Source organism: Ambystoma mexicanum, chromosome 1q (assembly GCF_040938575.1).
Source record: "Ambystoma mexicanum isolate Mex_15411 chromosome 1q, UKY_AmexF1_1, whole genome shotgun sequence".
NCBI classification, from domain to species: Eukaryota; Metazoa; Chordata; class Amphibia; order Caudata; family Ambystomatidae; genus Ambystoma; species Ambystoma mexicanum.
Window position 1 is genome coordinate 713982813 of NC_090922.1, and position 71373 is coordinate 714054185.

The window sequence follows — 71373 nt, forward strand, 5'->3', positions numbered from 1 at the left end:
CACAGTCTCTTTCAACACAAATCCACAACCTCGACATCTGATTGGCTGATCCGTACAGTCTTCTTTCCATGTTGGATTTCCTGGAAAAACCCGGATGTAGCACGCCCTGTCCACGAACAGCCGCGGTGTCCGCGGACGGCGTCCACTTTACTCTCTGTGCCATTCCCTCATTGCATACAGCTAAGCAATCACACAATACGAATAACGTCCTCAGAACAACCCCATTTTGTGAATTTTCGAACATTTCAGGACAGTTATTATTTCATTATTCAACATATTAACATTACAAATATTATACTTTCATCTTGTACTCTGCACACAATGCTATGTTTCTCCATTAGTAGCTCAGTATACTAGATAGAATCCCATAATACAATGCTATTTATATCAATGCATCGTTCAAAGCACTAATAACGGTATGATATTTATTGCAATATCCTTGACACTTTTTTCGCAACATTATAATAAAAATCCCTAGTACACAAATTCCATGAAAAGTACATACACACGTGATGTCATCAGTGATTTCATCAATGACATTTGCAATGCCATCTTTGATGTCCTGGGTGTTAGTCTTAGCAGTGCACGGTGGTGGCGCCAGTTATTTTTCAAAGCTCACCATAACTTGCGATTTTCAGGGGTCTTTCGGCTGTACTTAGAACCATAACGTCCTTTAAACAAACTTTTTTTAATATCACGCAAACAATATACAAACATGGCGTGCAAAAACCAACTTCTACAGATGGTTTTACACAGAATGTTGCAAAGTAAGAATTTATGCTCGTTCACAGTGAAGGTCAGCTGCTTCCACAACTTCTATAGATGGCTTTACACAGAATGTTGCAAAGTAAGAATTTATGCTCGTTCAAAGTGAAGGTCAGCTGCTTCCATTTTTTTCTCAGGCCCCGGAGAGGCTCACGAAGCGGACTATAAGGTTGTATTGTGTTTTGACCTTGACAGACAGAGATTGTGATGAAAGACTTCTCTTGAAGGAGTGTTGCTAAAACGTAAGAGAAGATAAAGATGAAATTTCTGAAACGAAACTACTTTTATATATTATATTACTATGCGAAAGATCGTTGGCACACGCGGAGTCGTATTTTGGGACTGCACCACTCGTAGACAATGGAAATTGCAATTGTACTGTAAGTAACCCTTTAGATTTTTGTATACCAAATATAATTACAATAGCGTAGCATTAAAGACCGCTCAAGTTGAACTTGTTCGTTGAAAGTGGCATAATGTTTTCTACCGCGCACTATCACTGCCGAATTGATCCCCTGTCGTTTAGAGGGCTCTGAAAAAGGCAGACGACACAGGGTGGGTTAATAGAAATAATTTAACCAGTCTATAGGCGGTCAAGCGCTCTACTCGCTGTGCCACTTCACTGTAGCCTGTCAAGTGGCACAGCAAGTACAGCGCTCGCTTTGACATCCGTGCACAGCTTGCTAACGCAAGTTTGAATCCCGGCAAGGCCAAACTCAGCCTTTCATCATTCCGTGGTCGATAAATGAGCACCACACACCGTGGTTAATAATAAGCACCGCTTCGATACCTCACGGTTCTTAGCGCTATATGAATGGGAAAATATTATTATTTTATTATTAACATACTCTGTTGCACTATCTTCGATAGCAAATAGTTTCACGCCCTAATAAATAAAATGATGATTTTTAATGAAGATCGGCTGGTGAGACTAATTTATGTTTTTTAAAACAGGTATGTGGCTTCATTTTGCCTATGTCACGATTTACAGACTCCAGCGGATGGGGTCTTCAACTGCCAGGTGCAGGTCCAAATATGCAACTTCATGACCCTCACCATTTTATGGGACAATCGCCAAGGACCAATATGCCCTTACGCAGTACTAGCGGCTACAAACAACATACCAACCAATAGGGTGGTCTAATGGCTCGTTGTTGGAGCAACCTTCCGATTATCAGAGCGACCATTTACTGCTTTTATCATAAACCAACAGCCTATCTACCGCAAAGGAACAACGCGTGGCTCCAAATAAACTTTTGCTGATCGACAGCAGAGACAATAGCAAATCGCTGAATATTCACTAAACATTTCATGTGAAATAAATGTACTTTACCAAATGTACAATCCTGCTGTTTACTTTTAAACCACAGTTTCATATTCCGAATCGTGGCGCACTGAGTTTTAAGCTGATCTAACACCCTCTGTACCGCAAAGGAACATCGCGTGCCTCAATATGAACTTTTGCGGATCGACAACAAAGACAAATGCAAATTGGCTTAATATTCTCTAAACATTTGATGTCAAATAAATGTACTTTACAACATTTACAATCTTGCTTTTAAATCACTGTTTCATATTCCGAATTGTGGCGCGCTGTGTTGTGACATAATGGGCCTCATTCACAGAAGCCTTTTATAATGGCAATTCCCCATAGGAAAATGCTCTGTGAATAAGGGCCAATGTGTGTTGTCTTCCGGGTTCTGTGTAGAGTCGCGTAGGACTGGAGACGACTGGGCGCGTTTGATTACGCACCCTGTAACGTCACGGAGAGAGGCAGGGAATATGAATGCTTTGATAATATCAGGCTTAGGGGCGGGAGATATGATTTAGTGTCGCAAAAGCAAGTCAGCTAGGTCAATAGCGCCAGTCATAGGATTATCACATAATGTCGGCGCACACCAGCCGGATTTATCGTTTCTTTAGTGGACAAAAAGTCGGTTGACGCCCCTAGGAAATTGTACTATTAGCGTACAAAAGGAGTGGTCTTAAAACACTTTCACCCTGACAACGAACAATACAAACAACGTTCTCAGAACACCCCCATTTTGTGTAATTGCAACCATTTCGGGACACTGCGAGTGTTCTTAGAACACATCCAACTAGACAGATTACAATACGGACAGCGTCCTGAGGACACCCCCAGTTTGTGTATTTACGAACAATTAAGTACACCGCGAGTGTTCATAGCTCATTTTTACCTTCCTTGCGAACAAAAATGACACATACTCCGTCCTCTAAACACCCCACCATTTAGTTTATTTACAAAATGTCAGAACAGCCGTGTTCTCCGCGGACAAATCGAACGCAACAAAAACGTCTAGCACATAAAAAAACAAAACATTGAACCTATCTCATACTCCCCCACCCTCCCCAAACACTCTTACACACCAACACACGGCACTAAATACAATTTTTTATCCACGTTTCACTGCGCTATACGCGGTCGACTGCGAATACAAGATGGCGGGCGCCACAGAAAATCTGACGCGCTCCACGCCCCTCGCCGTCCAATCAGCGAACACGTCGCATGTCCGTGGACATGACGCAAGGCCATGGGCCAATCGGGGTGCTGTCCGCGGAGCGAACAGGGAAGTCCGTCCGCGAAGAGAACACAGATATCACTAATTTTTTTGCCTTACATTTTGGTCATTTTTTAAAAAACTACTGGACAGATTTACACCAAATTTACAAAAGCACGCTTTTGGGACCAGGCCGCCGCTCCTGCCGCAAATTTGGTGTAAATCCGTCCAGCGGTTCGGGCTGTATCCGTGCGCAAAGTTTTTTCCCATTCAGTCTATGGGAAAAAAAAAAGTTTTGGGACCCCCCCTATAACTTTTCCCCCCCTGGACGAATCCTCACCAAACTTTGCAAAAAAATTCAGAGTGACCCAACTACTTTTTTTTTGCAAAGTTTGGTGAGGATCCGTCCAGGGAGAGCGAAGTTATAAGCCGCCCAAAAAGTGCTCTTCTTATGGAAACAGCAACTTAACCATAACTACATGGCCACTACGGTGGCCATGTAATATATTTCATATTCAGTTCAAAAACTTTGTTAAAGGGACGTTATGGTTCCAAGTAAAACCGAAAAACCCTTGAAATTCGCCAGTTATGGTAAGCTAAGCAACCACCATGCACTGCTAAGCCTAACACCCAGGACATAAAGATGACATCACAAATGTCATTGATGACATCACTGATGACATCACATGTGCATTTACCTTTCATGAAAAGTCTGTACAAGGGATTCTTAGTGTAATGTTAATAAAAAATGTGTCAAAGATTACTGGAATAAATATCAAGTGCTAATCAGTGCATTAAGCTATGCATTGATATAAATAGCATTCTATTATTAACTTCAATCCAGTATACTAAGGTACTCATGTAGAAACATAGGCATTGTGTGCAGCATACATGATGGAGGTGTAATATTCATAGGCTTGCCATGTTGAATAGTGAAATGATAACTGTTTTCATATTAGAGTTTTGCATACAGTGTCTCTTTAGTGTCTCACTTACTACATAATTGCATTATTATAGACAAATCACAAAGAGACAACACCACATACAAATATGAATATATACAAGGGAATTGAAGTAAGAAAAAAAAACAGCAATAGTAGCAGAAAGTGTTCATAACCTAACTGATTACCTTTATGCAGAGAAATGATTGCTCTGTTTCAAAGCTGTTACTTACCCTACCTATATATATCACATGATGTGTCTGGACCCTAAGGAAAATAGGGTGAGTACAACGTATACAAATATGAGCATATACAGGGAAAGTACAGTAATAAAAAAACATCAAAAGTATCAGAAAGTGCTGATAAATCTACTGATGATTTTAATGCACAAAAAGGATTGCTGTCTTTCAAGGTTCAGTCTTCCCCTATGTATATGTTCCATATGATATGACTGGACCCTAAGGGAATTATTGTAAGAACATACTTGAAGGATAAGTCTACGAATATAGTACATTTAAAATTTTTAGTTGCTGACTGTTACTGAAGAAAATCATGTGGCCTAGATATGTCAGGAAAGGAAAAAAGGGGGAGTCAGACATGTGATGTCATCAGTGATGTCATCAATGACATTTGTGATGTCATCTTTGATGTCCTGGGTGTTAGGCTTAGCAGTGCACGGTGGTGGCACGAGTTATGGTTGCTTGCTTACCATAACTGGCGAATTTCAAGGGTTTTTCGGTTTTACTTTAACAACGTTTTTTCACTGAATTTCATTGGTTTTTAGTAGCGCAACTTAACCATAACGTCCCTTTACCAAAGATTTTTTACTGAATTTCATAGGTTTTTAGTAGCGCAACTTAACCATAACGTCCCTTTAACAACATTTTTTTACTGGATTTCATAGGTTTATATTAGCGCAACTTAACCATAACGTCCCTTTAACAAGGTTTTTTCACTGAATTTCATAGGTTGTTAGTAGCACAACTTAACTATAATGTCCCTTTAACAACATTTTTTCACTGAATTTCATAGGTTTTTAATAGCGCAACTTAACCATAATGTCCCTTTAACAGTTTTTTTTTACTGAATTTCATAGGTTTTTATTAGTGCAACGTAACCATAACATCCTTTTCAATGGAGGAAGACCACTAGCATCCTAGGTTCTCAAAGTGGGAACCCGGGGTGGTAAAAAAAAGATTTTTCTTCCCAAACCGGGACCCACAGGCAGGCGTCCCGGGGTAGAAAGGAAAATCTTTTACCAAGATGGACACCAGGGAAAGGGAAGGCGGGGTGTATAAAGAGAACACAACAGGGCATCAGCGGGGGGTCGGGAAGACCAGGAGAGAGACATGGGGCATGAGTGGGGGGTAACATGAGGGAGACACGGGACATGAACGGGGGTGGGGGGTAACACGAGGGAGACACGGGGCATGAGCGGGGGGTGGGGAGGAAGAAGGAAGACACGGAGCATGAGCAGGGGGCGGGGGGGAAGAAGGAAGACACGGGCATGAGCGGGGGGGAGAAGGGAGACACAGGGCATGAGCAGGGGGGAAGGGAGACACGGGGCTTGAGCAGGGGGTGGGGGGGAAGAAGGGAGACACGGGGCATGAGCGGGGGTGGGGGGTACAGGAGGGAGACACAGGTCATGAGCAGGGGCTGGGGGAACAAAGGAGACACGGGGCATGAGCGAGGGGTGGGGGAAAGAAGGGAGACACTGGGCATGAGCGGGAGTTGGGGAGGAAAGAAGGGAGACACGGGGCATGAGCGGGGGGTGGGGGGTACAGGAGGGAGACACGGGGCATGAGCGGGTGGTGGGGGGGAAGAAGGGAGACACGGGGCATGAGCGGGGGGTGGAGGGGAAAGAAGGGAGACACAGGGCATGAGCGGGGGGTGAGGGGAAGAAGGGAGAAACGGGGCATGAGCGGGTGGTGGGGGGAAGAAGGGAGACACGGGGCATGAGCGGGGGGTGGGGGGAAAGAAGGAAGACACGGGGCATGAGTGGGGGTGGGGAAAAGGAAGACATGGGGCATGAGCGGGGGTGGGGGGAAAGAAGGGAGACACGGGGCATGAGCGGGGGGTGGGTGGGAAAGAAGGGAGACACGGGGCATGAGCAGGGGGTGGAAAGAAGGGAGACACGGGGCATGAGCGGGGTCTGGGGGGGAAGAAGGGAGACACGGGGCATCAGCGGGGGTTGGGGGGAAGAAGGGAGACACGGGGCATGAGCGGGGGTGGAGGGGAATGAAGGGAGACACGGGCAATGAGCGGGGGGTGGAAAGAAGGGAGACACGGGGCATGAGCAGGGGGTGGGGGGGAAAGAAGGGAGACACGGGGCATGAGCGGGGGGGTGGAAAGAAGGGAGACACGGGGTATGAGCGGGAAAGAAGGGAGACACAGGGCATGAGCGGGGGGTGGGGGTAAGAAGGGAGACACAGGGCTCGAGCGGGGGTGTTGGTGAACAGGGGAGACACGGGCCATGAGCGGGGGAAAAGGAGGGAGACAGACAAGGAGCATGAGCGGGGGTGGGGGTGAACAGGAGAGACACGGGGCATGAGCGGGGGTAGGATGTTGCTGAATTTCCTAACCTAGTGAGTCCCCCAGCAGCTTTGCTGGATTTCTGGAGTTTGTTTTTTTCATCCTGCCAAGAGTGAGACTCTTTTCTCCCACTCTTGGACATGATTTGTGGTAGATTTCTTTGAATGTCAATGTGTTCGATGGGCTATGGGGTCTTTTACTCCATAGGGCCTCATGTGTTTTGCTATGTGTGTTACACAGCACCTTCCGTGCCGTAACACTGGGGTGTCCTAGGTGACCCCCACCATAGACTCCATACCCTGGGACTGACTACTGTCTCCCAGGGCATGTTAAGTCACCATTGGCTTTACTAGACCTACATTTACTAACAGAACCAGTACAAACCATCCTATTGTGGACGTACTGGTAGGCGTAATTCGATTACTCCTGGGTCTGTTGTTCGAGGGGGCACTGTCCCATCCCCCCTCGTCGAGTTTTGGCTGGTGGCAGTGGAAACTACTTTTTGTATTCAACCCCCAATATATTCCTATGTGATTCTTCCCATTGTTTTAGGCTAATACTTTTTCACATTAGTCTCTAACATACCGCCGGTTTATTTGTCTTAAATAAATCCACCGGTTGGTATTTTCTGCCAGAACTCGGTTTTTAAAATGGCGTGTGTGTTCGCCTCTGTAACTCCGAACCAAAGGTTGATCCCTTTGTTCCACTTTTGGCGGGCTTCTGCACAGAAGCCCTCCAAAGTGGTGCCATTCTGTCTGGGTACCACAGGGGGTGTGGGAGGGGGTTTAGGCACCCTGGACTGAGTTGCCTTGCCAACTCCAGTCGCACTCTGGTGTGATTGGCCCAAGTGGTGAGCCACCCCGCTCACCACTTAGCGTGTTTTGATTGACAGCTAGGCTGAATGAATGGGGGTTTTCTGCATAAAACCAGGGCTTTTGGGACTGGATCTTCAGAAGTCGCCACAGGACCTAAGAATCCGACGAGGGTAAAGCTGAGGCGACCTGCAACGACGACACCTCCGGTGAAGCCCTGCTGAACCGACTCATCACTTCCCAACGACAGAGGAGATCTCCCTGCTGGAGAGTCTTCTTCCCCTGACTGGTGGGAACAACCAGTCCCTTTGCTTTTTCTTCGCTTCCAGGGCGTAGTGGTCGAATTGCCAGTGCTGAGCACCCCGGCAACCGGATAGCCACTAGCCCGTACCGTGACCAAAAGGTGGTGCCTTGTGACGGAGCACTCCGCGGCTGGTCTCTTCCCTGGTGGTGCAACGATCTTCAACTTTCCTTCGACGACGAGACCATCTCATCTCTTAGCAAAGACCCGACTTGCATCCACCACCAGGAACAACTGCCCCCGCCGGAGCTGTCCCTTCACTTACAAGGTACTGTGTCCACCTGGCTTCCCTTGTGATGGTTAGCGTGAGGTGTCTTAAATCCTTACCTTTCCATAGGGTCGCCTCCAGACCATCTTAACTTTTTGTTCTAAACTGGTCCAACCTTTCTGTGACAATTTGCTACAGAGACTCGAAGTGCATTTCCACTGTGATACTTTTTGGGACATATCGCCTTGCCTCTCTCCGAGTGGGCCTGGCCTCTGAACTTTGTGATCTACAGTAGACGCTGCCTTACTTGTCTTGCATTTGCTTCGTAAAAGTGTTGGTGCCGAGTTGGTTTCATACCCTGCCTTTTCTCTCCCGCTCTAATGAATATTAGAGTGCCATCTAGGTAAAAGCATTCACCTCTGTCTGCAAATAAGTGGTGCCGTTGAACCTAGACTTGTCGAAATATTGTTAGGGGATTGATATACTTTTAGTAATTGTAATTGAAGTTGTTTGGCGTATATTAGTGCCAGTGTGTTTTCACTAGATGTGTTTTTAAAATAAATAATTATATATCTTTACACCCAAGCTCTGTTCTGTGTCTGCTTGTTCTACTGTGTAAATTGCCCTATCTTGTATACTCCACATACTGCCTAACTCTTCTTGAGGGAAGTCTGACTGCTCAGCCACAGCTACCAAGTGAATCTGTGTGGTACAGACTGCTACCAAGTGGGTTTACTGCCAAACACCTGTAGTCTTAAATCTTTTGCAGTGGTCCCAGAGGGAACTGCACAGGTTTCTGCCTAACACTAGTGGCAGCGGTGGGATTTGTATCGGGTATATAGTTTAGAGTGCTTTTCAACACTTTAGTATAACTAACCACAAAGCTTAGCACTAAAAAGCAACTTTCAAAAACATGTCTACTATGGAAGTTTACAGCCAAGAGTTCTTGTCAGGCGAAAATACGGAGAGTTTGAGAGCTCTCTGTAGACAAAAGAATCTTTCTATAAGAGCCACGAAAGTAGAACTGATAGCGAGATTGCTGGAAAACCAAAGTCTGGGTACTGGTTCAGAGGAATCAACTTCTCCAGCAAATGCAGAAAACAGTAATGGTGTTGATCTAAATCAAAGTTCTGATAATAGTGATGAAGAGGTTGAAGAGGAAGGAGAGGCTAATGAAACTGTCTCCCCTGCTCCCCTGTCTGCCTTACCAGCTGTACCTACTCAGCCTATAACAGGTCCCACACTAAGTCCTCAAGTCCTTGAACTAGAAAAAATGAAAATAGACTTGGAATTCAGAAGGATTACTGCTCAAACTGAACAGAAACACCAAGAAATGCAACACATTCTTAGGCTCAGAGAAATGGAGCTCAAGCATGAGTTAGATTCGAAGGAAATGGATTCCAGGAGGCTAGCTAAGGCTGCTGATTTGTGGGTTGCCAACAGGGCTACTCATAAGGATTCTGGGGCAACTCAGAAAAAGGATGAGGGAAAACAGCCTAAAAAAGACTCAAAAGAGAATTCTAATAACTCAAATTCCAAAGAGGGCCCCAAACAAAACCATAAGGGTAAGCCACAAGGAAAATCGCAGCAGAATAGTGTACCTTCTGGTGCCAAAACAGAGGGAGGCCAGAACAAGCCACCATTCCAGAAAGCATTCGGTAAATGCTTTGTTTGTGGCTCTACTGACCATGTGAAAGGAGATCCCAGAGCAAGGGTAAACCTTCAGGGGTCCAGCTTGTCTCCTTAGCCTTCGGTCCAGAGGAGGAAGTCCAAATGGCAAGTGGAAACTTTCTACTTCTGGCTGATGAACCCACTGGAGTCTCAGGCAGTGTTTCTTTAGTGTCTCTGGGTTTGTGGGAACAACAGAATTTAGATGTCTATAATTCTATCCCAGATAATACTAAAGAGTATTATAAGGACAGTGTCCAAGTGAATGGTCAGGAGACTCCTGCCATCAGGGACACTGGGGCCAGCATAACTGTGGTGGATAAATCTTTTTTTCAGGCTGAGGATGTTGCTAAGGCACCAAAACGCCTCACCAAGTTAGCTGGAGGGCCTGTGCAGATGCTTCCCCAATTACCAGTTCTCATCCAGTGTAACATGACTGTGAAGATACCTGTCAGCATACAGAGTGAGGTACCAGGACGAGTTCTGTTGGGTAACGATTTAAAAACTCTTGGAGTTGTGTCTCATACCCCCAGACCTCCTAGTAAACGGTTACAGTAGCTAACCAGACCTGCAAGGGAGAGAACCATGAGAGGTACTCCCCAGGAGATGATGAAGAAAGATATCACTCCTGCTCCACTGGAATTGTCAGCTGCTGTCTCAAAGAAATCAGAAGCGAAAGGGAAACCTAAAACTTCTATACCGAAACCAGCAGCCAGCATTTCAGTGCAGCCAACAAGGACTTCCACGCGGTTGTCCAAAGTTACACCCATAACTCCCCCTCCCGCTGAGGCTGAGAGGGTGGTATAACCCTGTGTGGTAGAATTAGACTCTGAGGAAGAGCTAATGGAAAGCCAGGAACTCATTGGAGATCTGGATCCTGTTGACCATCCTGAGCTGCAGTCATTACTGGCAGAAGGTGGACCCAACAGGGCAGACTTCAGTAAGGGACAGAGGGAATGTCCAACTCTGGAAGGTCTTCGCCACCAGGCAGAAGCTCAGGCTGAAGGGCAAGAGCCTGGGAAATACAGGTTGCACTGGGAAGATGGCCTCTTCAACAGTGAACTGACTGAGTCTGCACCTGGAGACTACAAACGACTTGTAGTACCCCAAGAGAACAGACAACAGTTCTTGCAGTTAGCCCACGAGATTCCTTTGGCTGGTCACTTGAGTTTCAAGAAGACTAAGGAAAGGCTCTCTCTCTACTTTTAATGGCCGAAGATGGGGGCCGAAGTAGAAAAACACTGCAGGAGCTGCCACACCTGCCAGACCTCTGGTAAGTTTGACTCTAAGAATGTGGCACCTTTAGTGCCTCTCCCCATTGTGGGAGTCCCATTTGTGAGAGTAGGGATTGACATTGTTGGTCCCCTTGATCCTCCAACCTCCTCAGGCAACAGGTTTATACTTGCTATAGTAGACCATGCTACTAGGTATCCTGAGGCAATTCCTATAAGGACTGTTACAGCTCCGGCTGTGGCTAAGGCCCTCCTTGGTATTTTTACCAGGGTTGGGTTTCCTAAGGGAGTAATCTCTGACAGGGGGTCAAACTTTATGTCCCACTACATGAAAGCCATGTGGAAAACCTGTGGAGTTACTTACAAGTTCTCAACAGCTTATCACCCACAAACCAATGGGTTGGTAGAAAGGTTCAACCGAACCCTGAAGAGCATGATAGGTGCTTTAGAGGAACCCCTTAAATGGAAGTGGGACCTTCTACTGCCATGCCTTCTCTTTGCTTATAGAGAAGTCCCTCAGGAGGGAGTAGGTTATTCTCCTTTTGAGCTCCTCTATGGTCATCCCGTCAGAGGTCCATTGGCCCTGATTAAGGAGGGGTTGGAGAGTGCTCCTTCCCCCAAGCCAGTCAGAGTGACTGACTACATGATAGGTCTCCGGAGGAGAATGTCGCACATGATGACGGAAGCAAGTGATAACTTGAAAGCTGGACAAGCATTGGTCAAGCACTGGCATGATGAAAAGGCTAACATGGTTGAGTTCACTCAAGACCAGCTAGTTCTCGTTATGATCCCAACAAGGCAGAGGGCCTTGCAAGACAAATGGATGGGACCCTTCAGAGTTGTGGGTAAACTCGGAGAGGTCAACTATCTGGTGGATTTGGGCAATCCCAAGGAGGCTCCGACAGTCTTCCACACCAACAGACTCAAAGCGTATGTCTCGAGACCTGATGTAGGAGCGTTGCTTCTAGCATCATCAGAGAAAGAAGAAGAGAGTGAAGCTCTTCCTGATCTCCTCAGAGGCTTACCTTTAGACGAAAAAATTGAAGGAGTAAATCTCTCTTCAAATCTGACACCTGAGCAACAAGAAGAGTGCAAATCTATGTTGAATCAGTTTGCCTCTCTGTTCTCACTTTCACCAGGCTTGACCCTTTGGGGCCAGCATGACATACTCACTGGTGACTGTCTGCCAGTCAAAAGCAGAGGATACAGAATGTCAGAAAATGTACAAATCCACATCAAAGGTGAGGTCAGCAAGATGCTTGATCTCGGGGTAATAGAGCCCTCTACTAGTCCATGGTCTAGCCAAGTTGTGTTAGTACCAAAGGCAGGATCTAAAGAACTTAGATTCTGCATGGAATATAGAGCTCTTAATGCAGTCACCAAGACTGATGCCCACCCTTTGCCAAGAACAGATGAGTTGGTGGATAGACTTGGTTCAGCCAAGTTCCTCAGCACATTTGACTTGACATCAGGCTATTGGCAAATAGCCCTGACAGACCATGCCAAGGAGAAAACTGCATTTTCTACCCCAGTTGGCTTATACCAGTTTAAGGTAATGCCTTTCGGATTGAAAAATGCACCTGCAACATTTCAATGGATGGTAAACCAGGTTCTTAATGGGATGGAGGACTTCTGCATGGCATACTTGGATGACATCGCAGTGTTCAGCAATTCCTGGGAAGAACATATAACCCACCTAAGAGATGTTTTGCAGGCTCTTGGATGAGCCAATCTGCCCATAAAGGCGAGTAAAGGCCAAATTGTACAGAGTAAGGTAGTCTATCTTGGACATGAGGTAGGAGGTGGAGAAATAAGGCCTTTGCTCAGTAAGATTGAAGCTGTGCAAAATTGGACAACACCTACTACTCAGACCTAGGTGAGAGCCTTCTTAGGTCTCACCGGGTATTATAGGAATTTCACTGAGAACTATGGGACTATAGCTTCTCCTCTGAATGTCATCTCCTCTCCAAAATTCCCTAAAAAGGTTAGATGGAACGAGGAGTGCAATCAGGCTTTTGAAAACCTGAAAAAGGCTCTTTGCCAAGCCCCAGTACTCAGAGCTCCTGATTACCACCAAACTTTCATTGTGCAGACAGATGCTTCAAATGTAGGAATAGGTGCAGTACTCAGTCAACTGGATTGGAAAGGTAGGGAGCACCCCGTTTGCTTCATCAGCCGCAAGCTGAAGGATCCTGAAACAAGGTGGGCAACACTCGAAAGAGAATGCTTTGCTATCGTGTGGGCGCTGAAGAAGTTTAGGCCATACTTGTATGGTTCTACTATTGTCATTCAGACCGACCACCAACCCTTGAGATGGTTAATGCAAATGAAAGGGGAAAACCCAAAACTACTGAGATGGTCAATCTGCCTGCAAGGGTTTGATTTCACCATTGAGCACAGGTCAGGGTGTCACCACCAAAATGCTGATGGTCTCTCCTGGATGTATGTCATCGACTAGAGGTATGAGATTCATCCAGGAGTGGATTAAATCCTCCTGTCCCTTAGTCTGGGGGGGCGAGTGTTAGGGAGAATTCTCTGTTTAGGCTGAATTTCCTAACCCAGTGAGTCCCCCAGCAGCTTTGCTGGATTTCTGGAGTTTGTTTTTTTCATCCTGCCAAGAGTGAGACTCTTTTCTCCCACTCTTGGACATGATTTGTGGTAGATTTCTTTGAATGTCAATGTGTTCGATGGGCTATGGGGTCTTTTACTCCATAGGGCCTCATGTGTTTTGCAATGTGTGTTACACAGCACCCTCCGTGCCGTAACACTGGGGTGTCCTAGGTGACCCCCACCATAGACTCCATACCCTGGGACTGACTACTGTCTCCCAGGGCATGTAAAGACACCATTGGCTTTACTAGACCTACATTTACTAACAGAACCAGTACAAACCATCCTATTGTGGACGTACTGGTAGGGGTAATTCGATTACCCCTGGGTCTGTTGTTCGAGGGGGCACTGTCCCACCCCCCCTCGTCGAGTTTTGGCTGGTGGCAGTGGAAACTACTTTTTATATTCGACCCCGAATATATTCCTATGGGATTCTTCCCATTGTTGAAGGCTAATACTTTATCACATTAGTCTCTAACATACCGCCGGTTTATTTGTCTTAAATAAATCCACCGGTTGGTATTTTCTGACAGAACTCGGTTTTTAAAATGGCGTGTGTGTTCGCCTCTGTAACTCCGAACCAAAGGTTGAGCCCTTTGTTCCACTTTTGGCGGGCTTCTGCACAGAAGCCCTCCAAAGTGGTGCCATTCTGTCTGGGTACCACAGGGGGTGTGTGGGGGAACCTGGACTGAGTTGCCTTGCCAACTCCAGTCGCACTCTGGTGTGATTGGCCCAAGTGGTGAGCCACCCCACTCACCACTTAGCGTGTTTTGATTGACAGCTAGGCTGAATGAATGGGGGTTTTCTGCATAAAAGCAGGGCTTTTGGGACTGGATCTTCAGAAGTCGCCACAGGACCTAAGAATCCGACGAGGGTAAAGCTGAGCCGACCTGCAACGACGACACCTCCGGTGGAGCCCTGCTGAACCGACTCACCACTTCTAAACAACAGAGGAGATCTCCCTGCTGGAGAGTCTTCTTCCCCTGACTGGTGGGAACAACCAGTCCCATTGCTTTTTCTTCGCTTCCAGGGCGTAGTGGTCGAATTGCCCGTGCTGAGCACCCCGGCAACCGGATAGCCACTAGCCCATACCGCGACCAAAAGGTGGTGCCTTGTGACGGAGCACTCCGCGGCTGGTCTCTTCCCTGGTGGTGCAACGATCTTCAACTTTCCTTCGACGACGAGACCATCTCATCTCTTAGCAAAGCCCCGACTTGCATCCACCACCAGGAACAACTGCCCCCGCCGGAGCTGTCCCTTCACTTACAAGGTACTGTGTCCACCTGGCTTCCCTTGTGACGGTTAGCGTGAGGTGTCTTAAATCCTTACCTTTCCATTGGGTCGCCTCCAGACCTTCTTAACTTTTTGTTCTAAACCGGTCCAACCTTTCTGTGACAATTTGCTACAGAGACTCAAAGTGCATTTCCACTGTGATACTTTTTGGGACATATCGCCTTGCCTCTCTCCGAGTGGGCCTGGCCTCTGAACTTTGTGATCTACAGTAGACCCTGCCTTACTTGTCTTGCATTTGCTTCGTAAAAGTGTTGGTACCGAGTTGGTTTCATACCCTACCTTTTCTCTCCCAATCTAACGAATATTAGAGTGCCATCTAGGTTAAAGCATTCACCTCTGTCTGCAAATAAGTGGTGCCGTTGAACCTAGACTTGTCAAAATATTGTTAGGGGATTGATATACTTATAGTAATTGTAATTGAAGTTGTTTGCCGAATTAGTGCCAGTGTGTTTTCCATAGATGTGTTTTTAAAATAAATAAATATATATCTTTACACCCAAGCTCTGTTCCGTGTCTGCTTGTTCTACTGTGTAAATTGCCCTATCTTGTATACTCCACATACTGCCTAACTCTTCTTGAGGGAAGTCTGACTGCTCAGCCACTGCTACCAAGTGTATCTGTGTGTTACAGACTGCTACCAAGTGGGTTTACTGCCAAACACCTGTAGTCTTAAATCTTTTGCAGTGGTCTCAGAGGGAACTGCACAGGTTTCTGCCTAACATAGGGCAAGGTGGGGCCACCACCCCCGTTCATGTCCCGTGTCTGCCCTGTTCCAACAGGGCAGACATAGGGCACGAGCGGGGGCTGGGAGGAAAGAAGGGAGACATGGGGCATGAGTGGGTGGTGGGGGGGAAAGGAAGACACTGGGCATGAGCGGGGGGTGTGGGGGAAAGAAGGGAGACACGGTGCATGAGCGGGGGGTGGGGGGGAAAGAAGGGAGACACGGGGCATGAGCGGGGAGTGGGCGGGGGAAAGAAGGAAGACACGGGGCATGAGCGGGGGGTGGAGGGGGAAGAAGGGAGACACGGGGCATGAGCGCGGGGTGTGGGGGGAAGAAGGGAGACACAGGGCATAAGCAGGGGGGTGGGGGGGAAGAAGGGAGACACGGGGCATGAGCGGGGGGTTGGGGGGGAAGAAGGTAGACACAGGGCATGAGCGGGAGGTGGGGGAAGAAGGGAGACACGGGGCATGAGCGGGGGGTGGGGGGAAGAAGGGAGACACAGTCATGAGCAGGGGTAGGGGGGAAGAAGGGAGACACGGGGCATGAGCAGGGGTTGGGGGTTGAAAGAAGGGAGACACGGGGCATGAGCAGGGGGTGGGGGGTAAGAAGGGAGACACGGGCATGAGCGGGGGGTGGGGGAGAAGAAGGGAGACATGGGGCATGAGCGGGGGTTGGGCGGGGGAAAGAAGGAAGACATGGGGCATGAGCGGGGGTGGGGGGGAAGAAGGGAGACACAGGGCATGAGCGGGGGGTGGGGTGGAAGAAGGGAGACACAGGGCATGAGCGGAGGGTGGCGGGTACAGGAGGGAGAAACGGGGCATGAGCAGGGGGTGGGGGAGTACAGGAGGGAGACACGGGGCATGAGCAGAGGGTGGGAGGAACAGGGCAGACACAGGGCATGAGCGGGGGGTGGGGGAGGAAGAGGGGAGACATGGGGCATGAGCGGGGGTGGGGGAGAAGAAGGGAGACACTGGGCATGAGCAGGGGGTGGGGGGGTGGGAGGGGGAGAAGGGAGACACGGGGCATGACTCGGGGGGAAAGAAGGAAGACACGGGGCATGAGCGGGTGGTGGGGGGGTAAAGGAAGACACTGGGCATGAGCGGGGGGTGGGGGGGAAAGAAGGGAGACATGGGGCATGAGCGGGGGTGGGGGGAAAGAAGGGAGACACGGGGCATGAGCGGGGGGTGGGCGGGGGAAAGAAGGAAGACACGGGGCATGAGCGGGGGGTGGAGGGGGAAGACGGGAGACACGGGGCATGAGCGGGGTGTGGGGGGGAAGAAGGGAGACACGGGGCATAAGCGGGGGGTGGGGGGTAAGAAGGTAGTCACGGGGCATGAGCGGGGGGTTGGGGGGGAAGAAGGGAGAAACAGGGCATGAGCGGGAGGTGGGGGGAAGAAGGGAGACACGGGGCATGAGCGTGGGGTGGGGAGGAAGAAGGGAGACACTGTCATGAGCGGGGGGTGGGGGGAAGAAGGGAGACACGGGGCATGAGCAGGGGGTGGGGGTTGAAAGAAGGGAGACACGGGGCATGAGCAGGGGGTGGGGGGTAAGAAGGGAGACACGGGGCATGAGCGGGTGGTGGGGGAGAAGAAGGGAGACATGGGGCATGAGCGGGGGGTGGGCGGGGGAAAGAAGGAAGACATGGGGCATGAGCGGGAGTGGGGGGGAAGAAGGGAGACAGAGGGCATGAGCGGGGGGTGGGGTGGAAGAAGGGAGACACAGGGCATGAGTGGGGGTGGGGGGTACAGGAGGGAGAAACGGGGCATGAGCAGGGGGTGGGGGGTACAGGAGGGAGACACGGGGCATGAGAGGGGGGTGGGGGGAATAGGGCAGACACGGGGCATGAATGGGGGGTGGTGGAGAAAGAAGAGAGACACGAGGTATGAGCAGGGAGTGCGGGGGTACAGGAGGGAGACACGGGGCATGAGCGGGGGTGGGGGAACAGGGCAGACACGGGGCATGAGCGCGGGGGGTGGGGGTTGAAAGAAGGGAGAGACGGGGCATAAGCAGGGGGTGGGGGGATAAGAAGGGAGACACGGGGCATGAGCGGGGGGTGGGGGGAAAGAAGGGAGACACGGGGCATGAGCGTGGGGTGGGGGGGAAGAAGGGAGACACGGGGCATGAGCGGGGTGGGGGGAAAAGGGAGACACGGGGCATGAGCGGGGGTGGGGGGAGAAGGAAGACACAGGCATGAGCGGGGAGTGGGGGTGGAAAGAAGGGAGACACAGGGCATGAGCAGGGGGTGGGGGGGTAAGAAGGGAGACACGGGGCATGAGCGGGGGGTGGGGGAGAAGAAGGGAGACACGGGGCATGAGCGGGGGGTGGGCGGGGGAAAGAAGGAAGACACGGGGCATGAGCGGGGGGTGGGGGAAGAAGGGAGACACGGGGCATGAGCGGGGGGTGGGGGGAAGAAGGGAGACACGGGGCATGAGCAGGGGGTGGGGCGTACAGGAGGGAAACATGGGGCATGAGCGGGGGGTGGGGGGCTACAGGAGAGAGACACAGGGCATGAGCGGGGGCACAGGGCAGACATGGGGCATAAGCGGGGGGTTGGGGGTTAAGAAGGGAGACACGGGGCATGAGCGGGGGGTGGGGGAGAAAAAGGGGGACACAGGACATGAGCAGGGGGTGGGCGGGAGAAAAAAGGAAGACACGGGGCATGAGCGGGGGGTGGGGGGGAGAAGGGAGACACGGGCATGAGCGGGGGGTGGGGGCGAGAAGGAACACACAGGGCATGAGCGGGGGGTGGGCGGGGGAAAGAAGGAAGACACAGGGCATGAGCGGGGGTGGGGGGGGAAGAAGGGAGACACGGGGCATGAGCAGGGGGTGGGGGGAAGAAGGGAGACACGGGGCATGAGCGGGAGGTGGGGGGTACAGGAGGGAGACACGGAGCATGAGCGGGGGGTGGGGGGGTACAGGAGGGAGACACGGGGGCGGGGGTGGGGGGAACAGGGCAGACACGGGGCATGAGCAGGGGGTGGGGGAGGAAGAAGGGAGACACGGGGCATGAGCTGGGAGTGGGGTGGTACAGAAGGGAGACACGGAGCATGAGCGGGGGTGGGGGAGAAGAAGGGAAACATGGGGCATGAGTGGGGGGTGGGCGGGAGAAAGAAGGAAGACACGGGGCATGAGCGGGCGGTGGGGGGACGGAGGCACGGGGCATGAGCAGGGGGTGGGGGGAAGAAGGGAGACACGGGGCATGAGTGGGGTGTGGGGGAGAAGAAGGGAGACACGGGGAATGAGCGGGGGGTGGGCGGGGGAAAGAAGGAAGACATGGGGCATTAGCGGGGGGTGGGGGGAAGAAGGGAGACATGGGGCATGAGCGGGGGGTGGGGGGAAGAAGGGAGACACGGGACATGAGCGGGGGGAGGGGGGTACAGGAGGGAGACACGGGGCATGAGCGGGGGATGGGGGGTACAGGAGGGAGACACGGGGCATGAGCGGGGATGGGGGGAACAGGGCAGACACGGGGCATGAGCGGGGGGTGGGGGAGGAAGAAGGGAGACACGGGGCATGAGCGGGGAGTGGGGGGTACAGGAGAGAGACACGGGGCATGAGCGGGGGGTGGGAGGGACAGGGCAGACACAGGGCATGACCGGGGGGGTGGGGGTTGAAAGAAGGCAGACACGGGACATGAGCCGGGGGTGGGGGGGTAAGAAGGGTGACACGGGGCATGAGCGGGGGTGGGGGGAAAGAAGGGAGACACGGGGCATGAGCGGGGTGGGGGAAAAAGGGAGACACGGGGCATGAGCGGGGGTGGGGGGGAGAAGGAAGACACAGGGCATGAGCAGGGGGAGGGGGTGGAAAGAAGGGAGACACATGGCATGAGCGGGGGTCGGGGGGAGAAGGGAGACACGGGGGCATGTTCGGGGGGTGGGGGGAAGAAGGGAGACGCGGTGCATGATCGGAGGGGAAAAGAGAAGGGAGACATGGGGCATGAGCGGGGGGTGGGGGGGTAAGAAGGGTGACACGGGGCATGAGCGGGGGGTGGGGGGAAAGAAGGGAGACACGGGGCATGAGCAGGGTGGGGGAAAAAGGGAGACACGGGGCATGAGCGGGGGTGGGGGGGAGAAGGAAGACACAGGGCATGAGCGGGGGGAGGGGGGTGGAAAGAAGGGAGACACATGGCATGAGCGGGGGTGGGGGGGGAGAAGGGAGACACGGGGCATGTTCGGGGGGTGGGGGGGAAGAAGGGAGACGCGGTGCATGATCGGGGGGAAAAGAGAAGGGAGACATGGGGCATGAGCGGGGGTGGGGGGAAAAGAAGGGAAACACGGGGCATGAGTGGGGGGAAAGAAGGGAGACACGGGGCATGAGTGGGGGGTGGGGGGGAAGGAGGGAGACACGGGGCATGAGCGAGGGGTGGGGGGGAGAAGGAACACACGGGGCATGAGCGGGGGGTGGGGGTGGAAAGAAGGGAGACATGGGGCATGAGCGGGGATTGGGGGGAGAAGGGAGACACAGGGCATGAGCGGGGTTGGGGGGAGAAGGGAGACACGGGGCATGGGGGGGTGGGAGGGAAGAAGGGAGACATGGTGCATGATCGGGGCGGAAAGAAGGAACACACGGGGCATGAGCGGGGGGTGGGGGTGGAAAGAAGGGAGACACGGGGCATGAGCGGGGAGTGGGGGGAGAAGGGAGACACGGGGCATGGGGGGGTGGGAGGGAAGAAGGGAGACATGGTGCATGATCGGGGCGGAAAGAAGGAACACACGGGGCATGAGCGGGGGGTGGGAGGAAAGGGCAGACACAGGGCATGAGCGGGGGGTGGTGGAGGAAGAGGGGAGACATGGGGCATGAGCGGGGGGTGGGGGAGAAGAAAGGAGACACGGGGCATGAGCTGGGGGTGGGGGGGTGGGAGGGGGAGAAGGGAGACACGGGGCATGACTCGGGGGGAAAGAAGGAAGACACGGGGCATGAGCAGGGGGTGGGGGGTACAGGAGGGAAACACGGAGCATGAGCAGGGGGTGGAAAGAAGGGAGACACGGGGCATGAGTGGGGGGTGGGGGGGAAAGAAGGGAGACACGGGGCATGAGCGGGTGGTGGGGGAAAGAAGGGAGACACGGGGTATGAACGGGGTTGGGGGGAAGAAGGGAGACACGGGGCATGAGCAAGGAGTGGGGGAAAGAAGGGAGACACGGGGCATGAGCGGGGGCAGGGGGAGAACGGAGACACGGGGCATGAACGGGGGTGGGAGGGAAGAAGGGAGACACAGGGCATGAGCGGGAGGTGGGGGGCAAGAAGGAGGACATGGGGCATGAGCGGGGTGGGGGGAAAAAGGGAGACACAGGGCATGAGCGGGGGTGGGGGGATAAGGGAGACACGGGGCAGGGGGTGGGGGGACAGATGGGAGACACGGGGCACGTGCGGGGGGTGGGGGGGAAGGAGGGAGACACGGGGCATGAGCTGGGGGTGGGGGAACACAAGGGAGACACGGGGCATGAGCGGTGGGTGGGGGGGAAACAGGGCACACACGGGGTATGAGCGTGGGGTGGGGGGAACAGGGCACACACAGGGCATGGGCGGGGGGTGGGGGGAACGGGAGGAACACACGGAGCATCAGCAGGGGTGGGGGGAACAGGGGAGACACAGGGCATGAGCGCGGGTGGGGGGAAAGAAGGAAGACACTGGGCATGAGCGGGGGTGGGGAAAAGGAAGACACGGGGCAAGAGTGGGGGGTGGGGGAAAGAAGGGAGACACGGGGCATGAGCAGGAGGTGGAAAGATGGGAGACACAGGCATGAGCGGGGGGGTGGGGAGGAAGAAGGGAGACAAGGGGCATCAACGGGAGGGCGGGGGGGAAGAAGGGAGACACGGGGCATGAGCTTGGGGTGGGGGGAAAGAAGGAAGACACAGGGCATGAGCGGGGGGTGGAAAGAAGGGAGACACGGGGCATGAGCAGGGGGTGGGGGGAAAGAAGGGAGACACAGGGCATGAGCGGGGGGTGGAAAGAAGGGAGACACAGGGTATGAGCGGGAAAGAAGGGAGACACAGGGCATGAGCGGGAGGTGGGGGGAAAGAAGGGAGACACGGGGAATGAGCGGGCGGTGGGGGTAAAGAAGGGAGACACGGGGCATGAGCGGGGGGAAAGAAGGGAGACACGGGCATGAGCGGGGGGTGGGGGGGAAAGGAAGACACGGGGGTGGGGGAAAGAAGGGAGACACGGGCATGAGCGGGGGGTGGGGGGGAAAGGAAGACACGGGGCATGAGCGGGGGGTGGGGGGAAAGAAGGGAGACACGGGGAATGAGCGGGCGGTGGGGGTAAAGAAGGGAGACACGGGGCATGAGCGGGGGGGAAAGAAGGGAGACACGGGGCATCAGCGGGGGGTGGGGTGGGAAGAAGGGAGACACGGGGCATGAGCGCGGAGTGGGGTGGGAAGAAGGGAGACACGGGCCATGAGTGGGGGGGTGGGGGGAAAGAAGGGACACACAGGGCATGAGCGGGGGGTTGGGGGGAAGAAGGGAGACACGGGGCATGAGCGGGGGGTGAGGGGGTAAGAAGGGAGACACGGGGCATGAGCGGGGGGTGGGGGAAACAAGTGAAACACAGGCCATGAGCGGGGGGGAAAAGGGAGACACGGCATGAGCGGGGGGAGGGTGGGAAGAAGGGAGACACGGGGCATGAGCAGGGGATGGGGGGGTAAGAAGGGAGACACAGGGCATGAGCGGGGGGTGGGGGGGAAGAAGGGAGACACAGGGCATGAGCAGGGGGTGGGGGGGAAGAAGGGAGACACGGGGAATGAGCAGGGGGTGGGGGGGAGAAGGGAGACACGGTTATGAGCGGGGGGTGGGGGGGAAGAAGGGAGACATGGGGCATGAGCGGGGGGTGGGGAGAAGAAGGAAGACACGGGGCATGAGCAGGGGGTGGGGGTGGAAAGAAGGGAGACACGGGGCATGAGCAGGGGATGGGGGGTAAGAAGGGAGACACAGGGCATGAGCGGTGTGTGGGGGGGAGAAGGGAGACACGGGGCATGAGCAGGGGTGGGCGGGGGAAAGAAGGAAGACACGGGGCATGAGCGGGAGGTGGGGGAAGAAGGGAGACACAGTGTATGAGCGGGGGTTGGGGGGAAGAAGGGAGACAAGGGGCATAAACGGGGGGTGGGGGGGAAGAAGGGAGACACAGGGCATTGGCAGGGGGTGGGGGGAAGGAAGACACGGGGCATGAGCGGGGGGTGGGGGGGAAGAAGGGAGACACGGGGCATGCGCGGGGGGTCGGGGGAAAGGAGGGAGACACGGGGCATGAGCGGGGGGGCGGGGGAAGAAGGAAGACATGGGGCATGAGCAGGGGTGGGGGAAGAAGGGAGACACAGGGCATGAGCGGGGGTGGGGGGGGAGAAGGGCGACACGGGCATGAGCGGGGGGTGGGGAGAAAGATGGGAGACATGGGGCATGAGCGGGGGTGGGGGGGAAGTAGGGAGACATGGGGCATGAGCGGGGGTGGGGGGAAAGGAAGACACGGGGCATGAGCGGGGGGTGGGGGGGAAGAAGGGAGACACGGGGCATGAGCGGGCGGTGGGGGGGAAAGAAGGGAGACACGGGGCATGAGCGGGGGGGAAAGAAGGGAGACATGGGGCATCAGAGGGGGGTGGGGTGGGAAGAAGGGAGACACGGGGCATGAGCGTGGAGTGGGGTGGGAAGAAGGGAGACACGGGGCATGAGTGGGGGGTGGGGGGAAAGAAGGGAGACACGGGGCATGAGCGGGGGGGTGGGGGGAAGAAGGGAGACACAGGGCATGAGCGGGGGGTGAGGGGGGTAAGAAGGGAGACACGGGGCATGAGCGGGGGGTGGGGGAAAGAAGTGAAACACAGGCCATGAGCGGGGGGGAAAGAAGGTAGACAAGGGGAATGAGCGGGGGAGGGGGGGAAGAAGGGAGACACGCGGGGGGTGGGAGGGAAGAAGGGAGACACGGGGCATGAGCAGGGGGTGGGGGGAAGAAGGGAGCAGATGGCATGAGCGGGGGGGGAAAGAAGGTAGACAAGGGGCATGAGCGGGGGGGAGGGGGGGAAGAAGGGAGACACGGGTCATGAGCAGGGGATGGGGTAAGAAGGGAGACACAGGGCATGAGCGGGGGTGGCGGGGAGAAGGGAGACACGGTCATGAGCGGGGGGTGGGGGGAAGAAGGGAGACACGGGGCATGAGCGGGGGGGAGAAGAAGGAAGACACGGGGCATGAGCAGGGGGTGGGGGTGGAAAGAAGGGAGACACGGGGCATGAGCGGTGGGTGGGGGGAGAAGGGAGACACGGGGCATGAGCAGTGGGCGGGCGGGGAAAGAAGGAAGACACGGGCATGAGCGGGGGGTGGGGGGAAGAAGGGAGACACAGTGCATGAGTGGGGGTTGGGGGGAAGAAGGGAGACAAGGGGCATGAACGGGGGTGGGAGGGAAGAAGGGAGACACAGGGCATTGGCAGGGGGTGGGGGGAAGCTAGACACGGGGCATGAGCGGGAGTGGGGCGGAAGAAGGGAGACACGGGACATGAGCGGGGGGTCGGGGGGAAAGAAGGGAGACACGGGGCATGAGCGGGGGGTGTGGGGAAGAAGGAAGACACGGGGCATGAGCGGGGGGGGGGAGAAGAAGGGAGACACAGGGCATGAGCGGGGGTGGTGGGGAGAAGGGCAACACGGGCATAAACGGGGGGTGGGGAGAAAGATGGGAGACACGGGGCATGAGCGGGGGGTGTGGAGAAAGTAGGGAGACACGGGGCATGAGCGGGGGTGGGGGGAACACAAGGGAGACAAGGGGCATGAGCGGTGGGTGGGGGGCAAACAGGGCACACACGGGGCATGAGCAGGGGGTGGGGGGGAACAGGGCACACACAGGGCGGAACACACGGAGCATCAGCAGGGGGTGGGGGCGAACAGGGGAGACACAGGGCATGAGCGGGGGGTGTGGGGGAAAGAAGGAAGACACGGGGCATGAGCGGGGGTGGGGAAAAGGAGGACACGGGGCATGAGCAGTGGGTGGGGGGAAGAAGGGAGACACGGGGCATGAGCGGGGGGTGGGGGGAACACAAGGGAGACACAGGGCATGAGCGGTGAGTGGGGGGAAACAGGGCACACATGGGGCATGAGCCGGGGGTGGGTGGGAACAGGGCACACACGGGGCATGAGCATGGGGTGGGGGAGGAACAGGGCACACACGGGGCATGAGCTGGGGGTGGGGGGAAAGAAGGAAGACACGCGGCATGAGCAGGGGGGTGGGGGCGAAGAAGGGAGACACAGGGCATGAGCGGGGGGTGGGGGGTACAGGAGGGAGACATGGGGCAAGAGCAGGGGGTGGGGGGTACAGGAGGGAGACACGGGGCATGAACGGGGGGTGCAGGAGGAAGAGGGGGACACGGGGCATGAGCAGGGGGTGGGGGAGAAGAAGGGAGACAGGGGGCATGAGCAGGGTTGGGGGGAAGAAGGGAGACACGGGGCAATAAGAGGGGGGTGGGGGTACAGGAGGGAGACACGGGGCATGACTGGGGGGAAAGAAGGAAGACATGGGGCATGAGTGGGGGGTGGGGTGTACAGGAGGGAGACACGGGGTATGAGCGGGGGTAGGGGGTGGAAAGAAGGGAGACACATGGCATGAGCGGGGGGTGGGGGGAAAGAAGGGAGACACGGGGCAAGAGCGGGGGTGGGGGGGAAAGATGGGAGACATGGGGCATGAGCGGGGGTGGGGGGGAAAGAAGGGAGACACGAGGCATGAGCGGGGGTGGGGGGAAGAAGGGAGACACGGGGCATGAGCAAGGGGTGGGAGAAGAAGGGAGACACGGGGCATGAGCGGGGGGAGGGGGGAAGAAGGGAGACACAGTGCATGAGTGGGGGTTGGGGGGAAGAAGGGAGACAAGGGGCATGAACGGGGGTGGGAGGGAAGAAGGGAGACACAGGGCATTGGCAGGGGGTGGGGGGAAGCAAGACACGGGGCATGAGCGGGAGTGGGGCGGGAAGAAGGGAGACACGGGGCATGAGCGGGGGGTCGGGGGGAAAGAAGGGAGACACGGGGCATGAGCGGGGGGTGTGGGGAAGAAGGAAGACACGGGGCATGAGCGGGGGTGGGGGGGAAGAAGGGAGACACAGGGCATGAGCGGGGGTGGGGGGGAGAAGGGCGACACGGGCATGAGCGGGGGGTGGGGAGAAAGATGGGAGACACGGGGCATGAGCGGGGGGTGTGGGGGAAGTAGGGAGACACGGGGCATGAGCGGGGGTGGGGGGAACACAAGGGGCATGAGCGGTGGGTGGCGGGCAAACAGGGCACATACGGGGCATGAGCAGGGGGTGGGGGGAAACAGGGCACACACAGGGCATGAGCGGGGGATGGGGGAACAGGAGGAATACACTGAGCATCAGCAGGGGGTGGGGGCGAACAGGGGAGACACAGGGCATGAGCGGGGGTGGGGAAAAGGAGGACACGGGGCATGAGCGGGGGTGGGGGGGAAGAAGGGAGACACGGGGCATGAGCGGGAGGTGGGGGAACACAAGGGAGACACAAGGCATGAGCGGTGAGTGGAGGGAAACAGGGCAGACACGGGGCATGAGCTGGTGGTGGGGGGGAACAGGGCACACACGGGGCATGAGCGTGGGGTGGGGGGGAACAGGGCACACACGGGGCATGAGCGGGGGGTGGGGGGAAAGAAGGAAGACACGGGGCATGAGCAGGAGGGTGGGGGTGGAAAGAAGGGAGACACGGGGCATGAGCAGGGGATGGGGGGGTAAGAAGGGAGACACAGGGCATGAGCGGTGGGTGGGGGGGAGAAGGGAGACACGGGGCATGAGCATGGGTGGGCGGGGGAAAGAAGGAAGACACGGGGCATGAGCGGGAGGTGGGGGAAGAAGGGAGACACAGTGCATGAGCGGGGGTTGGGGGGAAGAAGGGAGACAAGGGGCATAAACGGGGGGTGGGGGGGAAGAAGGGAGACACAGGGCATTGGCAGGGGGTGGGGGGAAGGAAGACACGGGGCATGAGCGGGGGGTGGGGGGGAAGAAGGGAGACACGGGGCATGCGCGGGGGGTCGGGGGAAAGAAGGGAGACAAGGGGCATGAGCGGGGGGTGGGGGAAGAAGGAAGACATGGGGCATGAGCAGGGGTGGGGGGAAGAAGGGAGACACAGGGCATGAGCGGGGGTGGGGGGGGAGAAGGGCGACACGGGCATGAGCGGGGGGTGGGGAGAAAGATGGGAGACATGGGGCATGAGCGGGGGGTGGGGGGGAAGTAGGGAGACATGGGGCATGAGCGGGGGTGGGGGGAAAGGAAGACACGGGGCATGAGTGGGGGGTGGGGGGAAAGAAGGGAGACAGGGGGCAAGAGCGGGGGGTGGGGGGAAGAAGGGAGACACGGGGCATGAGCAAGGGGTGGGAGAAGAAGGGAGACACGGGGCATGAGCGGGGGGTGAGGGGGGTAAGAAGGGAGACACGGGGCATGAGCGGGGGGTGAGGGAAAGAAGTGAAACACAGGCCATGAGCGGGGGGGGGAAAGAAGGTAGACAAGGGGCATGAGCGGGGGGAGGGGGGGAAGTAGGGAGACATGGGGCATGAGCGGGGGTGGGGGTAAAGGAAGACACGGGGCATGAGCCGGGGGTGGGGGGGAAGAAGGGAGACACGGGGCATGAGCGGGCGGTGGGGGGGAAAGAAGGGAGACACGGGGCATGAGCGGGGGGGAAAGAAGGGAGACACGGGGCATCAGCGGGGGGTGGGGTGGGAAGAAGGGAGACACGGGGCATGAGCGTGGAGTGGGGTGGGAAGAAGGGAGACACGGGGCATGAGTGGGGGGTGGGGAGGAAGAAGGGAGACACGGGGCATGAGCGGGGGGGTGGGGGGGAAGAAGGGAGACACGGGGCATGAGCGGGGGGTGAGGGGGGTAAGAAGGGAGACACGGGGCATGAGCGGGGGCTGGGGGAAAGAAGTGAAACACAGGCCATGAGCGGGGGGGAAAGAAGGTAGACAAGGGGCATGAGCAGGGCGAGGGGGGAAGAAGGGAGACACGGGGCATGAGCAGGGGATGGGGGTAAGAAGGGAGACACAGGGCATGAGCGGGGGGTGGGGGGGAAGAAGGGAGACACGGGGCATGAGCAGGGGGTGGGGGGAAGAAGGGAGACACATGGCATGAGCAGGGGGTGGGGGGGTGGTGGGGAGAAGGGAGACACGGTCATGAGCGGGGGGTGGGGGGGAACAAGGGAGACACGGGGCATGAGCGGGGGGTGGGGAGAAGAAGGAAGACAGGGGGCATGAGCAGGGGGTGGGGGTGGAAAGAAGGGAGACACGGGGCATGAGCGGTGGATGGGGGGAGAAGGGAGACACGGGGCATGAGCAGTGGGCGGGTGGGGAAAGAAGGAAGACACGGGGCATGAGCGGGGGGTGGGGGGAAGAAGGGAGACACAGTGCATGAGTGGGGGTTGGGGGGAAGAAGGGAGACAAGGGGCATGAACGGGGGTGGGAGGGAAGAAGGGAGACACAGGGCATTGGCAGGGGGTGGGGGGAAGCTAGACACGGGGCATGAGCGGGAGTGGGGCGGAAGAAGGGAGACACGGGGCATGAGCGGGGGGTCGGGGGGAAAGAAGGGAGACACGGGGCATGAGCGGGGGGTGTGGGGAAGAAGGAAGACACGGGGCATGAGCGGGGGTGGGGGGGAAGAAGGGAGACACAGGGCATGAGCGGGGGTGGGGGGGAGAAGGGCGACACGGGCATGAGCGGGGGGTGGGGAGAAAGATGGGAGACACGGGGCATGAGCGGGGGGGAAAGAAGGGAGACACGGGGCATCAGCGGGGGGTGGGGTGGGAAGAAGGGAGATACGGGGCATGAGCGTGGAGTGGGGTGTGAAGAAGGGAGACACGGGGCATGAGTGGGGGGTGGGGGGAAGAAGGGAGACACGGGGCATGAGCAGGGGGGTGGGGGGGAAGAAGGGAGACACGGGGCATGAGCGGGGGGTGAGGGGGGTAAGAAGGGAGACACGGGGCATGAGCGGGGGCTGGGGGAAAGAAGTGAAACACAGGCCATGAGCGGGGGGGGAAAGAAGGTAGACAAGGGGCATGAGCAGGGGGAGGGGGGGAAGAAGGGAGACACGGGGCATGAGCAGGGGATGGGGGTAAGAAGGGAGACACAGGGCATGAGCGGGGGGTGGGGGGGAAGAAGGGAGACACGGGGCATGAGCAGGGGGTGGGGGGAAGAAGGGAGACACATGGCATGAGCAGGGGGTGGGGGGGTGGTGGGGAGAAGGGAGACACGGTCATGAGCGGGGGGTGGGGGGGAACAAGGGAGACACGGGGCATGAGCGGGGGGTGGGGAGAAGAAGGAAGACAGGGGGCATGAGCAGGGGGTGGGGGTGGAAAGAAGGGAGACACGGGGCATGAGCGGTGGATGGGGGGGAGAAGGGAGACACGGGGCATGAGCAGTGGGCGGGTGGGGAAAGAAGGAAGACACGGGGCATGAGCGGGGGGTGGGGGGAAGAAGGGAGACACAGTGCATGAGTGGGGGTTGGGGGGAAGAAGGGAGACAAGGGGCATGAACGGGGGTGGGAGGGAAGAAGGGAGACACAGGGCATTGGCAGGGGGTGGGGGGAAGCTAGACACGGGGCATGAGCGGGAGTGGGGCGGAAGAAGGGAGACACGGGGCATGAGCGGGGGGTCGGGGGGAAAGAAGGGAGACACGGGGCATGAGCGGGGGGTGTGGGGAAGAAGGAAGACACGGGGCATGAGCGGGGGTGGGGGGGAAGAAGGGAGACATAGGGCATGAGCGGGGGTGGGGGGGAGAAGGGCGACACGGGCATGAGCGGGGGGTGGGGAGAAAGATGGGAGACACGGGGCATGAGCGGGGGGGAAAGAAGGGAGACACGGGGCATCAGCGGGGGGTGGGGTGGGAAGAAGGGAGACACGGGGCATGAGCGTGGAGTGGGGTGTGAAGAAGGGAGACACGGGGCATGAGTGGGGGGTGGGGGGAAGAAGGGAGACACGGGGCATGAGCAGGGGGGTGGGGGGGAAGAAGGGAGACACGGGGCATGAGCGGGGGGTGAGGGGGGTAAGAAGGGAGACACGGGGCATGAGCGGGGGCTGGGGGAAAGAAGTGAAACACAGGCCATGAGCGGGGGGGGAAAGAAGGTAGACAAGGGGCATGAGCAGGGGGAGGGGGGGAAGAAGGGAGACACGGGGCATGAGCAGGGGATGGGGGTAAGAAGGGAGACACAGGGCATGATCGGGGGGTGGGGGGGAAGAAGGGAGACACGGGGCATGAGCAGGGGGTGGGGGGAAGAAGGGAGACACATGGCATGAGCAGGGGGTGGGGGGGTGGGGGGGAGAAGGGAGACACGGTCATGAGCGGGGGGTGGGGGGGAAGATGGGAGACACGGGGTATGAGCGGGGGGTGGGGAGAAGAAGGAAGACACGGGGCATGAGCAGGGGGTGGGGGTGGAAAGAAGGGAGACACGGGGCATGAGCGGTGGGCGGGTGGGGAAAGAAGGAAGACACGGGGCATGAGCGGGGGGTGGGGGGAAGAAGTGAAACACAGGCCATGAGCGGGGGGGGAAAGAAGGTAGACAAGGGGCATGAGCAGGGGGAGGGGGGGAAGAAGGGAGACACGGGGCATGAGCAGGGGATGGGGGTAAGAAGGGAGACACAGGGCATGAGCGGGGGGTGGGGGGGAAGAAGGGAGACACGGGGCATGAGCAGGGGGTGGGGGGAAGAAGGGAGACACATGGCATGAGCAGGGGGTGGGGGGGTGGGGGGGAGAAGGGAGACACGGTCATGAGCGGGGGGTGGGGGTGAAAGAAGGAAGACACGGGGCATGAGCGGGGTGTGGGGGGGAAGAAGGGAGACATGGCATGAGTGGGGGGTGGGGGGTACAGGAGGGAGACTCGGGCCAAGAGCGGGGGGCAGGGGGGTACAGGAGGGAGACACGGGGCATGAGCGGGGGGTGGGAGGAAAAGGGCAGACACAGGGCATGAGCGGGGGGTGGTGGAGGAAGAGGGGAGACATGGGGCATGAGCGGGGGGTGGGGGAGAAGAAAGGAGACACGGGGCATGAGCTGGGGGTGGGGGGTGGGAGGGGGAGAAGGGAGACACGGGGCATGACTCGGGGGGGAAAGAAGGAAGACACGGGGCATGAGCAGGGGGTGGGGGGTACAGGAGGGAAACACGGAGCATGAGCGGGGGGTGGAAAGAAGGGAGACACGGGGCATGAGTGGGGGGTGGGGGGGAAAGAAGGGAGACACGGGGCATGAGCGGGTGGTGGGGGAAAGAAGGGAGACACGGGGTATGAACGGGGTTGGGGGGAAGAAGGGAGACACGGGGCATGAGCAAGGAGTGGGGGAAAGAAGGGAGACACGGGGCATGAGCGGGGGCAGGGGGAGAACGGAGACAAGGGGCATGAACGGGGGTGGGAGGGAAGAAGGGAGACACAGGGCATGAGCGGGAGGTGGGGGGCAAGAAGGAGGACATGGGGCATGAGCGGGGTGGGGGGAAAAAGGGAGACACAGGGCATGAGCGGGGGTGGGGGGATAAGGGAGACACGGGGCAGGGGGTGGGGGGACAGATGGGAGACACGGGGCACGTGCGGGGGGTGGGGGGGAAGGAGGGAGACACGGGGCATGAACTGGGGGTGGGGGAACACAAGGGAGACACGGGGCATGAGCGGTGGGTGGGGGGGAAACAGGGCACACACGGGGTATGAGCGTGGGGTGGGGGGAACAGGGCACACACAGGGCATGGGCGGGGGTGGGGGGAACGGGAGGAACACACAGAGCATCAGCAGGGGTGGGGGGAACAGGGGAGACACAGGGCATGAGCGCGGGTGGGGGGAAAGAAGGAAGACACTGGGCATGAGCGGGGGTGGGGAAAAGGAAGACACGGGGCAAGAGTGGGGGGTGGGGGAAAGAAGGGAGACACGGGGCATGAGCAGGAGGTGGAAAGATGGGAGACACAGGCATGAGCGGGGGGGTGGGGAGGAAGAAGGGAGACAAGGGGCATCAACGGGAGGGCGGGGGGGAAGAAGGGAGACACGGGGCATGAGCTTGGGGTGGGGGGAAAGAAGGAAGACACAGGGCATGAGCGGGGGGTGGAAAGAAGGGAGACACGGGGCATGAGCAGGGGGTGGGGGGAAAGAAGGGAGACACAGGGCATGAGCGGGGGGTGGAAAGAAGGGAGACACAGGGTATGAGCGGGAAAGAAGGGAGACACAGGGCATGAGCGGGAGGTGGGGGGAAAGAAGGGAGACACGGGGAATGAGCGGGCGGTGGGGGTAAAGAAGGGAGACACGGGGCATGAGCGGGGGGAAAGAAGGGAGACACGGGCATGAGCGGGGGGTGGGGGGGAAAGGAAGACACGGGGGTGGGGGGAAAGAAGGGAGACACGGGCATGAGCGGGGGGTGGGGGGGAAAGGAAGACACGGGGCATGAGCGGGGGGTGGGGGGAAAGAAGGGAGACACGGGGTATGAGCGGGCGGTGGGGGTAAAGAAGGGAGACACGGGGCATGAGCGGGGGGGAAAGAAGGGAGACACGGGGCATCAGCGGGGGGTGGGGTGGGAAGAAGGGAGACACGGGGCATGAGCGCGGAGTGGGGTGGGAAGAAGGGAGACACGGGCCATGAGTGGGGGGTGGGGGGAAAGAAGGGACACACAGGGCATGAGCGGGGGGTTGGGGGGGAAGAAGGGAGACACGGGGCATGAGCGGGGGGTGAGGGGGTAAGAAGGGAGACACGGGGCATGAGCGGGGGGTGGGGGAAACAAGTGAAACACAGGCCATGAGCGGGGGGGGGAAAGGGAGACACGGGCATGAGCGGGGGGAGGGTGGGAAGAAGGGAGACACGGGGCATGAGCAGGGGATGGGGGGGTAAGAAGGGAGACACAGGGCATGAGCGGGGGGTGGGGGGGAAGAAGGGAGACACGGGGCATGAGCAGGGGGTGGGGGGGAAGAAGGGAGACACGGGGAATGAGCAGGGGGTGGGGGGGAGAAGGGAGACACGGTTATGAGCGGGGGGTGGGGGGGAAGAAGGGAGACATGGGGCATGAGCGGGGGGTGGGGAGAAGAAGGAAGACACGGGGCATGAGCAGGGGGTGGGGGTGGAAAGAAGGGAGACACGGGGCATGAGCAGGGGATGGGGGGTAAGAAGGGAGACACAGGGCATGAGCGGTGGGTGGGGGGGAGAAGGGAGACACGGGGCATGAGCAGGGGTGGGCGGGGGAAAGAAGGAAGACACGGGGCATGAGCGGGAGGTGGGGGAAGAAGGGAGACACAGTGTATGAGCGGGGGTTGGGGGGAAGAAGGGAGACAAGGGGCATAAACGGGGGGTGGGGGGGAAGAAGGGAGACACAGGGCATTGGCAGGGGGTGGGGGGAAGGAAGACACGGGGCATGAGCGGGGGGTGGGGGGAAAGAAGGGAGACACGGGGCATGCGCGGGGGGTCGGGGGAAAGGAGGGAGACACAGGGCATGAGCGGGGGGCGGGGGAAGAAGGAAGACATGGTGCATGAGCAGGGGTGGGGGAAGAAGGGAGACACAGGGCATGAGCGGGGGTGGGGGGGGAGAAGGGCGACACGGGCATGAGCGGGGGGTGGGGAGAAAGATGGGAGACATGGGGCATGAGCGGGGGTGGGGGGGAAGTAGGGAGACATGGGCATGAGCGGGGGTGGGGGGAAAGGAAGACACGGGGCATGAGCGGGGGGTGGGGGGGAAGAAGGGAGACACGGGGCATGAGCGGGCGGTGGGGGGGAAAGAAGGGAGACACGGGGCATGAGCGGGGGGGAAAGAAGGGAGACATGGGGCATCAGCGGGGGGTGGGGTGGGAAGAAGGGATACACGGGGCATGAGCGTGGAGTGGGGTGGGAAGAAGGGAGACACGGGGCATGAGTGGGGGGTGGGGGGAAAGAAGGGAGACACGGGGCATGAGCGGGGGGGTGGGGGGGAAGAAGGGAGACACAGGGCATGAGCGGGGGGTGAGGGGGGTAAGAAGGGAGACACGGGGCATGAGCGGGGGGTGGGGGAAAGAAGTGAAACACAGGCCATGAGCGGGGGGGGAAAGAAGGTAGACAAGGGGAATGAGCGGGGGAGGGGGGGAAGAAGGGAGACACGCGGGGGGTGGGGGGGAAGAAGGGAGACACGGGGCATGAGCAGGGGGTGGGGGGAAGAAGGGAGCAGATGGCATGAGCGGCGGGGGAAAGAAGGTAGACAAGGGGCATGAGCGGGGGGAGGGGGGGAAGAAGGGAGACACGGGGCATGAGCAGGGGATGGGGGTAAGAAGGGAGACACAGGGCATGAGCGGGGGGTGGCGGGGAGAAGGGAGACACGGTCATGAGCGGGGGGTGGGGGGAAGAAGGGAGACACGGGGCATGAGCGGGGGGGAGAAGAAGGAAGACACGGGGCATGAGCAGGGGGTGGGGGTGGAAAGAAGGGAGACACGGGGCATGAGCGGTGGGTGGGGGGAGAAGGGAGACACGGGGCATGAGCAGTGGGCGGGCGGGGAAAGAAGGAAGACACGGGGCATGAGCGGGGGGTGGGGGGAAGAAGGGAGACACAGTGCATGAGTGGGGGTTGGGGGGAAGAAGGGAGACAAGGGGCATGAACGGGGGTGGGAGGGAAGAAGGGAGACACAGGGCATTGGCAGGGGGTGGGGGGAAGCTAGACACGGGGCATGAGCGGGAGTGGGGCGGAAGAAGGGAGACACGGGACATGAGCGGGGGGTCGGGGGGAAAGAAGGGAGACACGGGGCATGAGCGGGGGGTGTGGGGAAGAAGGAAGACACGGGGCATGAGCGGGGGTGGGGGAGAAGAAGGGAGACACAGGGCATGAGCGGGGGTGGTGGGGAGAAGGGCAACACGGGCATAAACGGGGGGTGGGGAGAAAGATGGGAGACACGGGGCATGAGCGGGGGGTGTGGAGAAAGTAGGGAGACACGGGGCATGAGCGGGGTGGGGGGAACACAAGGGAGACAAGGGGCATGAGCGGTGGGTGGGGGGCAAACAGGGCACACACGGGGCATGAGCAGGGGGTGGGGGGGAACAGGGCACACACAGGGCGGAACACACGGAGCATCAGCAGGGGGTGGGGGCGAACAGGGGAGACACAGGGCATGAGCGGGGGGTGTGGGGGAAAGAAGGAAGACACGGGGCATGAGCGGGGGTGGGGAAAAGGAGGACACGGGGCATGAGCAGTGGGTGGGGGGGAAGAAGGGAGACACGGGGCATGAGCGGGGGGTGGGGGGAACACAAGGGAGACACAGGGCATGAGCGGTGAGTGGGGGGAAACAGGGCACACACGGGGCATGAGCCGGGGGTGGGTGGGAACAGGGCACACACGGGGCATGAGCATGGGGTGGGGAGGAACAGGGCACACACGGGGCATGAGCTGGGGGTGGGGGGAAAGAAGGAAGACACGCGGCATGAGCAGGGGGGTGGGGGCGAAGAAGGGAGACACAGGGCATGAGCGGGGGGTGGGGGGTACAGGAGGGAGACATGGGGCAAGAGCAGGGGGTGGGGGGTACAGGAGGGAGACACGGGGCATGAACGGGGGGTGCAGGAGGAAGAGGGGGACACGGGGCATGAGCAGGGGGTGGGGGAGAAGAAGGGAGACAGGGGGCATGAGCAGGGTTGGGGGGAAGAAGGGAGACACGGGGCAATAAGAGGGGGGTGGGGGTACAGGAGGGAGACACGGGGCATGACTGGGGGGAAAGAAGGAAGACATGGGGCATGAGTGGGGGGTGGGGTGTACAGGAGGGAGACACGGGGTATGAGCGGGGGTAGGGGGTGGAAAGAAGGGAGACACATGGCATGAGCGGGGGGTGGGGGGAAAGAAGGGAGACACGGGGCAAGAGCGGGGGTGGGGGGGAAAGATGGGAGACATGGGGCATGAGCGGGGGTGGGGGGGAAAGAAGGGAGACACGAGGCATGAGCGGGGGGTGGGGGGAAGAAGGGAGACACGGGGCATGAGCAAGGGGTGGGAGAAGAAGGGAGACACGGGGCATGAGCGGGGGGTGGGGGGAAGAAGGGAGACACAGTGCATGAGTGGGGGTTGGGGGGAAGAAGGGAGACAAGGGGCATGAACGGGGGTGGGAGGGAAGAAGGGAGACACAGGGCATTGGCAGGGGGTGGGGGGAAGCAAGACACGGGGCATGAGCGGGAGTGGGGCGGAAGAAGGGAGACACGGGGCATGAGCGGGGGGTCGGGGGGAAAGAAGGGAGACACGGGGCATGAGCGGGGGGTGTGGGGAAGAAGGAAGACACGGGGCATGAGCGGGGGTAGGGGGGAAGAAGGGAGACACAGGGCATGAGCGGGGGTGGGGGGGAGAAGGGCGACACGGGCATGAGCGGGGGGTGGGGAGAAAGATGGGAGACACGGGGCATGAGCGGGGGGTGTGGGGGAAGTAGGGAGACACGGGGCATGAGCGGGGGTGGGGGGAACACAAGGGGCATGAGCGGTGGGTGGCGGGCAAACAGGGCACATACGGGGCATGAGCAGGGGATGGGGGAACAGGAGGAACACACTGAGCATCAGCAGGGGGTGGGGGCGAACAGGGGAGACACAGGGCATGAGCGGGGGTGGGGAAAAGGAGGACACGGGGCATGAGCGGGGGGTGGGGGGGAAGAAGGGAGACACGGGGCATGAGCGGGGGGTGGGGGAACACAAGGGAGACACAAGGCATGAGCGGTGAGTGGGGGGAAACAGGGCAGACACGGGGCATGAGCTGGTGGTGGGGGGGAACAGGGCACACATGGGGCATGAGCGTGGGGTGGGGGGGAACAGGGCACACACGGGGCATGAGCGGGGGGTGGGGGGAAAGAAGGAAGACACGGGGCATGAGCAGGAGGGTGGGGGTGGAAAGAAGGGAGACACGGGGCATGAGCAGGGGATGGGGGGGTAAGAAGGGAGACACAGGGCATGAGCGGTGGGTGGGGGGGAGAAGGGAGACACGGGGCATGAGCATGGGTGGGCGGGGGAAAGAAGGAAGACACGGGGCATGAGCGGGAGGTGGGGGAAGAAGGGAGACACAGTGCATGAGCGGGGGTTGGGGGGAAGAAGGGAGACAAGGGGCATAAACGGGGGGTGGGGGGGAAGAAGGGAGACACAGGGCATTGGCAGGGGGTGGGGGGAAGGAAGACACGGGGCATGAGCGGGGGGTGGGGGGGAAGAAAGGAGACACGGGGCATGCGCGGGGGGTCGGGGGAAAGAAGGGAGACACGGGGCATGAGCGGGGGGTGGGGGAAGAAGGAAGACATGGGGCATGAGCAGGGGTGGGGGGAAGAAGGGAGACACAGGGCATGAGCGGGGGTGGGGGGGGAGAAGGGCGACACGGGCATGAGCGGGGGGTGGGGAGAAAGATGGGAGACATGGGGCATGAGCGGGGGGTGGGGGGGAAGTAGGGAGACATGGGGCATGAGCGGGGGTGGGGGGAAAGGAAGACACGGGGCATGAGTGGGGGGTGGGGGGAAAGAAGGGAGACAGGGGGCAAGAGCGGGGGGTGGGGGGAAGAAGGGAGACACGGGGCATGAGCAAGGGGTGGGAGAAGAAGGGAGACACGGGGCATGAGCGGGGGGTGAGGGGGGTAAGAAGGGAGACACGGGGCATGAGCGGGGGGTGGGGGAAAGAAGTGAAACACAGGCCATGAGCGGGGGGGGGAAAGAAGGTAGACAAGGGGCATGAGCGGGGGGAGGGGGGGGAAGTAGGGAGACATGGGGCATGAGCGGGGGTGGGGGTAAAGGAAGACACGGGGCATGAGCCGGGGGTGGGGGGGAAGAAGGGAGACACGGGGCATGAGCGGGCGGTGGGGGGGAAAGAAGGGAGACACGGGGCATGAGCGGGGGGGAAAGAAGGGAGACACGGGGCATCAGCGGGGGGTGGGGTGGGAAGAAGGGAGACACGGGGCATGAGCGTGGAGTGGGGTGGGAAGAAGGGAGACACGGGGCATGAGTGGGGGGTGGGGAGGAAGAAGGGAGACACGGGGCATGAGCGGGGGGGTGGGGGGGAAGAAGGGAGACACGGGGCATGAGCGGGGGGTGAGGGGGGTAAGAAGGGAGACACGGGGCATGAGCGGGGGCTGGGGGAAAGAAGTGAAACACAGGCCATGAGCGGGGGGGAAAGAAGGTAGACAAGGGGCATGAGCAGGGGGAGGGGGGAAGAAGGGAGACACAGGGCATGAGCAGGGGATGGGGGTAAGAAGGGAGACACAGGGCATGAGCGGGGGGTGGGGGGAAGAAGGGAGACACGGGGCATGAGCAGGGGGTGAGGGGAAGAAGGGAGACACATGGCATGAGCAGGGGGTGGGGGGGTGGTGGGGAGAAGGGAGACACGGTCATGAGCGGGGGGTGGGGGGGAACAAGGGAGACACGGGGCATGAGCGGGGGGTGGGGAGAAGAAGGAAGACAGGGTGCATGAGCAGGGGGTGGGGGTGGAAAGAAGGGAGACACGGGGCATGAGCGGTGGATGGGGGGAGAAGGGAGACACGGGGCATGAGCAGTGGTCGGGTGGGGAAAGAAGGAAGACACGGGGCATGAGCGGGGGGTGGGGGGAAGAAGGGAGACACAGTGCATGAGTGGGGGTTGGGGGGAAGAAGGGAGACAAGGGGCATGAACGGGGGTGGGAGGGTAGAAGGGAGACACAGGGCATTGGCAGGGGGTGGGGGGAAGCTAGACACGGGGCATGAGCGGGAGTGGGGCGGAAGAAGGGAGACACGGGGCATGAGCGGGGGGTCGGGGGGAAAGAAGGGAGACACGGGGCATGAGCGGGGGGTGTGGGGAAGAAGGAAGACACGGGGCATGAGCGGGGGTGGGGGGGAAGAAGGGAGACACAGGGCATGAGCGGGGGTGGGGGGGAGAAGGGCGACACGGGCATGAGCGGGGGGTGGGGAGAAAGATGGGAGACACGGGGCATGAGTGGGGGGGAAAGAAGGGAGACACGGGGCATCAGCGGGGGGTGGGGTGGGAAGAAGGGAGACACGGGGCATGAGCGTGGAGTGGGGTGTGAAGAAGGGAGACACGGGGCATGAGTGGGGGGTGGGGGGAAGAAGGGAGACACGGGGCATGAGCAGGGGGGTGGGGGGGAAGAAGGGAGACACAGGGCATGAGCGGGGGGTGAGGGGGGTAAGAAGGGAGACACGGGGCATGAGCGGGGGCTGGGGGGAAAGAAGTGAAACACAGGCCATGAGCGGGGGGGGAAAGAAGGTAGACAAGGGGCATGAGCAGGGGGAGGGGGGGAAGAAGGGAGACACGGGGCATGAGCAGGGGATGGGGGTAGGAAGGGAGACACAGGGCATGAGCGGGGGTGGGGGGGAAGAAGGGAGACACGGGGCATGAGCAGGGGGTGGGGGGAAGAAGGGAGACACATGGCATGAGCAGGGGGGTGGGGGGGTGGGGGGGAGAAGGGAGACACGGTCATGAGCGGGGGGTGGGGGGGAAGATGGGAGACACGGGGTATGAGCGGGGGGTGGGGAGAAGAAGGAAGACACGGGGCATGAGCAGGGGGTGGGGGTGGAAAGAAGGGAGACACGGGGCATGAGCGGTGGGTGGGGGGGAGAAGGGAGACACGGGGCATGAGCAGTGGGCGGGTGGGGAAAGAAGGAAGACACGGGGCATGAGCGGGGGGTGGGGGGAAGAAGTGAAACACAGGCCATGAGCGGGGGGGGAAAGAAGGTAGACAAGGGGCATGAGCAGGGGGAGGGGGGGAAGAAGGGAGACACGGGGCATGAGCAGGGGATGGGGGTAAGAAGGGAGACACAGGGCATGAGCGGGGGGTGGGGGGGAAGAAGGGAGACACGGGGCATGAGCAGGGGGTGGGGGGAAGAAGGGAGACACATGGCATGAGCAGGGGGTGGGGGGGTGGGGGGGAGAAGGGAGACACGGTCATGAGCGGGGGGTGGGGGGGAAGATGGGAGACACGGGGTATGAGCGGGGGGTGGGGAGAAGAAGGAAGACACGGGGCATGAGCAGGGGGTGGGGGTGGAAAGAAGGGAGACACGGGGCATGAGCGGTGGGTGGGGGGGAGAAGGGAGACACGGGGCATGAGCAGTGGGCGGGTGGGGAAAGAAGGAAGACACGGGGCATGAGCGGGGGGTGGGGGGAAGAAGTGAAACACAGGCCATGAGCGGGGGGGGAAAGAAGGTAGACAAGGGGCATGAGCAGGGGGAGGGGGGGAAGAAGGGAGACACGGGGCATGAGCAGGGGATGGGGGTAAGAAGGGAGACACAGGGCATGAGCGGGGGGTGGGGGGGAAGAAGGGAGACACGGGGCATGAGCAGGGGGTGGGGGGAAGAAGGGAGACACATGGCATGAGCAGGGGGTGGGGGGTGGGGGGGAGAAGGGAGACACGGTCATGAGCGGGGGGTGGGGGGGAAGATGGGAGACACGGGGTATGAGCGGGGGGTGGGGAGAAGAAGGAAGACACGGGGCATGAGCAGGGGGTGGGGGTGGAAAGAAGGGAGACACGGGGCATGAGCGGTGGGTGGGGGGGAGAAGGGAGACACGGGGCATGAGCAGTGGGTGGGTGGGGAAAGAAGGAAGACACGGGGCATGAGCGGGGGGTGGGGGGAAGAAGGGAGACACAGTGCATGAGTGGGGGTTGGGGGGAAGAAGGGAGACAAGGGGCATGAACGGGGTGGGAGGGAAGAAGGGAGACACAGGGCATTGGCAGGGGGTGGGGGGAAGCTAGACACGGGGCATGAGCGGGAGTGGGGCGGAAGAAGGGAGACACGGGGCATGAGCGGGGGGTCGGGGGGAAAGAAGGGAGACACGGGGCATGAGCGGGGGGTGTGGGGAAGAAGGAAGACACGGGGCATGAGCGGGGGTGGGGGGAAGAAGGGAGACACAGGGCATGAGCGGGGGTGGGGGGGAGAAGGGCGACACGGGCATGAGCGGGGGGTGGGGAGAAAGATGGGAGACACGGGGCATGAGCGGGGGGTGTGGGGAAAGTAGGGAGACACGGGGCATGAGCGGGGGTGGGGGGAACACAAGGGAGACAAGGGGCATGAGCGGGGGGTGGGGGTACAGGAGGGAGACACGGGGCATGACTGGGGGGGAAAGAAGGAAGACATGGGGCATGAGCGGGGGGTGGGGTGTACAGGAGGGAGACACGGGGTATGAGCGGGGGTTGGGGGTGGAAAGAAGGGAGACACATGGCATGAGCGGGGGGTGGGGGGAAAGAAGGGAGACACGGGGCAAGAGCGGGGGGTGGGGGGGAAAGATGGGAGACATGGGGCATGAGCGGGGGTGGGGGGGAAAGAAGGGAGACACGAGGCATGAGCGGGGGGTGGGGGGAAGAAGGGAGACACGGGGCATGAGCAAGGGTTGGGGGAAGAAGGGAGACACGAGGCATGAGCGAGGGGTGGGGGGAAGAAGGGAGACACAGTGCATGAGTGGGGGTTGGTGGGAAGAAGGGAGACAAGGGGCATGAGCGGGGGTGGGGGGAACACAAGGGGCAAGAGCGGTGGGTGGGGGGCAAACAGGGCACATACGGGGCATGAGCAGGGGGTGGGGGGGAACAGGGCACACACAGGGCATGAGCGGGGGGTGGGGTAACAGGAGGAACACACGGAGCATCAGCAGGGGGTGGGGGCGAACAGGGGAGACACAGGGCATGAGCGGGGGGTGGGGGGAAGCAAGACACGGGGCATGAGCGGGAGTGGGGCGGAAGAAGGGAGACACGGGGCATGAGCGGGGGGTCGGGGGGAAAGAAGGGAGACACGGGGCATGAGCGGGGGTGGGGGGGAAGAAGGGAGACACAGGGCATGAGCAGGGGGTGGGGAGAAAGATGGGAGACACGGGGCATGAGCGGGGGGTGTGGGGGAAGTAGGGAGACACGGGGCATGAGCGAGGGTGGGGGGAACACAAGGGGCATGAGCAGTGGGTGGGGGGCAAACAGGGCACATACGGGGCATGAGCAGGGGGTGGGGGGGAACAGGGCACACACAGGGCATGAGCGGGGGGTGGGGGAACAGGAGGAACACACGGAGCATCAGCAGGGGGTGGGGGGGAACAGGGGAGACACAGGGCATGAGCGGGGGGCGTGGGGGAAAGAAGGAAGACACGGGGCATGAGCGGGGGTGGGGAAAAGGAGGACACGGGGCATGAGCGGGGGGTGGGGGGGAAGAAGGGAGACACGGGGCATGAGCGGGGGGTGGGGGAACACAAGGGAGACACAAGGCATGAGCGGTGAGTGGGGGGAAACAGGGCACACACGGGGCATGAGCCGGGGGTGGGGGGGAACAGGGCACACATGGGGCATGAGCGTGGGGTGGGGGGGAACAGGGCACACACGGGGCATGAGCGGGGGGTGGGGGGAAAGAAGGAAGACATGGGGCATGAGCAGGAGGGTGGGGGCGAAGAAGGGAGACACAGGGCATGAGCGGGGGGTGGGGGGTACAGGAGGGAGACATGGGGCAAGAGCAGGGGGTGGGGGGTACAGGAGGGAGACACGGGGCATGAACAGGGGGTGCGGGAGGAAGAGGGGGACAAGGGGCATGAGCAGGGGGTGGGGGAGAAGAAGGGAGACAGGGGGCATGAGCAGGGTTGGGGGGAAGAAGGGCGACACGGGGCATAAGCGGGGGGTGGGGGTACAGGAGGGAGACACGGGGCATGACTGGGGGGGAAAGAAGGAAGACATGGGGCATGAGCGGGGGGTGGGGTGTACAGGAGGGAGACACGGGGTATGAGCGGGGGTTGGGGGTGGAAAGAAGGGAGACACAGGGCATGAGCGGGGGGTGGGGGGAAAGAAGGGAGACACGGGGCAAGAGCGGGGGGTGGGGGGGAAAGATGGGAGACATGGGGCATGAGCGGGGGTGGGGGGGAAAGAAGTGAGACACGAGGCATGAGCGGGGGGTGGGGGAAGAAGGGAGACACGGGGCATGAGCAAGAGGTGGGGGAAGAAGGGAGACACGGGGCATGAGCAGGGGGTGGGGGGAAAGAAGGGAGACACGGGGCATGAGCGGGGGGTGGGGGGAAGAAGGGAGACACAGGGCATGAGCGGGGGTGGGGGTGGAAGAAGGGAGACACGGTCATGAGTGGGGAGTGGGGGAAGAAGGGAGACACGGGGCATGAGCGGGGGTGGGGGGGAAGAAGGGAGACACGGTCATGAGCGGGGGGTTGGGGGAAGAAGGGAGACACGGGGCATGAGCGGGATGTGGGGGAAGAAGGAAGACACGGGGCATGAGCAGGGGATGGGGGTGGAAAGAAGGGAGACACGGGGCATGAGCAGGGGATGCGGGGGTAAGAAGGGAGACACAGGGCATGAGCGGGGGGTGGGGGGAAGAAGAGAGACATGGGGCATTAGCGGGGGGTGGGAGGGGGAAAGAAGGAAGACACGGGGCATGAGCAGGTGGTGGAGGGGGAAGAAGGGAGACACGGGGCATGAACGGGGGTGGGGGGGAAGAAGGGAGACACGGGGCATAAGCAGGGGGGTGGGGGGAAGAAGGGAGACACGGGGCATGAGCGGGAGGTGGGGGGAAAGAAGGGAAGCACGGGGCATGAGTGGGGGGTGGGGGGGAAGTTGGGAGACACGGGACATTAGCGGGAGGTGGGGGGGAAGAAGGGAGACACTGGGCATGAGCGGAGGGTGGGGGGAACAAGGAAGACACGGGGCATGAGCAGGGGGTGGGGGTTGAAAGAAGGGAGACACGGGGCATGAGCAGGGGGTGGGAGGGTAAGAAGGGAGACACGGGGCATGAGCGGGGGTGAGGGAGAAGAAGGGAGACACGGGGTATGAGCGGGGGGTGGGCGGGGGAAAGAAGGAAGACACAGGGCATGAGCGGGGGTGGGGGGAAGAAGGGAGACACGGGCATAAGCGGGGGGTGGGGGGGGAGAAGGGAGACACGGGGCATGAGCGGGGGGTGGGGGTACAGGAGGGAGACACGGGGCATGAGCGGTGGGTGGGGGGTTACAGGAGGTAGACAAGGGGCATGAGCAGGGGGTGGGGGTAGCAGGGCAGACACGGGGCATGAGCGGGGGGTGGGGGAGGAAGAAGGGAGACACTGGGCATGAACGGGGTGTGGGGGGTACAGGAGGGAGACACGGGGCATGAGCGGGGGTGGGGGGAACAGGGCAGACACGGGGCATGAGCGGGGGTGGGGGTTTGAAGAAGGGAGACACGGGGCATGAGCAGGGGCTGGGGGGTAAGAAGGGAGACAGGGGGCATGAGCAGTGGGTGGGGGAAAGAAGGGAGACACGGGGCATGAGCGGGGGGTGGGGGGGAAGAAGGGAGACACGGGGCATGATCGGGGTCGGGGGAAAAGGGAGACACGGGGCGTGAGCGGGAGTGGGGGGGAGAAGGAAGACACAGGGCATGAGCGGGGGGTGGGGGGTGGAAAGAAGGGAGACACAGGGCATGAGCGGGGGTGGGAGGGAGAAGAGAGACATGGGGCATGAGAGTGGGGTGGGGGGAAGAAGGGAGACACGGTGCATGATCGGGGGTGGGGGGAAAGAAGGGAGACACTGGGCATGAGCGGGGGGTGGGGGGAAGAAGGGGGACACGGGGCATGAGCGAGGGGTGGGGGGGAGAAGGAAGACACGGGGCATGAGCGGGGGGTTGGGGTGGAAAGAAGGGAGACAAGGGGCATGAGCGGGGGGTGGGGGGGGAAGGGAGACATGGGGCATGAGCTGGGGGTGGGGGGAAGAAGGGAGAAACGGGTCATGAGCAGGGGGTGGAAAGAAGGGAGACACGGGGCATGAGCGGGGGGTGGGGGGGAAGTTGGGAGACACAGGGCATTAGCGGGAGGTGGGGGGGCGGAAGGGAGACACTGGGCATGAGCGGGGGGTGGGGGGAAGAAGGGAGACACGGTAATGAGCGGGCGGTGGGGGGGAAGAAGGGAGACACGGGGCATGAGCGGGGGGTGGGGGGAACAAGGAAGACATGGGGCATGAGCAGGGGGTGGGGGTTGAAAGAAGGGAGACACGGGGCATGAGGAGGGGGTGGGGGGGTAAGAAGGGAGACACGGGGCATGAGCGGGGGGTGGGGGAGAAGAAGGGAGACACGGGGCATGAGCGGGGGGGTGGGCGCGGGAAAGAAGGAAGACAAGGGACATGAGCGGGGGGTGGGGGGAAAATAAGGGAGACACGGCATGAGCGGGGGGTGGAGGGGAAGAAGGGAGACACGGGGCATGAGCGGGGGGTGGGGGTACAGGAGGGAGACACGGGGCATGCGCGGGGGGTGGGGGGTACAGGTGGGAGACACGGGGCATGAGCGGGGGGTGGGGGTAACAGGGCAGACACGGGGCAGAAGCGGGGGGTGGGGGAGGAAGAAGGGAGAAACTGGGCATGAGCGAGGTGTGGGGGGTACAGGAGGGAGACACGGGGCATGAGCGGGGGTGCGGGGAACACGGAAGACACGGGGCATGAGCGGGGGGTGGGGGTTGAAAGAAGGGAGACACGGGGGATGAGCGGGGGTGGGGGGGTAAGAAGGGAGACAGGGGGCATGATCAGGGGGTGGGGGGAAAGAAGGGAGACACGGGGGATGAGCGGGGGGTGGGGGGGAAGAAGGGAGACACGGGGCATGAGCGGGGTGGGGGGAAGAAGGGAGACACGGTGCATGATCGGGGGTGGGGGGAAAGAAGGGAGACATGGGGCATGAGCGGGGTGTGGGGAGAAAAGAAGGGAAACACGGGGCATGAGTGGTGGGGAAAGAAGGGAGACACAGGGCATGAGCGGGGGATGGGGGAACAAGGAAGACACGGGGCATGAGCAGGGGGTTGGGGTTGAAAGAAGGGAGACATGGGGCATGAGCAGGGGGTGAATGGGTAAGAAGAGAGACACGGGGCATGAGCGGGGGTGGGGGAGAAGAAGGGAGACACGGGGCATGAGCGGGGGGTGGGCGGGGGAAAGAAGGAAGACACGTGGCATGAGCGGGGGGTGGGGGGAAGAAGGGAGACACGGGGCATGAGCAGGGGGTGAGGGGGTAAGAAGTGAGACACGGGGCATGAGCGGGGGGTAGGGGAGAAGAAGGGAAACACGGGGCATGAGCGGGGGAAAGAAGGAAGACACGGGGCATGAGCGGGGGGTGGGGGGAAGAAGGGAGACACGGGGCATGAGCGGGGGGTGGGGGGGTAGAAGGAAGGAAGGCGCAGGAGGCATGAGCGGGGGGTGGGGGTACAGGAGGGAGACACGGGGCATGAGCCGGATGTGGGGCGGTACAGGAGGGAGACACGGGGCATGAGCGGGGGGTGGGGGGAACAGGGCAGACACGGGGCATGAGCGGGGGGTGCGGGAGGAAGAAGGGAGACACGGGGCATGAGCGGGGGTGGGGGGGTAAAGGAGGGAGACACGGGGCATGAGCGGGGGGTGGGGGGAGCAAGGCAGACACGGGGCATGAGCGGGGGGTGGAGGTTGAAAGAAGGGAGACAAGGGGCATGAGCAGGGGGTGGGGGGAAAGAAGGGAGACATGGAGCATGAGCGGGGGGTGGGGGGGAGAAGGAAGACAGAGGGCATGAGTGGGGTGGGGGAAAAGGGAGACACGGGGCGTGAGCGGTGGTGGGGGGAGAAGGAAGACACAGGGCATGAGCGGGGGGTGGGGAGTGGAAAGAAGGGAGACACGGGGCATGAGCGGGAGTGGGGGGGAGAAGGGAGACACGGGGCATGAGAGGGGGTGGGGGGGAAGAAGGGAGACATGGTACATGCTCAGGGGGTGGGGGAAAGAAGGGAGACACAGGGCATGAGCGGGGGGTGGGGGGAAAGAAGGGAAACGCGGGGCATGAGTGGGGGAAAGAAGGGAGACACGGGGCATGAGCGCGGGGGTGGGGGTGGAAAGAAGGGAGACACGGGGCATGAGCGGGGGGTGGGGGGGAGAAGGGAGACACGGGGCATGAGCGGGGGGTGGGGGGTGGAAAGAAGGGAGACACGGGGCATGAGCGGGGGTGGGGGGGAGAAGGAAGACACAGGGCATGAGCGGGGGGTGGGGGTGGAAAGAAGGGAGACACGGGGCATGAGCGGGGGGTGGGGGGGAGAAGGGAGACACGGGGCATGAGCGGGGGGTGGGGGGTGGAAAGAAGGGAGACAGGGGGCATGAGCGGGGGTGGGGGGAGAAGGGAGACACGGGGCATGAGAGGGGGGTGGGGGGCAAGAAGGGAGACACGGTGCATGATCGGGGGGTGGGGGGAAAGAAGGGAGAGACGGGGCATGAGCGGGGGGTGGGGGAAAAGAAGGGAAACGTGGGGCATGAGTGGGGGGAAAGAAGGGAGACAAGGGGCATAAGTGGGGTGGGGGGAAAGAAGGGAGACACGGGGCATGAGTGGGGTGGGGGGGAAAGAAGGGAGACACGGGGCATGAGCGGGGGGTGGGGGGAAGAAGGGAGACACGGGGCATGAGCGAGGGGTGGGGGGGAGAAGGAAGACACGGGGCATGAGCGGGGGGTGGGGGTGGAAAGAAGGGAGACACGGGGCATGAGCGGGGGGTGGGGGGAGAAGGGAGACATGGGGCATGAGCGGGGGGTGGGGGGAAGAAGGGAGACACGGGGCATGAGCGGGGGGTGGGGGGAAGAAGGGAGACACGGGGCATGAGCGAGGGGTGGGGGGGAGAAGGAAGACACGGGGCATGAGCGGGGGGTGGGGGTGGAAAGAAGGGAGAGACGGGGCATGATTAAGAAGGGAGACACGGTGCATGATCAGGGGGTGGGGGGAAAGAAGGGAGACACAGGGCATGAGCGGGGGGTGGGGGGAAAGAAGGGAAACGCGGGGCATGAGTGGGGGGGAAAGAAGGGAGACACGGGGCATGAGAGGGGGGTGGGGGAAGAAGGGAGACACGGTGCATGATCAGGGGGTGGGGGGAAAGAAGGGAGACACAGGGCATGAGCGGGGGGTCGGGGGAAAGAAGGGAAACGTGGGGCATGAGTGGGGGGAAAAGAAGGGAGACACGGGGCATGAGCGGGGGGGTGGGGGGAAGAAGGGAGACACGGGGCATGAGCGAGGGGTGGGGGGAGAAGGAAGACACGGGGCATGAGCGGGGGGTGGGGGTGGAAAGAAGGGAGACACGGGGCATGAGCGGGGGGTGGGGGGGAGAAGGGAGACACGGGGCATGAGCGTGGGATGGGGGAAGAAGGGAGACACGGTGCATGAGCGGGGGGTGGGGGGACGAAGGGAGACACGGGGCAGAAGCGAGGGGTGGGGGGGAGAAGGAAGACACGGGGCATGAGTGGGGGGTGGGGGTGGAAAGAAGGGAGACACAGGGCATGAGCGGGGAGTGGGGGGAAAGAAGGAAGACATGGGGCATGAGCGGGGGGTTGGGGGGAAGAAGGGAGACACGGCATGAGCCGGGGGTGGGGGGTACAGGAGGGAGACACGGGGCAAGAGCGGGGGGTGGGGGGGTACAGGAGGGAGACACGGGGCATGAGCGTGGGGTGGGGGGAACAGGGCATACACAGGGCATGAGCGGGGGGTGGGGGAGGAAGAGGGGAGACACGGGGCATGAGCGGGGGATGGGGGAGAAGAAGGGAGACACGGGGCATGAGCGGGGGGTGGGGGTGGAAAGAAGGGAGACACGGGGCATGAGCGGGGGTGGGGGGGAGAAGGGAGACACGGGGCATGAGAGGGAGGTGGGGGGGAAGAAGGGAGACACGGTGCATGATCGGGGGGTGGGGGGAAAGAAGGGAGACACGGGGCATGAGCGGGGGGTGGGGGGAAACGAAGGGAAATGTGGGGCATGAGTGGGGGGGAAAGAAGGGAGACACGGGGCATAAGTGGGGTGGGGGGGAAAGAAGTGAGACACGGGGCATGAGTGGGGTGGGGGTAAAGAAGGGAGACACGGGGCATGAGCGGGGGGTGGGGGGAAGAAGGGAGACACGGGGCATGAGCGAGGGGTGGGGTGGAGAAGGAAGACACGGGGCATGAGCGGGGGTGGGGGTGGAAAGAAGGGAGACACGGGGCATGAGCGGGGGGTGGGGGGAGAAGGGAGACACGGGGCATGAGCGGGGGGTGGGGGGAAGAAGGGAGACACGGGGCATGAGCGGGGGGTGGGGGGAACAAGGGAAACACGGGGCATGAGCGAGGGGTGGGGGGAGAAGGAAGACACGGGGCATGAGCAGGGGGTGGGGGTGGAAAGAAGGGAGACACGGGGCATAAGCAGGGGGAGGGGGGGAGAAGGGAGACACGGGGCATGAGCGGGGGGTGGGGGGAAGAAGGGAGACACGGTGCATGAGCGGGGGGTGGGGGGAAGAAGGGAGACACAGGGCATGAGCGAGGGGTGGGGGGAGAAGGAAGACACGGGGCATGAGCGGGGGGTGGGGGTGGAAAGAAGGGAGACACGGGGCATGAGCGGGCGGTGGGGGTGGAAAGAAGGGAGACACGGGGCATGAGCGGGGGTGGGGGGGAAGAAGGGAGACACGGTGCATGAGCAGGGGGGTGGGGGCGAAAGAAGGAAGACATGGGGCATGAGCGGGGGGGTGGGGGAAGAAGTGAGACACGGCATGAGCGGGGGGTGGGGGGTACAGGAGGGAGACACGGGGCAAGAGCGGGGGGTGGGGGGGTAAAGGAGGGAGACACGGGGCATGAGCGGGGGGTGGGGGGAACAGGGCATACACAGGGCATGAGCGGGGGGTGGGGGAGGAAGAGGGGAGACATGGGGCATAAGCGGGGGGTGGGGGAGAAGAAGGGAGACACGGGGCATGAGCAGGGGGTGGGGGGAAGAAGGGAGACACGGGGCATAAGCGGGGGTGGGGGGGAAAAGGGGACATGGGGCATGACTGGGGGGTACAGGAGGGAGACACGGAGCATGAGCGGGAAAGAAGGGAGACACAGGGCATGAGCGGGGTGTGGGGGGGAAGAAGGGAGACACGGGGCATGAGCAGAGGGTTCAAAGAAGGGAGACACGGGGCATCAAAGGGGAGTGGGGGGTACAGGAGGGAGACACGGGGCATGAGCAGGGGGTGGGGGGTACAGGAGGGAGACACACGGGGCATGAGCAGGGGGTGGGGGGTACAGGAGGGAGAAAAGGGGCATGAGCGGGGGTGGGGGCAACAGGGCAGACATGGGACATGAGCGGAGGGTGGGGGAGTAAGAAGGGAGACACGGGGCATGAGCGGGGGGTGGGGGGAAGAAGGGAGACACTGGGCATGAGCGTGGGGTGGGAGGGGAAGAAGGGAGACACGGGGCATGAGTGGGGGTGGGAGGGGAAAAGGGAGACACGGGGCATGAGCGGGGGTGGGGGGAAGAAAGGAGACACAGTGCATGAGCGGGGGGTGGGGGAAAGAAGGGAGACACGGTGCATGAGCGGGGGGGTGGGGGCGAAAGAAGGAAGACATGGGGCATGAGAGGGGGGGTGGGGGAAGAAGGGAGACACGGCATGAGCGGGGGGTTGGGGGTACAGGAGGGAGACACGGGGCAAGAGCGGGGGGTGGGGGGGTAAAGGAGGGAGACACGGGGCATGAGCGGGGGGTGGGGGGAACAGGGCATACACAGGGCATGAGCGGGGGGTGGGGAGGAAGAGGGGAGACATGGGGCATAAGCGGGGGGTGGGGGAGAAGACGGGAGACACGGGGCATGAGCAGGGGGTGGGGGGAAGAAGGGAGACACGGGGCATAAGCGGGGGTGGGGGGGAGAAGGGGACATGGGGCATGACTGGGGGGTACAGGAGGGAGACACGGAGCATGAGCGGGAAAGAAGGGAGACACAGGGCATGAGCGGGGTGTGGGGGGGAAGAAGGGAGACACGGGGCATGAGCAGGGGGTGGAAAGAAGGGAGACACGGGGCATCAAAGGGGAGTGGGGGGTACAGGAGGGAGACACGGGGCATGAGCAGGGGGTGGGGGGTACAGGAGGGAGACACACGGGGCATGAGCAGGGGGTGGGGGGTACAGGAGGGAGAAAAGGGGCATGAGCGGGGGTGGGGGCAACAGGGCAGACATGGGACATGAGCGGAGGGTGGGGGAGGAAGAAGGGAGACACGGGGCATGAGCGGGGGGTGGGGGAAGAAGGGAGACACGGGGCATGAGCGGGGGGTGGGAGGGGAAGGAGGGAGACACGTGGCATGTGTGGGCGTGGGAGGGGAAAAGGGAGACACGGGGCATGAGCGGGGGTGGGGGGGAAGAAAGGAGACACAGTGCATGAGCGGGGGTGGGGGGAAAGAAGGGAGACACGGGGCATGAGCGGGTGGTGGGGCGAAAAGAAGGGAAAAACGGGGCATGAGTGGGGGTGGGGGGGAAAGAAGGGAGACATGGGGCATGAGCGGGGGGTAGCGGGGGAAGAAGGGAGACACGGGGCATGAGCGAGGGGTGGGGGGGAGAAGGAAGACACGGGGCATGATCGGGGGGTGGGGGTGGAAAGAAGGGAGACACTGGGCTTGAGCGGGCGGTGGGGGGGAGAAGGGAGACACGGGGCATTAGCGGAGGGTGTGGGGGAAGAAGGGAGATACGGTGCATGAGCGGGGGGGTGGGGGGGAAAGAAGGAAGACACGGGGCATGAGCGGAGGGGTAGGGGGGAAGAAGGGAGACACAGGGCATGAGCGGGGACTAGGGGGTACAGGAGGGAGACATGGGGCAAGAGCGGGGGGGTGGGGGGGTACAGGAGGGAGACACGGGGCTTGAGCGGGGGGTGGGGGAGGAAGAGGGGAGACACGGGCATGAGCAGGGGGTGGGGAGAAGAAGGGAGACATGGGGCATGAGCAGGGTTGGGGGGAAGAAGGGAGACACGGGGCATAAGCGGGGGGTGGGGGGTACAGGAGGGAGTCACAGGGCATGACTGGGGGGGAAAGAAGGAAGACATGGGGCATGAGCAGGGTTGGGGGAAGAAGGGAGACACGGGCATAAGCGGGGGGTGGGGGGTACAGGAGGGAGTCACAGGGCATGACTGGGGGGGGAAGAAGGGAGACACGGGGCATGAACGGGGGGTGGGGGGGTGAAGAAGGGAGACATGGGCATGAGCAGGGGCTGGGGCCCCCACCCCTGCTCTTGCCCCGGGTCTGCCCTGTTCCAACAGGACAGATACGGGGCATGAGCGGGGGATGGGGGGAAGAAGGGAGACACGGGGCATGAGCAGGGGGTGGGGGGAAGAAGGAAGACACAGGGCATGAGCGGGGGATGGGGGAAGAAGGGAGACACAGGGCATGAGCGGGGGGTGGGGGGAAAGATGGGAGACACGGGGCATGAGCGGGGGGTGGGGGGAAAGGAGGGAGACACGGGGCATGAGCGGGGGGTGGGGGGTACACAAGGGAGACACGGGGCATGAGCGGTGAGTGGGGGGAAACAAGGCACACATGGGGCATTAGCGGGGGGTGGGGGAGAACAGGGCACACACGGGGCGTGAGCATGGGATGGGGGAACAGGGCACACACGGGGCATGAGTGTTAGGGAGAATTCTCTGTGTAGGCTGAATTTCCTAACCTAGTGAGTCCCCCAGCAGCTTTGCTTGATTTCTGGAGTTTGTTTTTTTCCATCCTGCCAAGAGTGAGACTCTTTTTCTTCCACTCTTGGACATGAATGTGTGTAATTCCTTGGAATGTCAATGTGTTCTATGGGCTATGGGGTCTTTTACTCCATAGGGTCTCATATGTTTTGCTATGTGTGTTACACCGCACCCTCTGTGCCATAACACTGGGGCATCCTAGAGGACCCCCACCATAGACTCCATACCCGGGGACTGACTACTGTCTCCCCGGGAATGTAAAGTCACCATTGGCTTTACTAGACCTAAATTTACTAACAGAACTAGTACAAACCATCCTATTGTGGACGTACTAGTGGGGGTAATTCGATTACTCCTGGGTCTGTTATTCGAGGGGGGCACTGTCCCCCCTCGTCGAGTTTTGGCTGGTGGCAGTGGAAACTACTTGTTATATTCGACCCTGAATATAACCCTATGGGATTCTTCCCATTGTTGGAAGATTAATACTTTTTCTCTAACATACCACTGATTTATTTGTCTTAAAGAAATCTATCGGTTGGTATTTTCTGCCAGAACTCAGTTTTTAAAATGGCGTCTGTGTTCGTCTCTGTAACTCCTAAACCAAAGGTTGAGCCCTTTGTTCCACTTTTGGCGGGTTTCTGTACAGAGGCCCTCCAAAGTGGTGCCATTCTGTCTGGGTACCACAGGGGGTGTGGGAGGGGGTTTAGGCACCCTGGACTGAGTTGCCTTGCCAACTCAAGTCGCACTCTGGTGTAATTGGCCCAAGTGGTGAGCCACCCCGCTCACCACTTAGCGTGTGTTGAGTGACAGCTAGGCTGAATGAATGGGGGTTTTCTGCATAAAAGCAGGGCTTTTGGGACTGGATCTTCAGAAGTCGCCACAGGACCTAAGAATCCGACGAGGGTAACGCTGAGCCGACCTGCAACGACGACACCTCCGGTGGAGCCCTGCTGAACCGACTCACCACTTCCTGACGACAGACGAGATCTCCCGGCCGGAGAGTCTTCTTCCCCTGACTGGTGGGAACAACCAGTCTCCCTTTGCTTTTTCTTCGTTCCAGGACGTAGTGGTCGAATTGCCCATGCAGAGCACTCCGGCAACCGGATAGCCACTACCCCTGTACCGCGACCAAAAGGTAGTGCCTTGTGACGGAGCACTCCGCGGCTGGTCTCTTCCCTGGTGGTGCAACTATCTTCAACTTTCCTTCGACGACGAGATCATCTCTTCTCTTGGCAAAGCCCCGACTTGCATCCACCACCAGGAACAACTGCCCCCGCCGGAGCTGTCTCTCCACAAACAAGGTACCGTGTCCGCCTGGCTTCCCTTTTTGCCGGATAGAGTGAGGTGTCTTAATCCTCGCCTCGCCATTGGGTCGCCTCCAAGCTTTCTTAACTTTCTGTTCTGAACTGGTCCAATCTTTCCATAACAATTTGCGACAAAGACTCGAAGTTCATTTCCACTATGATACTTTTTTGGGACATATCGCCTTGCCTCTCTCCGAGTGGGCCTGGCCTCTGAACTTTGCGATCTACAGTAGACCCTGCCTTACTTGCCTTGCATTTGTTCATAAAAGTGTTGTTACCGAGTTGATTTCATAACCTGCTTCTTTTCTCTCCCGTCCTAACAAATACTAGAGTGCCATCTAGGTTCAAGCATTCACTTCTGTCTGCAAATAAGTGGTGCCGTTGAACCTAGACTTGTCGAACTATTGTTAGGGGGATTGATTTTCCGATAGTAATTGTGATAAGAGTTGGTTGCCGTATTAGTGCCAGAGTGTTTTTCATAGATGTGTTGTTATAAATAAATACCTATATATCTTTACACCGAAGCTCTGTCAGTGTTTGCTTGTTCTACTGTGTAAATTGCCCTATTTTGTATACTCCACATACTGCCTAACTCTTCTTGAGGGAAGTCTGACTGCTCAGCCACAGCTACCAAGTGAATCTGTGTGGTACAGACTGCTACCAAGTGGGTTACTGCCAAACACCTGTAGTCCTAAATCTTTTGCAGTGGTCCCAGAGGGAACTGCACAGGTTTCCACCTAACACTGAGATTGCTGGAAAACCAAAGTCTGGGAACCGGTCAGAGGAACCAACTTCTCCAGCAAATGTAGATAACAGTAATGGTGTTGATCTAAATCATAGTTCTGATGATAGTGATGAAGAGGCTGAAGAGGAAGGAGAGGCTAACGAAACTGTCTCCCCGGCCCCTCTGTCTGCCTTACCAGCTGTACCTACTGGGCCTATAACAGGTCCCACATTAAGTCCTCAAGTCCTTGAACTAGAAAAAATGAACATAGACTTGGAATTCAGAAGGATTACTGCTCAAACTGAACAGAAGCACCAAGAAATGCAACAAATTCTTAGGCTCCGAGAAATGGAGCTCAAGCATGAGTTAGAAATGAAAAAGTTGTCTGTCGAAACTGATTCTGTCTCTGGCTCTTCTAGAAGCTCCAGTCCCAAAAGACCCCGGATGCCGAAGGAATTAATTGGTATGTATGAACCGAAGTTGGATGTATTGGATTGGTTGAGTTTGTTTGAGTACAATCATGGGCTCCAGAACATCACAGGTAATGAGTTGCTTACCTGGTTGTTCTCTAGGCTCCCCCCTGTTGCAACTGATGTGGTAATGGAGTTGGGGGAGGAGGATAGGAAAGAGTACGAAAGTGTGAAACTAGCTTTAATAGCTAGATTCGGGAAGACCCCTTCCCAGTATATTAAGAGGTTTAGAACCCTCAAAAAGCATGATGGTACCCCTTGGGCTACCTGGGTGAGTGAAGGGTTGAAAAACATACAGGGATGGATTAAGGGTTACAAAGTGAACACTTATGAGGGTATGAAGAATCTTTTTATGTTGGAGTCTATTTATGATGCCTGTTCTCCTGAGCTCAGACAGCACTTGGCTGATTCGAAGGAATTGGATTCCAGGAAGCTAGCTAAGGCTGCTGACTTGTGGGTTGCCAACAGGGCTACTCATAAGGATTCTGGGGCAACTCAGAAAAAGGATGAGGGAAAACAGCCTAAGAAAGACTCAAAAGTGAATTCTAATTACTCAAATTCCAAAGAGGGCCCCAAACAAAACCAGAAGGGTAAGCCACAAGGAAAACCGCAGCAGAATAGTGTGTCTTCTGGTGCAAAACCGGAAGGAGGCCAGAACAAGCCACCATTCCAGAAAGCATTTGGTAAATGCTTTGTTTGTGGCTGACTGACCACGTGAAAGGAGATCCAAGATGTAAGGGTAAACCTTCAGGGGTCCAGCTTGTCTCCTTAGCCTTCGCTCCAGAGGCAAGTGGAAACTTTCTACTGCTAGCTGATGAACCCATTGGAGTCTCAGCCAGCGTTTCTTTAGTATCTCTTGGTTTGTGGGAACAACAGAATTTAGACGTCTATAATTCTATCCCCGATAATACTAAAGAGTATTATAAGGACACTTGAGTGTCCAGGTGAATGGTCAGGAGACTCCTGCCATTAGAGACACTGGGGCCAGCATAACTGTGGTGGATAAATCGTTTTTTCAGGCTGAGGATGTTGCTAAGGCACCCAAACGCCTCACCAAGTTAGATGGAGGGCCTGTGCAGATGCTTCCCCAATTACCCGTTCTCATCCAGTGTAACGACATGACTGTGAAGATACCTGTCAGCATAGAGAGTGAGGTACCAGGACGCGTTCTGTTGGGTAACGATTTGAAAACTCTCAGAGTTGTATTGCATACCCCCAGACCTCCTAGTAAACGGTTACAGGAGCTAACCAGACCTGCAAGAGAGAAGACCATGCGCGGTACTCTCCAGGAGATGATGAAGAAAGAAATCACTCCTGCTCCACTGGAATTGTCAGCTGCTGTCTCCAAGAAATCAGAAGCGAAAGGGAAACCTAAGGCTTCTGTCCCGAAACCAGCAGCTAGCATTTCAGTGCAGCCAACTAGGACTTCCCCGCGGTTGTCCAAAGTTACACCCGTAACTCCACCTCCAGCCGAGGCTGAGAGGGAGGTACAACCCTGTGTGGTAGAATTAGACTCTGAAGAGGAGCTAATGGAAGGCCAGGAACTCATTGGAGATCTGGATCCTGTTGACCATCCTGAGCTGCCGTCTTAACTGGCAGAAGGTGAACCCAGCAGGGCAGACTTCAGTAAGGGACAGAGAGAATGTCCAACTCTGGAAGGTCTTCGCCACCAGGCAGAAGCTCAGGCTGAAGGGCAAGAGCCTGGGAAATACAGGTTGCACTGTGAAGATGGCCTCTTCTACAGTGAACCGACCGAGTCTGCACCTGGAGAATAACAAATGACTTGTAGTACCCCAAGAGAACAGACCACAGTTCTTGCAGTTAGCCCACGAGATTCCTTTGGCTGGTCACTTGAGTTTCAAGAAGACTAAGGAAAGGTTCTCTCTCTACTTTTATGGCCAAAGATGGGGGCCGAAGTAGAAAAACACTGCAGGAGCTGCCACACCTGTCAGACCTCTGGTAAGGTTGGCGCCAAGAATGTGGCACCTTTAGTGCCTCTCCCAGTCGTGGGAGTCCCATTTGAGAGAGTAGGGATTGACATTGTTGGTCCCCTTGATCCTCCAACCTCCTCAGGCAACAGGTTTATACTTGTTGTAGTAGACCATGCTACTAGGTATCCTGAGGCAATTCCTATGAGGACTTTTACGGCTCCGGCTGTGGCTAAGGCCCTCCTTGGTATTTTTACTAGGGTCGGGTTTCCTAAGGAAGTAATCTCTGACAGGGGTCAAACTTTATGTCCCACTACATGAAAGCCATGTGGAAAACCTGTGGAGTTACTTACAAGTTCTCAACGGCTTACCACCCACAAACCAATGGGTTGGTAGAACGGTTCAACCGAACCATGAAGAGCATGATAGGTGCTTTAAAGGAACCCGTTAAGCGTAAGTGGGACCTTCTACTGCCAGGCCTTCTATTTGCTTATAGAGAAGTCCCTCAGGAGGGAGTAGGTTATTCTCCCTTTTAGCTTCTCTATGGTCATCCCGTCAGAGATCCATTGGCCCTGATTAAGGAGGGGTTGGAGAGTGCTCCTTCCCCCAAGCCAGTCAGAGTGACTGACTACGTGATAGGTCTCCGGAGGAGAATGTCGCACATGATGACGGAAGCAAGCGATAACTTGAAAGGTGGACAAGTATTGGTCAAGCACTGGCATGATCAAAAGGCTAACATGGTTGAGTTCGCTCAAGACCAGCTGTTTCTCATTATGATCCCAACAAGGCAGAGGGCCTTGCAAGACGAATGGATGGGACCCTTCAGAGTGGTGGGTAAACTCGGAGAGGTCAACTATCTGGTGGACTTGGGCAATCCCAAGGAGGCTCCGACAGTCTTCCACACCAACCGACTCAAAGCGTATGTCTCAAGACCTGATGTAGGAGCGTTGCTTCTAGCATCATCCGAGGAAGAAGAAGAGAGTGAAGCTCTTCCGGATCTCCTCAGATGCTTACCTTTAGACGAAAAAATTGAAGGAGTAAATCTCTCTTCAAATCTGACACCCGAGCAACAAGAAGAGTGCAAATCTATGTTGAATCAGTTTGCCTCTCTGTTCTCGCTTTCACCAGGCTTGACCCCTTGGGGCCAGCATGACATACTCACTGGTGACTGTCTGCCAGTCAAAAGCAGAGTATACCGAATGTCAGAAAACGTACAAACCCACATCAAAGGTGAGGTCAGCAAGATGCTTGATCTCGGGGTAATAGAGCCCTCTACTAGTCCATGGTCTAGCCCAGTTGTGTTAGTACCAAAGGCCGGATTTAAAGAACTTAGGATTATAGAGCTCTTAATGCAGTCACCAAGACTGATGCCCACCCTTTGCCAAGAACAGATGAGTTGGTGGATAAACTTGGCGCAGCCAAGTTCCTCAGCACATTTGACTTGACGTCAGGCTATTGGCAAATAGCCCTGACGGACCAAGCCAAGGAGAAAACTGCATTTTCTACTCCCGTTCGCTTATACCAGTTTAAGGTAATGCCTTTCGGATTGAAGAATGCACCTGCTACATTTCAACGGGTGGTAAACCAGGTTCTGAATAGGATGGAGGACTTCTGCATGGCATACTTGGATGACATAGCAGTGTTCAGCAATTCCTGGGAAGAACATGTAACCCACCTGAGAGATGTTTTGCAGGCTCTTGGACAAGCCAATCTGACCATAAAGGCGAGTAAATACCAAATTGGACAGAGTAAGGTAGTCTATCTTGGACATGAGGTAGGAGGTGGAGAAATAAGGCCTTTGCTCAGTAAGATTGAAGCTGTGCAAAATTGGACAACACCTACTACTCAAACCCAAGTGAGAGCCTTCCTAGGCCTCACTGGGTATTATAGGAATTTCATCGAGAACTATGGGACCATAGCTTCTCCACTGAATGTCATCTCCTCGCCCAAATTTCCTAAAAAGGTTAGATGGAACGAGGAGTGCAATCAGGCTTTTGAAAACCTGAAAAAGGCTCTTTGCCAAGACCCAGTACTCAGAGCTCCTGATTACCGCCAAACTTTCATTGTTAAGACAGATGCTTCAAATGTAGGAATAGGTGCCGTACTCAGTCAACTGGATGGGAAAGGTAGGGAGCACCCGGTTTGCTTCATCAGCCGCAAGCTGAAGGATCCTGAAACAAGGTGGGCAACAATCGAAAGAGAATGCTTTGCTATCGTGTGGGCTCTGAAGCAGTTTAGGCCATACTTGTATGGTTCTACTTTTGTCATTCAGACTGACCACCAACCCTTGAGATGGTTAATGCAAATGAAAGGGGAAAACCCAAAACTACTGAGATGGTCGATTCGCCTGCAAGGGTTTGATTTTACCATTGAGCACAGGTCAGGGTGTCACCACCAAAATGCTGATGGTCTCTCTAGGATGTATGTCATCGACTAGAGGTATGAGATTCATCCAGGAGTGGATTACATCCTCCTGTCCCTTAGTCTGGGGGGGGGCGAGTGTTAGGGATAATTCTCTGTTTAGGCTGAATTTCCTAACCTAGTGAGTCCCCCAGCAGCTTTGCTGGATTTCTGGAGTTTGTTTTTTTCCATCCTGCCAAGAGTGAGACTCTTTTTCTCCCACTCTTGGACATGAATGTGTGTAATTCCTTGGAATGTCAATGTGTTCTATGGGCTATGGGGTCTTTTACTTCATAGGGTCTCATATGTTTTGCTATGTGTGTTACACCTCACCCTCCGTGCCGTAACACTGGGGCGTCCTAGAGGACCCCCACCATAGACTCCATACCCGGGGACTGACTACTGTCTCCCCGGGAATGTAAAGTCACCATTGGCTTTACTAGACCTAAATTTACTAACAGAACTACTACAAACCATCCTATTGTGGACGTACGAGTAGGGGTAATTCGATTACTCCTGGGTCTGTTATTCGAGGGGGGCACTGTCCCGTCCCCCCTTGTCGAGTTTTGGCTGGTGGCAGTGGAAACTACTTGTTATATTCGACCCCGAATATAACCCTATGGGATTCTTCCCATTGTTGGAGGATTAATACTTTTTCTCGTTAATCTCTAACATACCACCGGTTTATTTGTCTTAAACAAATCTATCGGTTGGTATTTTCTGCCAGAACTCGATTTTTAAAATGGTGTCTGTGTTCATCTCTGTGACTCCTAAACCAAAGGTTGAGCCCTTTGTTCCACTTTTGGCAGACTTCTGTACAGAGGCCCTCCAAAGTGGTGCCATTCTGTCTGGGTACCAGAGGGGGTGTGGGAGGGGGTTTAGGCACCCTGGACTGAGTTGCCTTGCCAACTCAAGTCGCACTCTGGTGTTATTGGCCCAAGTGGTGAGCCACCCCGCTCACCACTTAGCGTGTGTTGAGTGACAGCTAGGCTGAATGAATGGGGGTTTTCTGCATAAAAGCAGGGCTTTCGGGACTGGATCTTCAGAAGTCGCCACTGGACCTAAGAATCCGACGAGGGTAACGCTGAGCTGACCTGCAACGACAACACCTCTGGTGGAGCCCTGCTGAACCGACTCACCACTTCCCGACGACAGAGGAGATCTCCCGGCCAGAGAGTCTTCTTCCCCTGACTGGTGGGAACAACCAGTCTCCCTTTGCTTTTTCTTCGTTCCAGGGCATAGTGGTCGAATTGCCCGTGCAGAGCACCCCCGCAACCGGATAGCCACTACCCCTGTACCGTGACCAAAAGGTGCTGCCTTGTGATGGAGCACTCCGCGGCTGGTCTCTTCCCTGGTGGTGCAACGATCTTCAACTTTCCTTCGACGACGAGATCATCTCTTCTCTTGGTAAAGCCCTGACATGCATCCACCACCAGGAACAACTGCCTCCGCCGGAGCTGTCTCTCCACAAACAAGGTACCGTGTCCGCCTGGCTTCCCTTTTTGCCGGATAGAGTGAGGTGTCTTAATCCTCGCCTCTCCATTGGGTCGCCTCCAAGCTTTCTTAACTTTCTGTTCTGAACTGGTCCAATCTTCTCCATAACAATTTGCGACAAAGACTCGAAGTGCATTTCCACTGTGATACTTTTTTGGGACATATCGCCTTGCCTCTCTCCGAGTGGGCCTGGCCTCTGAACTTTGCGATCTACAGTAGACCCTGCCTTACTTGCCTTGCATTTGTTCATAAAAGTGTTGGTACCGAGTTGATTTCATAACCTGCTTCTTTTCTCTCCCGTCCTAACGAATACTAGAGTGCCATCTACGTTAAAGCATTCACCTCTGTCTGCAAATAAGTGGTGCCGTTGAACCTAGACTTGTCGAACTATTGTTAGGGGGATTGATTTTCCGATAGTAATTGTGATAAAAGTTGGTTTGCCGTATTAGTGCCAGAGTTTTTTTCATAGATGTGTTGTTATAAATAAATACCTATATATCTTTACACCGAAGCTCTGTCAGTGTTTGCTTGTTCTACTGTGTAAATTGCCCTATTTTGTATACTCCACATACTGCCTAACTCTTCTTAAGGGAAGTCTGACTGCTCAGCCACAGCTACCAAGTGAATCTGTGTGGTACAGACTGCTACCAAGTGGGTTTACTGCCAAACACCTGTAGTCCTAAATCTTTTGCAGTAGTCCCAGATGGAACTTCACAGGTTTCCGCCTAACTATGAGCGTGGGGTGGGGGGAACAGGGCACACACGGGGCATGAGCGGGGGGTGGGGGAACGGGAGGAACACACGGCGCATCAGCGGGGGGTGAGGGGTAACAGTGGAGACACAGGGCATGAGCGGGGGGAGGGGAAACAGGGCACACACGGGGCATGAGGTGGGGTGGGGGGAACAGGGCACACACGGGGCAATAGCGGGGGGTGGGGGTGGGAAAGGAGGGAGACACGGGACATGAGTGGGGGGTGGGGGGGAAAGGAGGGAGACACAGGGCATGAGCAGGGGGTGGAGGGGAAAGAAGGGAGACACTGGGCATGAGCGGGGGGTGGAAAGAAGGGAGACACGGGGCATGAGCAGTGGGTTGGGGGAAAGAAGGGAGACACGGGGCATGAGCGGGGGGTGGAAAGAAGGGAGACACAGGGTATGAGCGGGAAAGAAGGGAGACATGGGGCATGAGCGGGGGGTGGGGGGAAGAAGGGAGACACGGGCATGAGCGGGGGGTGGGGGTGAACAGGGGAGACACGGGCCATGAGCGGGGGAAAAGGAGGGAGACAGACACGGGGCATGAGCGGGGGTAGGGCAAGGTGGGGCCACCACCCCCGCTCATGTCCCGTGTCTGCCCTGTTCCAACAGGGCAGACACGGGGCATGAGCGGGGGCTGGGGGGAAAGAAGGGAGACACGGGGCATGAGCGGGTGGTGGGGGTAGAAAGGAAGACACTGGGCATGAGCGGGGGATGGGGGGAAAGAAGGGAGACACGGGGAATGAGCGGGAGGTGGGGGGGAAAGAAGGGAGACACGGGGCATGAGCAGGGGGGAAAGAAGGGAGACACAGGGCATGAGCGGGGGGTGGGGTGGTTCAGAAGGGAGACACGGGGCATGAGCGGGGAGTGGGGTGGGAAGAAGGGAGACACGGGGCATGAGCGGGGGGTGGGGGGAAAGAAGGGAGACACGGGGCATGAGCGGGTGGTGGGGGGAAGAAAGGAGTCACGGGGCATGAGCGGGGGGTGAGGGAGGTAAGAAGGGAGACACGGGGCATGAGCGGGGGGTGGGGGGAAAGAAGTGAGACACGGGACATGAGCGGGGGGGAAAGAAGGGAGACACGGGTATGAGCGGGAAAGAAGGGAGAGACGGGGCATGAGCAGGGGGTTGGGGGGAAGAAGGGAGACACGGGGCATGAGCGGGGGGTGGGGGTGAACAGGGGAGACACGGGCCATGAGCGGGGGAAAAGGAGGGAGACAGACACAGAGCATGAGCGGGGGGGGGTGAACAGGAGAGACACGGGGCATGAGCTGGGGTAGGGCAAGGTGGGGCCACCACCCCTGCTCATGTCCCGTGTCTGCCCTGTTCCAGGGCATGAGTGGGGGGTGGGGGGAAAGAAGGGAGACACGGGGCATGAGCAGGGGGTGGGGGGGAAAGGAAGACACGGGCATGAGCGGGGGGTGGGGGGGAAAGAAGGGAGACACGGGGCATGAGTGGGGGGGAAAGAAGGGAGACACGGGGCATGAGCGGGGGGTGGGGTGGGAAGAAGGGAGACACGGGACATGAGCGGGGAGTGGGGTGGGAAGAAGGGAGACACGGGGCATGAGCGGGGTGGTGGGGGGTAAGAAGGGAGACACGGGGCATGAGCGGGAGGTTGGGGGGGAAGAAGGGAGACACGGGGCATGAGGGGGGTGAGGGGGGTAAGAAGGGATACAAGGGGCATGAGCGGGGGGTGGGGGGAAAGAAGTGAGACACAGGCCATCAGTGGGGGGGAAAGAAGGGAGACACGGGGCATGAGCAGGGGGGTGGGGGGAAGAATGGAATCACGGGGCATGAGCGGGGGGTGGGGGGGAAGAAGGGAGACACGGGGCATGAGCGGCGGGTGGGGGTGGAAGAAGGGAGACACGGGGCATGAGAGGGTGGTGGGGGGGAAGACATGGGCATGAGCGGGGGTAGGGCAAGGTGGGGCCACCACCCCCGCTCATGTCCCGTGTCTGCCCTGTTCCAACAAGGCAGACACGGGGCATGAGCGGGGGGTGGGGGGAAAGAAGGGAGACACGGTGCATAAGCGGGGGGTGGGGGGGAAAGGAAGACACGGGCATGAGCGGGGAGTGGGGGGAAAGAAGGGAGACACGGGGCATGAGTGGGGGGAAAGAAGGGAGACACGGGGCATGAGCGGGGGGTGGGGTGGGAAGAAGGGAGACACGGGACATGAGCGGGGAGTGGGGTGGGAAGAAGGGAGACAAGGGGCATGAGCGGGGTGGTGGGGGGTAAGAAGGGAGACACGGGGCATGAGCGGGAGGGTGGGGGGGAAGAAGGGAGACACGGGGCATGAGGGGGGTGAGGGGGGTAAGAAGGGATACAAGGGGCATGAGCGGGGGGTGGGGGGAAAGAAGTGAGACACAGGCCATGAGTGGGGGGAAAGAAGGGAGACACGGGGCATGAGCAGGGGGGTGGGGGGAAGAAGGGAGTCACGGGGCATGAGCGGGGGGTGGGGGGGAAGAAGGGAGACACGGGGCATGAGCGGCGGGTGGGGGTGGAAGAAGGGAGACACGGGGCATGAGAGGGTGGTGGGGGGGAAGACACGGGCATGAGCGGGGGGTGGGGGGGAAAGAAGGGAGACACGGGGCATGAGCAGGGGGTAGGGGGAAAGAAGGGAGACACGGGGCATGAGCGGGGGAAGAAGGGAGACACGGGGCATGAGTGGGGGGTGGGGTGGGAAAAATGGAGACACGGGGCATGAGCGGGGAGTGGGGTGGGAAGAAGAGAGACACGGGGCATGACCGGGGGGTGGGGGGAAAGAAGGGATACATGGGGCATGAGTGGGGGATGGGGGGGAAAGAAGGGAGACACGGGGCATGAGCGGGGGGTGGGGGGGAAAGAAGGGAGACACGGGGCATGAGCGGGGGGAAAGAAGGGAGACACGGGGCATGAGCGGGGGGTGGGGAGGGAAGAAGGGAGACACGGGGCATGGGCGGGGAGTGGTGTTGGAAGAAGGGAGACACGGGGCATGAGCGGGGGGTGGGGGGAAGAAGGGAGACACAGGGCATGAGCGGGGGCTGGGGGGAAAGAAGGGAGACACCGGGCATGAGTGGGTGGTGGGGGTGGAAAGGAAGACACTGGGCATGAGCGGGGGGTGGGGGGGAAAGAAGGGAGACACGGGCCATGAGCGGGAGGTGAGGGGGAAGAAGGGCGACACGGGGCATGAGCAGGGGGGAAAGAAGGGAGACACAGGGCATGAGCGGGGGGTGGGGTGGTTCAGAAGGGAGACACGGGGCATGAGCGGGGAGTGGGGTGGGAAGAAGGGAGACACGGGGCATGAGCGGGGGTGGGGGGAAAGAAGGGAGACACGGGGCATGAGTGGGGGGGTGGAGGGGAAGAAGGGAGTCACGGGGCATGAGCGGGGGGTCAGGGGGGTAAGAAGGGAGACACGGGGCATGAGCGGGGGGTGGGGGGAAAGAAGTGAGACACGGGCCGTGAGCAGGGGGGAAAGAAGGGAGACACGGGGTATGAGCAGGAAAGAAGGGAGACACGGGGCATGAGCGGGGGCTTGGGGGAAGAAGGGAGACACGGGGCATGAGCGGGGGGTGGGGGTGAACAGGGGAGACACGGGCCATGAGCGGGGGGAAAAGGAGGGAGACAGACACAGAGCATGAGCGGGGGTGGGGGTGAACAGGAGAGACACGGGGCATGAGCGGGGGTAGGGCAAGGTGGGGCCACCACCCCCGCTCATGTCCCGTGTCTGCCCTGTTCCAACAGGGCAGACACGGGGCATGAGCGGGGGGTGGGGCGGAAAGGAAGACACGGGGCATGAGCGGGGGGGTGGGGGGGAAAGAAGGGAGACATGGGGCATGAGCGGGGGGTGGGGGGGAACAAAGGGGGACATGGGGCATGAGCGGGGGGGAAGAAGGGAGACACGGGGCATGAGCGGGGGGTGGGGTGGGAAGAAGGGAGACACGGGGCATGAGCGGGGAGTGGGGTGGGAAGAAGGGAGACACGGGGCATGAGCGGGGTGGTGGGGGGTAAGAAGGGAGACACGGGGCATGAGCGGGAGGGTGGGGGGGAAGAAGGGAGACACGGGGCATGAGGGGGGCTGAGGGGGGTAAGAAGGGAGACACAGGGCATGAGCGGGGGGTGGGGGTAAAGAAGGGAGACACGGGGCATGAGCGGGGGGTGGGGGGGGAAGAAGGGAGTCACGGGGCATGAGCGGGGGGTGGGGGGAAGAAGGGAGACACGGGGCATGAGCGGCAGGTGGGGGTGGAAGATGGGAGACACGGGGCATGAGGGGGTGGTGGGGGGAAGACACGGGGCATGAGCGGGGGGTGGGGGGGAAAGAAGGGAGACACGGGGAATGAGCAGGGGGTGCGGGGAAAGAAGGGAGACACGGGGCATGAGTGGGGGAAAGAAGGGAGACACGGGGCATGAGCGGGGGATGGGGTGGGAAAAAGGGAGACACGGGGCATGAGCGGGGAGTGGGGTGGGAAGAAGGGAGACACGGGGCATGACCGGGGGGTGGGGGGAAAGAAGGGAGACACAGGCCATGAGTGGGGGGAAAGAAGGGAGACACGGGGCATGAGCAGGGGGGTGGGGGGAAGAAGGGAGTCACGGGGCATGAGCGGGGGGTGGGGGGGAAGAAGGGAGACACGGGGCATGAGCGGAGGGTGGGGGTGGAAGAAGGGAGACACGGGGCATGAGAGGGTGGTGGGGGGGAAGACACGGGCATGAGCGGGGGGTGGGGGGGAAAGAAGGGAGACACGGGGCATGAGCAGGGGGTAGGGGGAAAGAAGGGAGACACGGGGCATGAGCGGGGGAAGAAGGGAGACACGGGGCATGAGTGGGGGGTGGGGTGGGAAAAATGGAGACACGGGGCATGAGCGGGGAGTGGGGTGGGAAGAAGAGAGACACGGGGCATGACCGGGGGGTGGGGGGAAAGAAGGGATACATGGGGCATGAGTGGGGGATGGGGGGGAAAGAAGGGAGACACGGGGCATGAGCGGGGGGTGGGGGGGAAAGAAGGGAGACACGGGGCATGAGCGGGGGGGAAAGAAGGGAGACACGGGGCATGAGCGGGGGGTGGGGAGGGAAGAAGGGAGTCACAGGGCATGAGCGGGGGCTGGGGGGAAAGAAGGGAGACACGGGGCATGAGTGGGTGGTGGGGGTGGAAAGGAAGACACTGGGCATGAGCGGGGGGTGGGGGGGAAAGAAGGGAGACACGGGGCATGAGCGGGAGGTGAGGGGGAAGAAGGGCGACACGGGGCATGAGCAGGGGGGAAAGAAGGGAGACACAGGGCATGAGCGGGGGGTGGGGTGGTTCAGAAGGGAGACACGGGGCATGAGCGGGGAGTGGGGTGGGAAGAAGGGAGACACGGGGCATGAGCGGGGGGTGGGGGGAAAGAAGGGAGACACGGGGCATGAGTGGGGGGGTGGAGGGGAAGAAGGGAGTCACGGGGCATGAGCGGGGGGTCAGGGGGGTAAGAAGGGAGACACGGGGCATGAGCGGGGGGTGGGGGGAAAGAAGTGAGACACGGGCCGTGAGCAGGGGGGAAAGAAGGGAGACACGGGGTATGAGCAGGAAAGAAGGGAGACACGGGGCATGAGCGGGGGCTTGGGGGAAGAAGGGAGACACGGGGCATGAGCGGGGGGTGGGGGTGAACAGGGGAGACACGGGCCATGAGCGGGGGGAAAAGGAGGGAGACAGACACAGAGCATGAGCGGGGGTGGGGGTGAACAGGAGAGACACGGGGCATGAGCGGGGGTAGGGCAAGGTGGGGCCACCACCCCCGCTCATGTCCCGTGTCTGCCCTGTTCCAACAGGGCAGACACGGGGCATGAGCGGGGGGTGGGGCGGAAAGGAAGACACGGGGCATGAGCGGGGGGGTGGGGGGGAAAGAAGGGAGACATGGGGCATGAGCGGGGGGTGGGGGGGAACAAAGGGGGACATGGGGCATGAGCGGGGGGAAGAAGGGAGACACGGGGCATGAGCGGGGGGTGGGGTGGGAAGAAGGGAGACACGGGGCATGAGCGGGGAGTGGGGTGGGAAGAAGGGAGACACGGGGCATGAGCGGGGTGGTGGGGGGTAAGAAGGGAGACACGGGGCATGAGCGGGAGGGTGGGGGGGAAGAAGGGAGACACGGGGCATGAGGGGGGCTGAGGGGGGTAAGAAGGGAGACACAGGGCATGAGCGGGGGGTGGGGGTAAAGAAGGGAGACACGGGGCATGAGCGGGGGGTGGGGGGGGAAGAAGGGAGTCACGGGGCATGAGCGGGGGGTGGGGGGAAGAAGGGAGACACGGGGCATGAGCGGCAGGTGGGGGTGGAAGATGGGAGACACGGGGCATGAGGGGGTGGTGGGGGGAAGACACGGGGCATGAGCGGGGGGTGGGGGGGAAAGAAGGGAGACACGGGGAATGAGCAGGGGGTGGGGGGAAAGAAGGGAGACACGGGGCATGAGTGGGGGAAAGAAGGGAGACACGGGGCATGAGCGGGGGATGGGGTGGGAAAAAGGGAGACACGGGGCATGAGCGGGGAGTGGGGTGGGAAGAAGGGAGACACGGGGCATGACCGGGGGGTGGGGGGAAAGAAGGGAGACACGGGGCATGAGCGGGGGGTGGGGGGGAAAGAAGGGAGACACGGGGCATGAGCGGGGGGGAAGAAGGGAGACACGGGGAATGAGCGGGGGATGGGGAGGGAAGAAGGGAGACACGGGGCATCGGCGGGGAGTGGGGTGGGAAGAAGGGAGACACGGGGCATGAGCGGGGGGTGGGGGGAAAGAAGGGAGACACGGGGCATGAGCGGGGAGGTGAGGGGGAAGAAGGGAGACACGGGGCATGAGTGTGATTGAGGGGGATAAGAAGGGAGACACGGGGCATGAGCGGGGGGTGGGGGGAAAGAAGTGAGACACGGGCCATGAGCGGGGGGGAAAGAAGGGAGACACGGGGCATGAGCGGGGGGGTGGGGGGGAAGAAGGGAGACACGGGGCATGAGCGGGGGGTGGGGGGGAAGAAGGGAGACACAGGGCATGAGCGGGGGTGGGGGTGGAAGAAGGGAGACACGGTCATGAGCCGGGTTTGGGGAAAGAAGGGAGACACGGGCATGAGTGGGGGTGGGGGGAAGAAGGGAGACACGGTCATGAGCGGGGGGTGGGGGGAAGAAGGGAGACACGGGGCATGAGCAGATGAGCAGGGGGTGGGGGTGGAAAGAAGGGAGATAAGGGACATGAGCAGGGGATGGGGGGGTAAGAAGGGAGACAAAGGGCATGAGCAGGGGTGGGGGGAAGAAGGGAGACACAGGGCATGAGTGGGGGGGTGGGCGGGGGAAAGAAGGAAGACACGAGGCATGAGCGGAGGGTGAGGGCGGAAGAAGGGAGACACGGGGCATGAGCGGGGGGCGGGGGGGAAGAAGGGAGACACGGGGCATAAGCAGGGGGGTGGGGGGAAAGAAGGGAAACACGGGGCATGAGCGGGAGGTGGGGGGGAGAAGATGAGAAGATGAGCCACGGGGCATGAGCGGGGGGTGGGGGGGAAGAAGAGAGACACGGGGCATTAGCCGGAGGTGGGGGGAAGAAGGGAGACATGGGGCATGAGCGGGGGGTGGGGGGGAAGAAGGGAGACACGGTCATGAGCAGGGGGTGGGGGGGAAGAAGAGAGACACTGGGCATTAGCGGGAGGTGGGGGGAAGAAGGGAGACACAGGGCATGAGCAGGGGGTGGGGGGGTAAGAAGGGAGACACGGGGCATGAGCAGGGGGTGGGGGAGAAGAAGGTAGACACGGGGCATGAGCGGGGGTGGGCGGGGGAAAGAAGGAAGACGCGGGGGTGGGGGGAAGAAGGGAGACACGGGGCATGAGCGGGGGGTGGGGGAAGAAGGGAGACATGGGGCATGAGCGGGGGGGTGGGGGGTACAGGAGGGAGAAACGGGGCATGAGCAGGGGGTGGGGGGGTTCAGGAGGGAGACATGGGGCATGAGCGGGGGGTGGGGGGAACAGGGCAGACACGGGGCATGAGCGGGGGGTGGGGGACGAAGAAGGGAGACACGGGGCATGAGCGGGGGTGGGGGGGTACAGGAGGGAGACACGGGACATGAGCGGGGGGTGGGGGGAACAAGGCGACACGGGGCATGAGCGGGGGGTTGGGGTTGAAAGAAGGGAGACACGGGGCATGAGCAGGGGGTGGGGGGGTAAGAAGGGAGACAGGGGGCATGAGCAGGGGGTGGGGGGAAAGAAGGGAGACACGGGGCATGAGCGGGGGGTGGGGGGAAGAAGGGAGACACGGGGTATGAGCGGGGTGGGGGGGGAAAGGGAGACACGGGCCGTGAGCGGGGGTGGGGGGAGAAGGAAGACACATGGCATGAGCGGGGGGTGGGGGGTGGAAAGAAGGGAGACACGGGGCATGAGCGGGGGTGGGGGGGAGAAGGGAGACACGGGGCATGAGAGGGGGTTGGGGGGGAAGAAGGGAGACACAGTGCATGATCGGGGGTGGGGGAAAGAAGGGAGATACGGGGCATGAGCGGAGGGTGGGGGGAAAAGAAGGGAAGCACGGGGCATGAGTGGGGGGGAAAGAAGGGATACACGGGTCATGAGCGGGGGTGGGGGGGAAGAAGGGAGACACGAGGCATGAGCGAGGGGTGGGGGGAGAAGGGAGACACGGTGCATGAGCGGGGGGTGGGGAGGAAAGAAGGAAGACACGGGGTATGAGCGGGGGGGTGGGGGGAAGAAGGGAGACACGGCATGAGTGGGGGGTGGGGGGTACAGGAGGGAGACACGGGGCAAGAGCAGGGGCTGGGGGGTACAGGAGGGAGACACGGGGCATAAGCGGGGGATGGGGAAGGAGAAGGGAGACACGGGCATGAGCAGGGGGTGGGGGAGAAGAAGGGAGACACGGGGCATAAGCGGGGGTGGGGAGGGAGAAGGGAGACATGGGGCATGACTGGGGGGAAAGAAGGGAGACACGGGGCATAAGCGGGGGTGGGGGGGAGAAGGGAGAAACGGGGCATGACTGGGGGGGAAAGAAGGAAGACACGGGGCATGAGCGGGGGATGGGGGGTACAGGAGGGAGACACGGAGCATGAGCGGGAAAGAAGGGAGACACGGGGCATGAGCGGGGGTGGGGGCAAAGAAGGGAGACACGGGGCATGAGCAGGGGGTGGAAAGAAGGGAGACACGTGGCATGAGCGGGGGTTGAGGGGAAGAAGGGAGACACGGGGCATCAACGAGAGGCGGGGGAAGAAGGGAGACATGGGGCAAGAGCGGGGGGTGGGGGGAAAGAAGGGAGACACCGGGCATGAGCGGGGGGTGGAAAGAAGGGAGACACGGGGCATGAGCAGAGGGTGGGGGGAAAGAACGGAGACACAGGGCATGAGCGGGGGGTGGAAAGAAGGGAGACACAGGGTATGAGCGGGAACGAAGGGAGACACGGGGCATGAGCGGGGGGTGGGGGGGAAGAAGGGAGACACGGAGCATGAGCGGGGATGGTGGTGAACAGGAGAGACACGGGGCATGAGCGGGGGTAGGGCAAGGTGGGGCCACAACCCCCGCTCATGTCCCGTGTCTGCCCTGTTCCAACAGGGCAGACACGGGGCATGAGCGGGGGGTTGGGGGAAAGAAGGGAGACACGGGGCATGAGCGGGGGATGGGGGGACAAGGAAGACACGGGGCATGAGCGGGGGGTAGGGGGAAAGAAGGAATACACAGGGCATGAGCGGGAGGTGGGGGGAAAGAAGGGAGCCACGGGGCATGAGCGGGGGGGAAAGAAGGGAGACACGGGGCATGAGTGGGGGGTGGGGGGAAAGAATGGAGACACGGGGCATGAGCGGGGTGTGAGGGGGGTAAGAAGGGAAACATGGGGCATGAGCGGGGGGTGGGGGGAAAGAAGTGAAACACGGGCCATGAGTGGGGGGAAGAAGGGAGACACGGGGCATAAGCAGGGGATGGGGGTAAGAAGGGAGACACATGGCATGAGTGGGGGGTGGGAGGGAAGAAGGGAGACACGGGGCGTGAGCAGGAGGTGAGGGGGATGAAGGGAGACACAGGGCATGAGCGGGGGTGGGGGGGAAGAAGGGAGACACGGTCATGAGCGGGGGTGGGGGGGAAGAATGGAGACACGGGGCATGAGCGGGGGGTGGGGGGAAGAAGGAAGACACAGGGCATGAGCAGGGGGTGGGGATGGAAAGAAGGGAGACACGGGGCATGAGCAGTGGATGGGGGGTAAGAAGGGAGACACAGGGCATGAGCGGGGGGTGGGGGGGAGAAGGGAGACACGGGGCATGAGCGGGGGGTGGGCAGGTGAAAGAAGGAAGACACAGAGCATGAGCGGGGGTGGGGAGGGAAGAAGGGGGACACGGTGCATGAGCGGGGAGTGGGGGGAGAAGAGAGACACGGGGCATGAACGGGGGGTGGGGGGAAGAAGGGAGACACAGGGCATGAGCAGGGGCTGGGGGAGAAGACACGGGGCATGAGTGGGGGTGGAGGGGAAGAAGGGAGATACGAGGCATGAG